The sequence below is a fragment of the Xiphophorus maculatus genome, chromosome 8, assembly GCF_002775205.1.
Source record: "Xiphophorus maculatus strain JP 163 A chromosome 8, X_maculatus-5.0-male, whole genome shotgun sequence".
Classification (NCBI taxonomy): domain Eukaryota; kingdom Metazoa; phylum Chordata; class Actinopteri; order Cyprinodontiformes; family Poeciliidae; genus Xiphophorus; species Xiphophorus maculatus.
The window spans coordinates 9,581,803-9,642,847 of NC_036450.1; the positions used below are offsets into that span (position 1 = coordinate 9,581,803).

General features: G+C 37.1%; 4 protein-coding genes across 8 annotated transcripts; 2 read left to right on the plus strand and 2 right to left on the minus strand.

Annotated features, from left to right (window-relative positions):
• Window positions 1-10,213: 10,213 nt before the first annotated feature.
• On the minus strand, window positions 10,214-14,100 carry arpc3 (actin related protein 2/3 complex subunit 3). The gene is made up of 7 exons (XM_005812161.3): window positions 13,998-14,100; window positions 13,536-13,635; window positions 13,113-13,189; window positions 12,036-12,104; window positions 11,695-11,821; window positions 11,382-11,476; window positions 10,214-10,436 (listed from the first exon to the last, which is right to left on the minus strand). Exons 1-7 carry the CDS (start codon window positions 14,001-14,003, stop codon window positions 10,374-10,376), a joined length of 537 nt encoding a protein of 178 aa, XP_005812218.1. The 5' UTR covers window positions 14,004-14,100; the 3' UTR covers window positions 10,214-10,373.
• A 147-nt stretch (window positions 14,101-14,247) lies between these two features.
• On the minus strand, window positions 14,248-17,352 carry gpn3 (GPN-loop GTPase 3). The gene is made up of 8 exons (XM_005812160.3): window positions 17,187-17,352; window positions 16,928-17,036; window positions 16,619-16,786; window positions 15,856-15,980; window positions 15,632-15,747; window positions 15,377-15,473; window positions 15,168-15,296; window positions 14,248-14,589 (listed from the first exon to the last, which is right to left on the minus strand). Exons 1-8 carry the CDS (start codon window positions 17,232-17,234, stop codon window positions 14,524-14,526), a joined length of 858 nt encoding a protein of 285 aa, XP_005812217.1. The 5' UTR covers window positions 17,235-17,352; the 3' UTR covers window positions 14,248-14,523.
• A 298-nt stretch (window positions 17,353-17,650) lies between these two features.
• Window positions 17,651-23,011, plus strand: LOC102226182 (E3 ubiquitin-protein ligase RNF170-like). Of its 2 annotated transcripts, XM_005812157.3 has the most exons (7): window positions 17,651-17,830; window positions 18,900-19,055; window positions 19,354-19,429; window positions 19,839-19,953; window positions 20,125-20,198; window positions 20,546-20,677; window positions 21,538-23,011. In XM_005812157.3, the coding sequence occupies exons 2-7, from the start codon at window positions 18,916-18,918 to the stop codon at window positions 21,805-21,807; spliced, it is 807 nt and encodes a 268-aa protein (XP_005812214.1). In that variant the 5' UTR covers window positions 17,651-17,830; window positions 18,900-18,915; the 3' UTR covers window positions 21,808-23,011. The 2 variants fall into 2 exon arrangements, with proteins under 2 accessions (XP_005812214.1, XP_023194637.1); XM_023338869.1 differs by lacking the exon at window positions 18,900-19,055.
• Window positions 23,012-25,246: 2,235 nt separating this feature from the next.
• Window positions 25,247-45,358, plus strand: hook3 (hook microtubule tethering protein 3). 4 transcript variants are annotated; one of them, XM_023338291.1, is made up of 26 exons: window positions 25,247-25,428; window positions 29,778-29,863; window positions 29,982-30,054; window positions 30,139-30,189; window positions 30,287-30,419; window positions 30,528-30,595; window positions 30,705-30,770; window positions 31,606-31,689; window positions 32,139-32,201; window positions 33,546-33,709; window positions 33,798-33,938; window positions 34,798-34,885; window positions 34,994-35,107; window positions 35,239-35,349; window positions 35,462-35,546; window positions 35,640-35,709; window positions 38,198-38,338; window positions 38,573-38,660; window positions 38,878-38,912; window positions 39,035-39,117; window positions 39,477-39,577; window positions 39,686-39,790; window positions 39,884-39,955; window positions 40,948-41,084; window positions 41,234-41,242; window positions 42,882-45,358. In XM_023338291.1, exons 1-26 carry the CDS (start codon window positions 25,372-25,374, stop codon window positions 42,895-42,897), a joined length of 2,241 nt encoding a protein of 746 aa, XP_023194059.1. In that variant the 5' UTR covers window positions 25,247-25,371; the 3' UTR covers window positions 42,898-45,358. The 4 variants fall into 4 exon arrangements, with proteins under 4 accessions (XP_023194059.1, XP_023194060.1, XP_023194061.1 ...); XM_023338292.1 differs by lacking the exon at window positions 41,234-41,242; XM_023338293.1 differs by lacking the exon at window positions 32,139-32,201.
• Window positions 45,359-61,045: the final 15,687 nt, after the last annotated feature.

A 61,045-nucleotide genomic window follows, 5' to 3' on the forward strand; every position in this document is an offset into this window, starting at 1 on the left:
TTACAGTAAATAACTGCCATACTTGATATTGGTCTGTCAAATTACATTTAAATGAGATACACTGAAGTTTGTGATTATAAAGTTACACAATCCAAAGGGTTGAAGGTATAAATACTTTTACAAGACATTGTATGAAGGTAAATGTGCAATATGTGATAAGCATGCATCTTTTTGTACTTTAGAGCACATGTGTCAAACTCAAGGCCCGCGGGCCACATGTGGCCCGCTACGTCATTTTATGTGGCCCTCTCCCCCCCACCACCGTTTTACAGCCCCATTGATTGACTTAAAATAGGTTTTGAGCACGAATTGACTACAAACTACATTTCCCATAATGCCTTCCGATTCTTACCAGCCAACATTACGGCTTCTCGCCACTAGAGTGCAGCAGAGTCACCTCAAGCTGATTATTAATTTTCCCAGCGAATAAAACTGAAACATCGACAAGCTAACACGCTAAAGAGCGAAGTTCAGTGATGTTTCAATCGAGGACTTTTACCGTCTACTGCCCCATGAGTTGATGCCACAGCTTCGACTCCATGCAGCTGGTGTTTTGTCCATGTTTGGAAGCACCTATCTGTGCGAACAGATGTTTTCAATAATGAATTTAAACAAGACCAAGACCAGATCGCGCATTAGAAAACCTACACGCCGTTTTGCGGATTGCAACAGCACAAGAACTAAAACCGGACATCGACGAACTGACCAGGGGACAACGGTGCCAGACATCCGGCCAGAAAACATTGGTAAGCACGAACAAACTAAATTTAAATAGAATGAATGTAAAACCAAAACTCACTATACTGGAATATGCATATATAGGCCTGTCGCGATAAACGGTAAATCGATTAATCGTACGATAAATTAAAACTATCGACGTCATTTTAATTATCGGCATTATCGTCTCTTCCGGCCTTTTTCTCTTTCTGTTAATGACACCGAATGAAAAAAGGCTCAACTCCGGTGCTCTCCACTGACCCTCCTTCCTCATTTTACTTAGTGAAAAGCCCAGCGCACACGAGCTGTCGGCCGATTGTCGGCCCATTTTCAAAACCTGACAGACCACATGTTACCCGACAGAAATCCTAGGTATAACGGTTCGATCGGGTTCATTGTTGCCGTGTGGTGTCCAACAATGGGCACAAAATAATGGCTACAAGTTCAGTGAACTAATTTTAAAACCAGGTATTAATCAATGCTTCACTACAATCTACCTGCATTGCATGTGGCTAGTGTCAGCGTAAAGTCCTGACTGAATGAAAATCATTATAACCTATTTACGTCACGTTAACGAAGAACAGCTGAAAAGTTACCGGGTTTATCAACTGCGGTAGCAATTTCGCTCCAACTCCTCCTCTTGTCATTTCTATATTCTTTGCATGTTGAATAAACATTAATGTTGTTTCCACATATCATCTCCAATGTTCGCTGGACTTCGGGTTGCGCCGTGTCAGCTGTTTGGGATTCCCCGACGTAATTTCCCCTCAGAAAACGTGGAGGAGAATCCGCGCTTTCTGATTGGCTGCCTGTCACATTCAACGGGCTGCGTTAAAGAGCCCAGTTGGGGAAAATCCTGATTTAGATCGGAGCGGCAACGACGATCTACCGTAACACACCACACAATCTTAGAAAGATCAACGTTCTAAGATTGTTGTAAGGGGAAAAATAGGAGCAAAAAATCATGTAGTGTGAACTATTGCATCATGTAGTCGGATGTGCCCATCTTCTCTATTTAAATCTAATTATTACTGAAGGGCAACATAGCATACAGACTTCATAATCTGCCCTCTTTTGGTTGAATGCAGTATTTATTTACACTTTGGCTTTATGTTTAGTTTTTTTTTCCAGTACATTTTTTGTTAATGGAGACTGAGAATCCATTTTATTTTTGTTTTTGGTTGTTTTGTTTATTTTGTTTATCAGTTCCAGTGTTAAGTGTTCTTTTGAAAATAAAGTGTATCTACCTTTGGCAAGAAATCGCATGGATTATTATGTCATTTCCATTAAATCAGTGTAAAAAGGTCTTCAAACAATATTATCGTTTATCGCAATAATTTTTGAGACAATTAATCGCTGAGCAAAATTTGCTATCGTGACAGGCCTATGCATATAGTTTATTGATTTTGCTTGTGTTTTGTTTATTTACAGAACACAACACAATGAGGATGTGTGTGAGTTGGTGACAGGGTGAAGAGGGATCAGCTTTGTGTTCAAGGACAGGCAACATCACCTAATTGTTTTGTTCTTATGTGAAATACACGTTGGTTGTGTAATAAATAACGAAAAAGTTTTGTGAATGAAGTTGAGAGTTAATATCAAAACTTGTTTTTATTCTTTGTCTGCTTATCTTTAAAGCAGACAAAGAATAATTTTTCCAGCGAATAAAACATCGACAAGCTAAAGAGTGAAGTTTAGCTGAGCATATTTTTAAACTGCTCAGTTTAAAAAATATTGTAATTTTTAAACTGAGCAGTAATTTTACATCCATGCAAACTCAAATGTAATATTTAAAACTTGAATACATAAAATCAGTTATTTAACAATGTGAGGTGTTGTTTAATTTATTTTTAACATTGTATTTTCATACATTTATGCTAGAGTTGCCGAAGTCTAGTTTTCCAGACCTATCACTCTGCAACTTTAGATGGGTTCTTTCTCTAACACACCTGGATCATTGACTCATTCATAGGCCTCTAAAGAACCGAGTTGCTGCTAATGAGGGAAGTCAACTTTTTGTCTGGGGTATGTTTTAGCAGGGACGCATCTAAAAGTTGCAGTCTGGAGGACTGCACTTGGGCATTCCTGATTTATACCGTCAATGTGGCCCGTTGAGGGTGGCAAATATGCTGAAGTGGCCCTTGGTGAAATTGAGTTTGACACCCCTGCTTTAGAGGGATCTATGCAATGTATAACTCATAAAACCAATGAAGAAGGAGACTTCACAAAAAATGGCACCATAATTCAATATGGGAACCTTTTGGAACAAAACTTGTTTTGCAGCAGGTAAGTAATATTTTAGATTTAACAAGAGTATCCCTGCAAGGCTGAGTCTTTCAGAAGAAATGATGAGTGATGCACAACTCTGTGAAGACTGCATGGACCAAGAGTTTTGAGAATTTTCTGGAACCATATTGCCATCTGTGTAGAGAAGCACTTAAATCAACATGTGCTGGTCCATCTGGACTATTTTCTTAAGCAGATATGCCTACGGCTCAACTTGTAGTTAGCTGAAATCCCTTTCAACATTCAAAGATGCAGCGCTACCTGCGGAGTTCAGAGTCAGACGCTCCGCGAGCATCATGAAAAAAAAAAAAGTCTTCAGATGTTTTTAACTAGCAAGGTGAAAAAGAGTCCAGAGACGACGAAAGTCTGGGACCAAAAACAGATGAATATCTGATATCAAAGCACAGAAAAGTTCCTGACCAAAATGTTGAAAGTGCTTGTGTGTCCTTTTTGTCTGAGGCTTCTCTCTCTGAAATGATTTATCATCAAAAGAAGGAGACATGAAAGAAAAATATTTCATCAAATCCAATTACTTTTGTTTTTGTCATCAAACTTTTTGACATTTAATCTAACAATTGCCCTCAGGCTTCTACAAGTACACTCTGCCACATTGTAAGTTGTGGGCACTTCCAAAGACCTGCTACAAAAGATCTCAAACTAAACAGAAATGGTCTCATTCACTTTGTATCTATTGCATTCTTCACTGTGGTTTTTCCCTCAGACATGTCTAATCAAGGCTACATATTACCCTCTATTAGCCACTGGCCTGGGCTCTCTATCTCTCTCCAGATGGCTTTGCTGCAGTGCTTGATCACTTGTACAGACAAAAACTCATGCAGGGTTTTATTATATTAATACGCTGCATCATAAGCTAATGATACAGCATTTAATAGCATCATTAGTTCACACAAATGAGCCCAGCATACATACACAGCAAGTGTACTTCCTGTCTCATGTGAGAGGTAAGGGTATTACTCAAAGCTAAGGCTACAGTTCCCAAAAGCCCCATTACATTCAGTTATAAATTAAATGGTGCAGTATTTGCCTCCCCTGGAGCCAGAGCTTGTGTGTTTGTCTTTCTTTACTCGAACCTTGTAAAAGATAAATGTGATGACAGGGACTTTTTAATCGGCATTTTGCTTACAGCATCATCTGTTGTGACAATTTGTTAAAGTTTCTTCCTTTGCACAATTTACAGTTTGATGCAAACAGTGGAGTGCCAAACACACAAAAGAAAAATTCAAAATGGGACACTAAAAACTTACGTGAGGCAACAAAGATGATTTTTTTAAAACGTAAAGTGACACAGGAGAGTTTAAATTATGACCAGACTATTTTTGCAAAATGTTGATATAGACCTTCAACCATGGGTAAAAATGGTCGACTAAAATTCATCAGGTTTTATTCATCAGGCATAAAATCTGATGAATAGGATGAAGTTAATAATTGCATTAATTATTAACTTTAAACTGTATACAAATTAATTCATTGCCATAAATTTACTTAAGAGAAGTAGCTGTCCACATGAAAAAGACTGAAATTAAAGTTGACTGTTTCTCAACAGCCCAGAAATAAAAATACAATATAATTGCCACACATATAGAAAACAAAGATAGTCTTAGCAATGACCTCCACTTCTGTCAGAATGTATCTTAAGACACTTACCATTTATAGTACCTTACTACTTCTGCTTCTAAAACCGTAAAATACAAAGAAATGTTTTGCCTTTGCCTTGTATTGTTACTATTTGAAAGTAACAATACAAACAGTTAGCATAGATCAGATCCAAACATCCTGCACCTATCAGAATCTTCTCTGCATCTGGGTCCAACATCTGGGACTACTACAACAAGTTGTGATAGTCCCTACAGTTCAGGCAGGGACGATCTCACAACTATGCACCTCTTTTCATTTATCATCAATCAATTCTGACACTTGAACACTTTGTACATTGATTTTGGACAAAAGAACCAAATTAATAAATGGAGACAAATCCAGCAAAACATGTACTGAAAATGGATTTTATATCAAATCAAAACACCAATAGTATATTAACAGAACCTCACTTCAAAAAATCTGGACTATTCCTTTAAATCGAGCTGTCTCTCCCTTCAAGTGGCTGTTTGAAACTGAAAACGTAGACAAGAGCCAAAGGACAATAAGAGCCAGGGCTAGATAATGATGACTCCAGAACTGAGAACTGCAGGCTACAGCCTATGCATGTTCTTTATGTACATGTGTGTTGTCTCCCAAATCACTAAACATGCATTTTAGGTTATTTTGTAGCTCCCAATTAACTTTTAACTTTAGAGATTTTGTGCATGAATACTTGTCTCTGTAATGCACTAGTGACCTGTAAAGTTCTATCCCCTGACTGCAGCATAAGCTACAGAAAAGTAGACATAATTACCTGGTATAAATAATAAGCGAGCCAAAGTATTGACTGGATTTAAATTGCCAGCTTGGCCAAACATCTGCACACTAAGGTAACGCTTGTGATGCGTGAACAAAACAGCCAATCATCCAGTGGAAGCAGGATTCCTTGTTCCACCTGAACAAACATCACATATGACAATCAAGCAGAGGGATTTTTACAAATCAAACTTTTTTTTTTACCTAGATAAAAACTGAAGTTGTCCTTTGGGATGTGAGACTGCAGTGAAGATGACAGCAGCATAACTCCGTGTAGCAGAAAATGTCTCCCTTAGAGGCTCGTTGATTGAAATCTTCATCAGTCTAGACTTTAGTGAGGAGAATTCAGCATTCTTATAATGTCCAAAAACCTGCCATTTAAGTGAAATTATAGAAACCTAGATAGGTTAAATTGGATATTTTGGGGTATTTAAATAATGACCCATTAAGTTTACAGTCATATTCAATACATTAGATAGTTTCTGCATCATCAGAAAGCCTTTTAACTTTTAAATTGGTATCAAGCATACTTTTCATTAAACCCACATTTCTGTATTATAAAAGATTTTTTTTATTGGTCTGATGTAATATCCTAATTTTTTCGCTTGCAGTTTTCATTAACTGCAAGTGGAAAATCATCATAATTAACAGAAATAAAGGCTGGAAAACACCAGTCTGTGTGCTTAATCTATATAATGTGTTTCACTTAGTGATAAAGTTCCTGAAATAAATGGACTGTAAACATTGTGGGCATAAGGAAAGATAGTTTTGATCCAGCAAATGTTTTACACAGAAGAACTCACCTTTTTTAAATCACCCACCAAAGTCATTTAAATTAGTATGGACATGGCAAAGGGAAGATGAATTGAAGTGCTGCAAAATGTCAAGGGAAACACAATTCTTTATTTTAAAACCATTAAATGTATTCCCAGGTTCATGCAGACCCATCGAATGGACAGCTGCAATGTTTACGATCATGCGCTGCATAGTAAATGTTTACAGGCTAAAGAGTTTAAACACATATAGGAGACAGTAAACTCTAAAGGGACACATATATAAAATATATCAAGCAATAATGTGCGAAATGTGCATTGAATCACAATTGAAGCCTTGCTACCAAGTACATAGGAGGAATGTAGGACATCACATTTACAATGTGTTGCTGTAAGAGAAAATGGCTTGAGAAGGTTGCTGATTCTGAATACTAATGTTGCAACAAAAGCTTTTCTTAGGACCTTGAATAATGCAGAAAATGATTAAGTGGCACTGTGAAAAGTCAACATATAAAAACCAGATATGAAAACTGAGGAAAGCAGGAATGCAGATTTTGATGTTAGTACAGTGATTGCTGATTCTTGAGCAGTGTCTCACCAGGATAGAAGGTACAGTCCTATTAATATTTTTCTGATTATTCTTTTTGTCACTTAAATGCTTCAGTTGATCACACCACTTTCAATTCAAAGCCACTTTTCATTCAAAAATGTTAGGAAAAAAAAAATTAAAATTAGGATTTTATTTATTAAAAACCTTAGTTTGCATGTTAATATAATTTCCCCTAAGTTTAGCTGCTTGTGCCACCCTTGCTACTAATAATTGCTGTCAGTTATTGATGATGACAACCTATAAGTCTCTTATTTTGCTGAAGAATTTTAATGCGCAAGTCACAAGTAAGATAGTGAGAAACAGAGAAAAGTCTGGAAGCTCTACATTTCCTGTGTGAGAAATAACATTTTGTTTCTTAACCAGCTTACTTTAAGCAGACTCTAAGCGTTGTCTGCTAGTGGGTCAAAAAGAGCAAAAAATGGAGGAATGCCCAAGTGTCATATAGGCCATCATTTTTTGTTCAATGTAGTTGTTGCCGGAGAAAAACAAATGAAGCCTAGGTGACAGAATCTATATCTACCTTTATTATCTGTGCAGAATCTTGGGTAATTAGAATAAACATAGCACATTAGAGACAACACAATTTCGACAGATGTTGCTTAACCCACCTTGCAGCGAAGGTTAACTTTGCCACTTTTAAATTAGTAGGGAGTTTTCACAGACACCTGCTGGCAAAGTCTCTAACTTTTTAAGTCAACTCTAACAAGCTAAAAGGCAATAATAAGTTCAACAATTCCAAAGAAAGTTATTCTACGACAGTAAAATGCAGTCAATCCAACCATTATGATGACTGTTAAAAAAAAAAAAAAGACGACCAAGCAACAATTTCTGTTGACCCATTTTCCATTATTTGCTGTTTTCTCCTTACAAATACAGGTTGCTAGAGGTTCTACTGTTTAAACAATTTGCGTTCTTTCTCATCTTCTGAGCCTAATAAGAACCCACCGGAAGGCATTTCTGTGGATGTTGGAAGCGATTATGACATCTATCTGTGAGAAGTGGCTGTTATTGGGCCTCAAGACACATTACTGTGGGATTTTCTTTTCACATCATTATTTCACATTCATTAGTTGAGTTGTGACTTTACCACTTCACCCAAATCTCCAGTGTGCTTGTAACACAAGCTTCTTTCTCATTTTGAGTTTAAAGCACATTTTCGTCCTGAGACAATTCTTCATGGTCCTATAGGATTATATTTATGAAAGAAGTCTGGCACCTAGATGTACCAGACAGTTTAACACAATACATCAGCATTAATGTGACCTGCTAAGTAATTTGCTTTTCATTCAAGTCCTAGGAGCACAGAACACTCTATGAAATTAATTGTATAAGAATGTCTGAAAGTATCCTATAGTACAATGTTGTGACAAAAGTAAGCCAGATTTCTCATGGTTTTTTTTGTTTGTTTGTTTGTTTTAAAGATAGTCAGAAGAAATACAAAAATCAGTTTTTAACTTATTTTAACTTACTGAGAAATCAGCTATTCCAACCATTTTGAACAACTGTGAAAATGCAGCTGCTCTATTAGGCTATCTTAAGGTCATGGCACAGCATCTCTGTTGGATTTAAGTCAGGACTTTGGATGGAGATGTTCAACTCTGCCCAACAACAATTCTGCAAGTTTTGGGTATGTCCCTACACCTGAATCAAACTGACTTATTAACAGGCCTATGTAAATCCAAATGACCAGTGATGAGGGAATTTAATTCAAGTGTGCTGGAGGAGAGATGCATCATCCATCTATCCATTTTCTGTACACCTCCTTGTCGGGAGGGGTGCTGGTGCCTATCTTTAGCGAGACATTTTGGGAGAGGCAGGGTACACCCTAGACAGGTGCGCCAGTCTGTCGCGGAGCAACACAGAGACAGACAGGACAAACAACCATACACACAAACTCACACCTAAGGAGAATTTAGAGAACCCAATTACCCTGACAGTCATGTTTTTGGACTGTGGGAGGAAGCCGGAGTCCAAAAACTTATATTATTCATGTACTATAACTTATATTATGCTTATTATAAGTAAGTATAATATACTTATACAACTTATGATGTAAGTTATTATACAACTTACATCATAAGTTGTATAATAGTAGCTCCTGAGGACTAAACTTGGACACCCCTGTGCTAATTAACATACAAGAGAAAATGTTTTACATGCGGCTTAATGTTAAGGTCAACTTATTTTGCTTTTAGAACTTACAATATGCAGAGTTAAAAATGTAGACCTCTTTTATATATATATAAAAAAACAACATTCTAAAGAGTTTGCTTCAAAGTACACCTGCATTTGTCTACTATTTAAAAAATTATGTGGGATGCCCAAATCAAGTGCTAGAGAGCTACAATCCAACAGTTGAGTCTTACTAGGCCTCTGCAAAGCTGACTGACATGCTGGTGAGGGAATTCAGCCATTTGATTCAGGTGTGTTGGAAAAGTGATGCAGGAATGTTAACAGAGAAGCTCTTGAGGCCTGAATTTAGGCACCTTCAATCATTGGAGCATTGTGACGAGGTTGTCTTTTTAAGTATTCCTTCATAAAGAAAAGCTTAAATATTACTAATAAGATGTTAATGGTCATTTTAATTTAGATATATTTCAGATAAACTGAAGCAGCTGTCTTGGTGATCAATAAAATTGAAGAAAAATGTGTGTAAGCTTCACCACATTTTAACACACCAGGACAGTGGCTGCATAGCCAGAAGCAGTTTCCATGCTACTGCAGTGCAGGTGAAAAAAAAATCCTTTGATAAAATTTGTCCTTTCTTAACTGGCATCAAAGAGTGTGTCAAATCCAGCCGTCCTGTGGAATTTATGTCATGCGCTCTTTTATGCCAGCAGGCAGAAATATTATCATGTTTATATTCTCATCTTGTATCAACTTGGTAAGGACAAGCGTGACTATAGAAAGTGAGACAAGAGCTGACTACCAATGACCACACCATAATGCTGGCCTGGTAGCCCTGTCAGAGTAATATGTACAAATCTTCCAATACATATATATATATATATATATATATATATATGCTAGATGCATATAAACTAGTCATATTCTTGACTGGGAATATATTTCTTTAACCTATGTCTGGTATGTATTAGTTACTGTATATCATAAGTTGAGAATTTGCAGGAATCAGGATACCTCTGATAAGAGAATACATATTGGATAAAGAGTCTAATATACAGGTACGAGCAATTTTTTGTGAATAGATTGATGTATTTTAACAACTACACTTATTTTCAGTTACAGTAATATTAAAATTAGATGGGAAATATATGCAACATACAAAGAACCGATTCTGTTTTTCCAATTTGTCTTCAAATATTTTCAAAGACATGATATGATACTAGGATACCTAGGAAACTTATTTTTTTGTCAAGTATAAAAATGTGTAAGAACAAAACAAAAAAAAACATTACCAATCTCTCAAACGTCTTTATTGTATTACACACCAGCCCAATATGATCAACATCCAGACAAGTGAACATATAATTTTATTTTTTTAAGTCAAACAGTATAAAATTTCAACAGAAAATCAAAACTTGCTTTATTGCAGTCTCTGTGTCCCTTTTGGTTCACTGTCCAGGAGCAGAGAGACTTTTGTTCATGAACTGCTTCTTCACAAAGCAGAGCCACCACTAAAAAACAAAAACACAAACACAGATTAGGACAAACACTGGCATTCTTAAATTGTACTATTTTATTGATGGGCTAAAAGTCTACACAGTCTTTCAATTGAAATATTACACAAAGAGCTGTTTAACATGATTACGTAAAGGACTCAATGTATGGACAAAGCTGGCAAAATGATTTTATTGTACCAATTTTAATTAACATCAAAACTGCATTAGAGACTTCAAACAGTGCTGTTTAACATAAAAAGTGATCTATATGAATTTGGTATCCTCTCAAGTATTTCAGTAACACAAAATTCCAAAGTACAAAATTTGAGTTCTCATGATATAAAGCTCTTTACTTTTATTACAGAAAGAAAACAACGGTATATATTTAAAATCAAAAGGGAAGTATATTGGTTTGTAAGCAGGAAAACAGCAGCATTTAAAATATCTGCTTTAGTCATTTCATCTTATGACATCATAAATTTAGAGCCAGAATAACCAGCCTTTCCTGTCTACTTTGTCTAGTTTCAGGGCTGACCTGCAGAAAGTGACCACATTCTAGCCTATGCTGAAAGTTTAGTCACACAAGAAACTGCAGGACACCAAAACACAGAGAGCCTGCCTAGCTTTTCAAATTGCAGCCCCGCTGGAAAAAAGCTAATACATGTCTACTCTTTTTTTGGTCTTTGGCCCATCTTATTTTGGGTGTTTTTTTTTCCTACCTGAGTCCATCTCTGCTAATAATGTATTATATGAGCTGAACAACTAGCCTCTCATTTAGTGAAAAATCAGAAAAAAAATGTTAATGAAGAGTCAAAAGAAGCACTAAAACACCTTTCTTTGGCATCTGGAGAATTTTAATATTTTCACAGCTACTGCAGCAACAGACTGAATCATATATTTAATAAGGTAAACTTTGACACCAGAAAGAAAATTCAAATAAATCAAAAGTATGAGACTTACCTTGCTGGGTTTGTCTGTTTGCGGGTCAAACACACGATCACATAGCCTTAAACCGGTCTCCTGGCGAAGCTGCTGCAGGTACGCCCTCATTGTCTCTGAGACGGAAGAATTCATTAATTTATTGTGTTCAAAACCATTATTTGCAGTGCCAACTTAAATTTTTCTGTTATTGTTTAGACTGTTACACAGGAACTTTTAAACTAATCAAGGTGTATGCTCCCTGCCTTTAAACAGCAGCAGAACATCTCCACCAGTGTTAAAACCTCAACACAAACAAGCTTACGCTTGTCACAATATTAAAGCTCTCTCTCACCGTCCTCCTGCTTGTTTCCGGGCTTGGCATACATAGCATTAAGAGGGAAGCCAGGTTCTCCAGGAATGGGAAAGTTTGTGATACCCAGAGTGTACATCTCCTTTTCTCCTTGGCTCCTAGAGCTGCACTGCAAGATTTATACATAATCCCAAATCATCAATTTTAACGTGTCCAAATTCATTTAAATCACACTCCTTAAAGTGTGCAAGAACATAAAAAAAATACAAAGGCTTGTCATATTCTGTTCAAGACACAACTACTTTAATGGAAACATTAAGTGCTACTATATATTTAAAACATCAGGCTCCAAGAACTGGTCATGCTGCACAGTAAAAATTTACCTTCTGTAGCTTCTTTAGGCATTCAGAGATGTAGAGTGTAACATAGATCAGTGTCCTGTCAGCCTCATTCTGAAAAACAAGTTTATATAACTTAATTATTATTAAAAACTAATGATGTAGAGCTGCACAATATAATGTATCGCAATAGCAGTGTGTGTGCAATACTGCAATTGCAAGGAAGAGCTTGGATGCAGGTTTTAATATCACCTCAAACTTTTCTTGCCAAAAATATATTTGCTCAATAGGAAGGATTTTCATCTCCGTTTTACAAGCATTCAACATAGATCCTGCCAACTGAGATGCTCCAGCTTAAGCATCTCAGTTGGCATGTGGTGATGGACAATAAAAAGTGAGGATAAATCCATTATCACCACAATATTTAAGGGTTGCATGAGTTTAATTTACTATCTCATGCAGCCCAACAATTTTCCATGCTGTATGCACCGCACAGAAAAATGTTAAACACAGAAAAAGAGTTAAACCCTCAGAGGCAAAAGTCAGACTGTTGTACACTAAATTGCAAGACAACAGCCTCTTAGTTTGGTTTTGTAAAAGAGTTAAATCCTCAAAAATAAAACATTTTCTTACATGTAGATTGTAGAATAATAAAACTTGCAGGACCAGTGAATGAATCTGTAATATAAAGTAAGCTATTCTGGTGACAAATGTTTCTACTTCAGGATTCCAATGAATATAACTACTCAAGGGTGACAAGCACGACAGAAAAGGTTCAATGATGATGCATGCCTTTAAAAATCCAAAGCAACTCCTACAGGACTGTGTTGTTAAAAAGGTACAAGATAAAGCAAGCCAGGGCATGTGGAGAAACATGAAATACTCAGCTGCTGCAAGACAAAGATAACCGCGGCACAAGCTGCGTGCGTCACTATTGAGCTCTATTTGGTTACAATTTCCAAAATTATCTTAAGTGTTTTTGGGATATATAGCTCTTTGTCTGTGTCTTTTAAAGTCCCTAACCTCATTGTATAGTTTTAGGAAAATAGAGAGTTAATCAACAATATTACAGTGTCAAGAGTGCATAAAGGTTCATAATTAAACTTTGTTGTGATTTCTTACCTTGATTTCATAATTCTTAAAGAAAACATTGGCCTTGAAGTAGTAGATTGCTTCATCTATGATGTCAGAATCTATGCCTGGAATAATAAAAACAAATGTTTTCATTAGACATATTATCCCATTTCTTATACAAATCTTTGTTTTAGTACTGATCACCATTGAATCACTAGAAAATGACTCAATTACGTATACAGATGTCACAACTGTACAATTATGAGACGTATAAATCAAAATGCAGAAGTTACAGGGAAAGGTACCACTTTAGTTTGCATTCTTCAGACCATATAAGGAAGTGAAGCTCAGTCATGAATCAGGAACTCAATGCATGCAACAACAACGCACAACTCTGCAGAACGCCTAAGACTGTGTGGATACGTTTTTAAAAAAAAAAAAACAAAAAAACAAGGATGAAGGAACCCTCACCGTCTCCTCTTGCTGGTCCCTTGAACTGTGTTTTGACTGGAAGCAGGGCCATGTTTCCCACCAGCCTGGTTTCAGGGACCATCAAGCTTGAGTGATAAGCCTGAAGAAGAAAAAAAAAAGAGAAGCCCTGTCATTTTTGTCGAGTACGTTTGTTAATTTATAGTCCCCTGGAATAAGCACGGCTTTTCATCGATGGCAATAAACGTTGTATATACGTGTATATAACATGCTAAACTTATTAAAAACAGTACAATGACAGAGATGAATTTGTGTACTGTCGCGAGTCAGCCACTAGCAGCTATGAAGCGAATGCTAAAGTAGCTAGCGTACTGTGCTAGATTTGTCTCGAGAGCTAATGTTAAAAGGAGATTCAACATATAGTTGCGTATTTCTAGAGAGTCTTGGCTCCTAACAGTGAACTGAAAGCTTATATTTGTCGTTTATCGCACAGGATATACTCACCGGCATATTGAATGAAATATAAATCCAACTGCTCAGCAGGAAAAACGCACAGGCACCCCCGAAGCCTCTGCTTCCGCTTGTTCCACCCTTCAGCTTTACAGGAAGTGGCCACGTGTCGTGTTGCGTTGCAGCCACGTGGTGGCGCTCACAAGCTCTTTTTTCCCCCCACATGAACACGTATTCATGTCTACGTCTCTCCCCCCCACACACGCACATTAAAAAACACGGGCAAGTTGTCTGTGTGGTGTATGAAATATTTTATTTTAAATATATATATTTTCTTTTTAAATCTATAATAAAACAACCAACGAAAAGTCAAAGATTTACATGTGTACATCACTCTAAAATAACAGAACATGAAACTGAGGTTCCTTTAAATTGTATAAGTTATTTAAAAGAAGAAACAAAATACTTTCATGCAAGTCCAGTCAGTTTTTTCAAATATTCATGCAATGAATATCCAGCATTAAAGTTGAACTTCATTCATGGCAAGTCATCTTTCCACTTCAGGGAAGTGAAGTTGTCCTCAGCTGCTGACTTTGTCTTGAAAGATCTCGTCATAATTTAGGTTGGACTGCTCTTCGTCAACTTCCTGTCAATAGGGAAAGCATAAAAGTCATGATTATATATAAACACACACACAATGCCTTGCATAATTATTCGTACAACCTTGACTTTTTTCACATTTTATTGCATTGCTACCATAAACTTAAATGTAATTTACTCGACTTTTTGTTTTTAAGTATGGTAACTGTAAACCTGCATGTCCACATGAGCTGACAGTTAACCAAGCACCACTCCTTTCAGAGAACCAGCTAAAATGTATTCGGTAACACTAAGAGCCCCAATTTGAACTGTCTAGCCTGAATGCAAAATACCATGTTGGAAGGGAAGATGGATGAAGCTAAATACAGGGCAAACCTTTAAGAAAACGCAACACTTGAAAGTTTCAGAACCATGCATTCTTTTTTCGTTCCAAATTAATATACTACTTTGCCTTGGTCTACTGCCTTTGGACACAAATGTTAAAAGCTCAAAGGCTGTGAATTCTATATTGTTCTGGAGCAAACATCACTGCACAGTGACACTGATCCAAAGCTCTATTGCAAGGAACTGTGTAATAATTATTCAGTTTCAGTAAGCATCCAATGTTTTGTTTTGTCATTTTACCTTAGGCTCCTTAACCTCCAGGTCCTCTCCATACTGTATGGAGAAGTCAATGTGCTGCAGAACTATGTTTATCCCCTCCTCATCTGTACGGTCAAAAGGCAGGAATCTTACCATGCTGTAGTCATCTATCTGGAGACATAAACAATCTTAGTTTTCTGAATATAAACTACAAGAATCGCATTAAACACCAAAACTAGGACTCTACTTACCAAACCACAAATTGCTTTAGTAAGCTTTTTGAACTTCTTGCTTCTGAAAGTGTCAGAGTTATCTTCCATCATGGAGTACATGTCTGGATCCAAGTACCTTGTAAATATATAACAAAATATTTTAAAACTCAGTATGAAGAGAAGGAACAGCAAGGTTCATAACAAAGCAGATAATGTACTGTCGTAAATCTGATAAATAAAATGCAGCCTCATTGAAGTTGGCAAGCATTCAGTGTTTAATTCTTACTAACTTACTTTTCAATTTCCTTCTTAGCTTTTGGAGCAAGCAGGTCCATTTTTGTCATGACATTTACTTGAGGAATTTCTAATGACACCATTGCACTGAGGGCCGCCATAACTCCAGAGATGAACTTCAGTGCAAGACAACAGAAACATCAGTGCATATTGAAAGTAAGGTAGGTTCATTTGAATATTGCTTCAGCAAAAAAAACAAGAAAAAAGACCACAGAGGAAGTTACCTTAAAAGACTCGACCATAAACTGTGAATCAACCAAAAAGACCCCGCAAACCCGAAACTCCCACTGCTGGAGCTGTTCCACCAGTTGCCTCATCACAGGGAGGTGTGTGTAAAGTTCAATCTGACCTGGTAAAGTGTGAGAAGAGTTGCATCAGTCATGCATAGCTGACACTTTTCCATAAATAACAGCTAAGGTGGATCTAAGAACTGCACAGACTCTTATTAAAATGGCATATTTTCAGTATATACACGTGACCAAGTTCAATAGCTGGTAAACGTTTTCCAACCTACACATATCCTGTAAAAATTCTAATGAAACAGAAATAAATCTAAAATTTCAGTAAAAAAGTTTCCACCACCGTGTTTTATTGTACTTTTGTTCTAAGCGTACTTTTGAAATGGCTTAATGGTTCAAGCTAGGTCTGATCAGAACATATTCTCCTACAGGTTTTGGGCAGATTTAAGAGAGACTTTAATAGTTTCTTTGGAAGAAAAGGATTGAGTTTTGCAGCTCTATTGCTGATATATAGAGAATATAAAACATTATTGTTACTCCTACAACATAAAAAGTACTTGCAAGAAATTCAAGCAGCTAGTTCAGTGTCGCTGCTTTCCTTGTCAGTTTCCATCTTTTCTTCCCATTTCACATGAACATTGATTTTAAAAAACACTGTGCTTTGAAATTAAATTAGTTATTTAAATAAACTCTAACCTAATAAAGTCTCCACATTCATTAAAACTTGAATCCAACGCAGAACATTTACCTGGGCAATCAAACAATATGTAGTCATCTTCTACGTGGCCCAGGCTTTCCTCCAGCCAGTCAAAGTTGTTGGCAAAGTACTCCATACAGAAGACCAGGCCTCCATTAGGGCCAAATCTCAGAGAGTTATCCTCCATTACGTCATCCACCTGAATGAGTTCACGGATGTCTGAGAAAACAGAAACAGAACATAGCTTACAACGAGGTGTGTTAAATATATTATGGCACTAACATTTTCCTAGTTTAATTTAATTCATATTTCCTTGGTAATGTGTATTCCTGTTAGACATCCATCCAAAGTAAAACTTACCTGCCATAACAGGGTAATTAAAATACTCTGCAGCAGGGTCCAGGTTCACCACGTGAACTGAGCGGTTTAACGACTCTGCGTGCTGAACCATGGTGGAGCAGTAGGTACTCTGAAATAACAATAATAATTTAAAAAAAACTGTATTACAAAGACTAACATATTTCACTTTTGTGTAGAAGACAGGAAAGCCTCACGCCGCATCACAGCATGTTAGCCGAACAACATAGCACAACCTCTCACTACAGACCAGGAAAGTTACCTTGCCGCTTCCAGCTGGGCCCATAACTAACTGTGCATAACGAGGCATTTTCTACCTCTGGAGAAGTCCGCTCAAGAGAAGTTCACCTTTTCTTATAATCCACGATAGCTTACTACAGTTTGGACACCGCTGTATTTGTGTGACTACTTCTTCGTTCGAGGATACCACGCTGTATGCACCGCTATTGCCACCTAGTGCTTAAATTGTGAATTATCATTCTTTGATAAAGAAGCGTATTTCAAGGTTCAGTTTTAATGTTATGTTTAACTGGGTAATAATAACTCCATAAAAAATGATCATGTTATTAAGTATATATTTATAAGGCAGGATTAAGATTGCACTGAGCTTGCGATCCGCCATAATAGAAAAGAAGAAGATTGCACTGACATTCCATCGGTGATCTGTCGTGATACGACAGCTCTCACTCCAGCACACTAGGCGGCGGTAATACATTCCAATAATAAGAATCTAACAAAGAGAATGAGGAAGCAGAGTGAGCTGCTATCAGCTGTCCATGCAAAGATATGTGATATGGTCACTTGGCTAACTTACTAAAATACATAATAAAATGCCTGGACAGGGCGAATGGACTTGACAGGTTACGGTTGCAGAGAGATATTCGGGTAAAAGTAGGCTTCTTATTGGTAAGTACCGTCTCGGTGTAAGTTCAGCTTGTAATTTATATTTTAACGTTTTGAGTTATGTTGCTTAAGTAAAACTTTGTAGCTATTTGACTCTTTCACAGCTACTGTGTAGAGATGCTTAGATAGTTTAAAAAATAACAACCTAATTTTCTCATTCCTTGGCGTTTAAACTCCTCTGAGCTTATGAAAACGAAACGTTCAAGGCTTACCAAGCATCTTTACTACTCTCAAGCGTTACATGGCTTTTTGCTAACGAGCCAACCCCAGTACACTTATTTTAGTTTCGAAAAATATAATGTCGGCCTTGGTGTTCAGTGAGCCTGTCAATGACGCAACCATTAAAATACTTCTTAACAATCTAGCCCCCATTTTGTTTTGACATGAAACTCGGTATGCGATTAAAGTGTTGTTCGTTCCTGGAATTACACTAAAACACAGATGTCAAACTCGAGTCCTCAAGGGCCGCTGTCCTGCAACTTTCAGATGTGCATCTGCAGCACCACACCTGAATAGAATAATTAGGTCATTAAGGCTCTGGAGAACTTATCTACCCAAGGAGGAGGTAATTAAGCCATTTCATTCCAGTGTTTTGTACCTGTGGCACATCTAAAAACTGCAGGACAGACTGGAATTTGACACCCCTGCTAAAAAGTATTGTCGTTATATTGCGACAATACCTTTAAGGTTAACTCTGCTTATAATGTAAGCAACCCTTCCAGTTCGTCCTTTCAATTTTTTTTAATAAAATGTATGCATTGCAACAAGAATTCATTAAAATGTTAAGTTTGACACAGAGGTGGCTAAATGTTTTATGAAGCCATGAGCGCAACTTAATTTGGGTCCCCACCCTTAGTTAAATCCAGCAGCTGCTGGGGGGCCACTCACCTACATTTCCTTTTGTATTTTCATACTTAACTTTTGCTTTCTGCATCTTACATTCTAGTTGTTCTGAAAATGTAATTTTTCTGCTTGTTACAAATGTGATATGATTCCTTGATTTAAATAAAAGTGTCAAAAGAAAACCGTGAAGACGGTAACCTACACTTTCCTCTCGTGTTCATTGTTGCAGGCTATGAGTGTGGATAATGGAGGTTGGTCAAGGTGGGGACTTGGACTACCTGATCCAAGATGAGGACACCATCATTGAGGGTGTTAGCAACCAGGTTTTGTTTGTAGTGGTTGTCAGTTTCACCTTCCTTGCAGGCATCTTTACTTTGCTCTGCAGGTAAACCACTAAGTCAGGCTGGTTAATTTAAATTGTTTGGAGAAAATTGTTAAAAAAATAACAAGTGCACAATAAGTGGTCACAGAAGTATACTTTTTAATATAAAAATCCAGCTAGGTATTTCTTTCTTACTGATTTATATCTCAGAGTTCTGTGAAACCAACACATGCGTTAGAAACCAGCTGTCAAAACAATCCCAGTTGCAGTCTCCTCATGCAGTCAGAGAAGTCACCTTTAATCTTCCTGTGATCTTGTTTGAAACCTGTGTTACTAAAAAACTTCCTTTTGTCCTTTACAGACAGGAAGAGCAGAATATCCATCCTGAAAATCAGGAGCACGTTCGAGCTGTCCGACAGCAGCTTCAAACTGAGCAGGTAAGGAGGAAAACGAGCCTTACATGTTTCTAACTAAACATTTGCAACTGGAAATGTAGGAAATATGAAAAAGGAAAAAGACTACTTTGAAATCAGTTTGATTTCTTTCCAATAATTTTAACATGTCATAAAACTAAAATTTGATTTGAATATATTGTGCAATAAAAGTACTTCCCATGTTTTCACTCTTTTTTTTTTTTTTACATAAATTTAGTTTTTGCATTTATTCTTGATGATTTTACCAGGGAAGATTAGCTCTATTTAAATCTTATTTGGGTGAGGAAAAACCTAATAAATTATTTTTAGGTATAGCTTTGTTGAAATGCCATGATTACTATCATTTCAATTACATCTATATATTTGTATAAAGTACAAATGACTGAGCCATTTCTATTTTTCTTCTCCTCAGGATGAAAATCCGCAGGCAGAGGCTAGACAGCAGTATTACACAGACATGTCTTGCCCTGTGTGTTTACAACAGGCTGTGCTGCCTGTGGAGACCAACTGTGGACACCTTTTCTGTGGTAATTATGTGGACTGTTTTACAAATTCATGTGTTTCTGGCATGGTTAGTATAGTAAGAAACAGAAGAAACGATGAATTGGTACAATCATTAATGTCATTTTTTTTCCTTCACATTTATACAACATTGGTGTTCTCAATATTGCTGTTTTATGTGTTGTTTTTTTGCATAGGCTCCTGCCTTATAGCTTATTGGAGGTACGGCACCTGGCTGGGTGTGATCAACTGCCCAATCTGCAGACAAATGGTGATTGATGCAATGCCATACGATTACCTTATAGCAATCATGCCATTGTTATGTTTTAATGCCTTTAAAGTTTGTGGGGAAAAGCAAATCTTGTGGGTTTTATAATTAAAAGAGGTGCAGTGGTTGCTTCTTATGAAGACTTAAGCGTTGCCTGATCTGCACAATTCTTTTGAGTTTGTCTGAAAAGCTTGAATACCATTGTGAAAATAAACTACTAATTATAAAAGATCTCTTACACTTGATCAACAGTTTGTTTAATTTCAGTGATTCTTAGAAATGTTTTGTGAGATTGTGTTTTTGGATTATGTTGTTTGTCTTAGACATGTATTTTGTTTGTGTTTTTCTAGGTAACACTTCTGTTCCCATTATTTCATGAGCACGCTGCTCCTCAGAGGGTTCAGGATGGCGAGGCCGAACCTCAGCTTATATTACGAGACATCAACGATTACAACCGAAGATTTTCTGGTCAGCCAAGATCTGTGAGTCTTTTTTTTCTTATACAGGTTGCATTGGAGATCTTTAAAGATTTTTTAAATTATATCACAATTGAAATATTGAAATATCATTCTCATATTACCTTTCCTCAAAATATTTTATTTGTATTTCCTGTATGAAGAAAAACATGTAAAGAATACACTAATATATACATAGCCCTGGAATTTAGAGTAGCATACAGTGTCTGTCATATTCAGTTGTGTAACCTTAAGGAAATCTATTCTTTTTTGGAGTAGCATAATTTCAATTGAAATTTTTATTTTAAAAAATTCACCTTTTACTTTGACTGTATGTATTTATTTTATTCTTCATTAAGAAGACAAACCCAACACTATAATAGACAACTTTAAGATACAACTTTAATAACTTTATAAAGCCTAAGTTAATGTCAGTTGGCATGTTGGTGTAAGCCAGTATAATAGTTGCATTTATTCTAACATCAACTTTTTAACTAATGTTAGCTATGATCTTACACGTTAGGTCAGTGAGCAGCATGTTCTGCAACATTTTTTTAAACTGATTATCTGAGGTTTTAGCATCGACTTAAAAGTTGTTATCCATTTTAGGCAGACAGTTTTGCTGTGTAAGATTTTCTGACTGTTTTACTTTGTTCTTCTGCTTATTTCAGCAACTGTTCTGCATTTGACTTCAAGTAGTTTTGATGTTTTCAGCAGTGACATTCAGTTTATATCATTCACACTTCATTTGTGCAGGAAATGCATATTTTCTACTTTTAGAGCTGTTTTTGTTTTTCTCATAGCTGCAGTGGATGCCGGTGAATGTGGCCTGAGTTTACAAGACGCCTTTTCATAATATTGTATCTTGTCTGTTTTCCTCCTGTCAGCTTATGGACAGGCTGCGGGACGTCCCCACCCTGCTCCGTCATGCCTTCAGGGAGATGTTTTCTGTGGGCGGACTCTTCTGGATGTTCCGGATTCGAATTCTTCTCTGTCTCGTCGGTGCCATCACCTATCTGGCCTCGCCACTCGACATTCTCCCGGAAGCTCTTTTCGGCCTTCTGGGCTTCATGGACGACTTCTTTGTGATCCTCCTCCTGTTTGTGTACATCTCTATCATGTACAGAGAAGTGGTTACGCAGAGGCTTAATGGCTAGGCCCACAAACAGATATAGGAATAAAAGAGAGATGATTATCAGAGAAGAGTTTGTTAAAAATATTGAGTTTTCTCAGAGGGCTTCACTTTAATTAAATGGACCATGAGCATCTGACTGGGCAGAGGTTAGCAAAACATTGTGAACATCAGCTTTTGCTACAAAAGTTCCCATTGAAATTTACTAGGTGAAGGATTTCAGGCAAACAAGTTACGATCAAATGAACATGTATGAACAATGTACTGCTTCAAGATTTACCCATTTTTAAAAAGAAATCTATTAAGTTATGTGAATATCAACATAATATGGTCAACTGTGCCATACGACGTCTTGAAAGTCTTGCATTTATGGGTTAATATGTAATGATTCCATCTGAATTTTCACTTCAAAAACAAGTGTTGAATGGTAAAAGAGTTTCTGTTTGAGCTTGTTGTCATTATAATGACGTGTAACTATGCATATTTTATGATAACTTTTAAAGCACAGCTTGTTAAACCGGTTGGAAAAATTCTCTGAATAATTTTTTTAAGCAGCAGTTTAAATTCAGTAATCAAAACCTGCTTCCTGCATGCATAGGGGGAATGCTTAACACTGTCTTACATAAACATTTTTAACAAGCCATTCTGAAAATAATCCTGGACAATTTTGAATGTAAATCACCAAAAAATGAATGTGAAGTCATTTCTGTTAAGTTTACTTTAACATTCTGTTGTGAAAAGTAAATCTGGTTTGAGCTATGGAATGACATGGTCAATTCTTCAAAAGTTTGTGTACTTTTGTATTCAGTATACTGTTGGTATTGGCATGTACAATGCAGATATTTTTTTTGTTTGTAAATAGTTTTATCAGTGGTATAGGTGTATTTTCTTCAGAGGGTGAAATGAAAGGTGCCATGTCTGTGTGCTACTGAAGAGCACTGGCTTGCACTGTCTCAGTTTAAATCCACACAGACCAACTATTTTGCTTTCAAAAGTCACTTTAATTGCCACTTCTTGCAAAAGATCTTAAAATCCTATTTTATTACAATATGATGAATGTTAAAAAAAAAATCTGAACTTTCAATTCAAGTACATTTACTGAGTAGGAAAAAAGATGTATTTCAAGAATGAATTGCTTTTAAAAAAATCTCTGGTGTAACGATCAATACTTTGCACAGCCTTCCCTTACCTGTCAATACATTTACTCCTATTAAACTCATAATATTTCACAATGTTGGAGCATCTCCAAATGTTAACTAGAATCTCGGGTCCTGTTTTATGCCCCCATCAGCTTTTCCATATGTTTAAGGTCTGTGGAATGACAAGGCTGTAGACGGAGGCTGAAATCTGCTTACTGAATTCTGGATGGATTTTTGCATCACCTCGTTGAAAAAAGCTCAGAATGACAGATCCTTCACTGTATTTATTTTTGATTGCATCGTTTTCAAACAACAAATGTGCACAGACAATATTATAGAGTTTTAGTCTTGACTTAAATGTTGCCTGTTGCAGCTGTTCACTAGGATCATTTTTTTCTTCCTTTTTACCTCACTGTTCATGGTGTCAAAATGAATATGTGTCCTCATCTTGCATAGAGGCCAGTGGATCAGAGGTGTAGAGGGTACAGATAATTGAGGGACTGGATAATTTAAAAAAAAAAGATCTTAATTTTCATCCAGACAGAAAATGCCCTCCAAATATCAAAGGCTACGTTTTTCACTTTGCGCATGAGACTATACTACTACAATAAAAGATTTAGTCTTTTCACAAACTCCTTCCACATGCCAATACATGCATTGCATTTGTATCTTAATCTGATGCTATTATTTCCACAAAGTCGGTTTTTCTAACATTGCTTAACTGTAACTCATTTTACCTGTGTTTCCACTTGGAAAGAAAAACCCTTCTATAACAAGTTATGAGAAAGTCAGCTGCTGTGTAAATGTCAAGTTCTGTTTACAATTGTGGCATTAACTTTAAATCTTTTTCAATCCAATAAATATGTTGCACATGCCAAAATGTGGCAAACCTTTTTTTTTAATTGACTGGCAGCTCATCTACTTTGTCTCAGTGGTGTTTCAGCAACTTCCACCTCCGTTTCAACACCAAGAACAAAGCCCCTTATTATTAAGTATTATCACACCTAATTTTCTACACCTCAGAACTGGTTGGGAGAGAAACTCATATGGGGAAACACCTCTGAGGAATCAGTTCTCGCCCTGAAATTTCACATAAGTGATTAAAAAATGCTGGATGTCAGATTTTCTGTCAAATGTGCATTCAGTCTTAACTGAAATATACATAAATCTGTATTTTTCAAGGTATTTTGATAAACTTTATAAACTTTTACATTCATAAAAGTAAAAGTTTGATGAACTTTGCACAGCAACTACACATTGTCAAAATTAAGATTTATCCACCACAGCAAAGTCTGTAAGTTATTTTAAATTAATCCAGTGGCCTTCTGTCATGTATTTCACAATTACTTTATAGCCATGGCTCTTGTCATAGCAATGGAATGATTATACTGGTGTGTCAATGCTCACCATGACAAATCAGTGCGAGTTTCGTTATGGGCCTGGATGGGAGAAGCAGCAGTAGCTGTTTACCAAGCTTGTTGTCCCCCACAGATCAGATTAAATGGCTTGATCAAAGCATTAATTGGTTTGAAGGCAATTTCTAAAAAGAAAGAAGTAACTCTTCTATGTTTTATCACATTGGAACAACAAACAAAAAAGAATTTTGAAGGAAAATGCAAACAAAATTGTTTGTGTACTGCTACTGGAAACTACTTTTCTTAGTGATTAATACATTTTTTATCTAATCTAAACCTATGGAATTGCATAGACCATTTTCTAGAGTTAGAACTTTTACAGTTGAAGTCAAGAACTAAATCCTTAGTAAGACTTGAAAATGGATCTTAATTTTCTTTATCTGAGCTGATTAAACTAGCGGTAAAAGGAGGAGCTGCAAAGTACTGACTCAGAAGAGCTGGATACAAATGCAGCCCTTCCACTCCTTTATATTGTTTAAATAAAGTAGTTTTAATTTTATAACGACTCTTGAAAAAGTAAGCTTTTTTTCCATTTGACAATTATTCATAACTTCGAGGTGTTTTAAACTCCGATAACAAACGGTACGAAAACAAAATCTCTATGGATATTAATTGTTTTAGAAACACCATATTGCCCTACAATCTACTGTATGTGTAGGGTATAATTTCAGTAATATTTTACATCTGAAAAGTAAAAATGAGCGAAACATGAATTTTATAAAACAAATGCTCCTATTATTGGTAATGATTTTGTTTGATAAACAATCTGTCTGAGACACATATTACATACTCTATAATAATAGAAAAAAAAAACAAACAACCCCTCTCCCAAAAAAACCTAACAGTTCTGCCGACTTTGCCCGCCCACAGCGCCTCCGAAAGGCGCCGGCTTGGGCAAAGCAGCGAACCCGATCACTGGCCGACGGATTGGTGAGACACAGAAAAAGCAGCAGAGATCTCTGGAGTGTATGAAGCTCGCTGTTAAGTTCGGGCTCCCTTCGCCACGCAGACTCAGCCAGCCTACGTGAACTAACCATGAGTACATCAGAGTCATTGGATCGAATGGAACTCTGCGAAAGTCTCTTGACATGGGTAAATAATTAAATCAGACTGGTTTTTATAATGACAGACAGCTCTCCGGCGCCGGGGCGATGCTAGCTAGCATAGAAGAGCTAGCGATAGCTCCTGGAGCTAACAGAGGAAACGTTAGCTGGCTAAAGGAAAATGACACTTTGGTTACGTATGCAGGCCAGCTGTTTGCTGTGTTTAGCCACCATCCACCATCGTGTGACCAGAATTTCGATTCCAGCACAAATCAAATATGCTGTTACTTAATGTTAGCTCAACTTTCTGGTTCTGAAATCTCAGCTGTATGTAAAAACAGTAGATTCAGACAACATGGGTGTTAAATATTCTTTAGTTTAGCATTTCTTTGGCGAAGCCTCCCCTCCCCTTAGATACTTAAACGTGTCAGTTTTGAGGCTGAATTCCTGTCATTGTTGTCAATGTAGCATGACGCTCACTCGTTCTTCTTTATTCTTTCTACTGATCCAGCTGTCAGATACACGAAGCTTCCCTAGGCATTCATATGTGCTCTCTCAAAATCTAGCCAAACTTGGAATTATAGATCTAAACTACAGGGCTGAAAAGCTGTCAGACCCCAAAGTCACATGGTTTCCTGTCGTTCATGTTTACATTGTTGGAGAAAATCTCCCAGCTCCCTTTAGTCAGAGATGTAATACGTCTGCTGTTGTTCACCCTGTTTGGTAAATTAGAAATGTAATGTTTGTTGTTGTACATTTGATCAGTGTTCTCAGAAAACATGTCAAAATTGCTCGTCACATGTTTACAGCTCAGGAAAGTGTATATATTTACATTACAGATTCAGATATCTCTTATTGTCCAGGTAAAAGAAATGTTTGAAATTTTCACCACTGAAACTGTCTTTTACTGATTATGAACCGATGAAGGGAAAACAATTTGATTCTGAACTCTTTACTGACTGACTGGTACATGTCTGCTGTAAAACTATAACATTTATTAAAGAACATGCAGCACTTTGTCTCCTTTTTATATGTTACGGTACTTGGAAAAAAAGTAGCATGTGTTAAGAATCAAGATCGCCAGTTCAGAACTATAAGAAAAGAAAAAGAAAATACAAAACATAAATTGGTATCAACCTGGAAGTGGTTGATTGGTGCATCTATTCTTTACAAAGATATTTATTTTCACTGCAAAAGTTCATCTGTTTATGCAACTTAGAACTTTCCAGTGTTATTTTTTTTATTTATTTAGACAACACTGATTATGGATTGTCAGATATGTCTTGTTATGAAACTTGTCATAAGAAACATTTTGTCACACAAACCGCCTGCATGGGTCAGTAACCTGTGTAACAAAGACAGGCATGTGGCACTGATTGAAGAGCTTGATATATTCTTGCTTTGTTGTATCTGTATTCCTCATCATTGCCTAGTGCGTCCTGCTGTCTGGATGCAAACTGAAGAACACATCTGATTACTGTCTGTTACTTAACCTGTAGTCTTTTGTTTTAATTCCCTTTCTTATGGTTGAACATTTAATTTTCCCAGCTGTTTCCACAAACCTGTAGGTGTGGATTTCCTCTTTGACCTCGCTTGACCCTTCAGTTTTGTGTTTACATTTGTAGGCTTAGTTTCAGTTTCAGCAGTCCATCGTAAACCTGCTGGATTTGGTATCCCTGTTTTTACTTGACCTGTGCTAGCTGTGGATGAGAATTTCCATTGTGAATTAGTTGATATAATTAAAGCCTCTTCTAGCTTTTTATTTGAGCCCGTTTATCCTGCAGTGCTGGGCAGTGTGCTTGAAGCAAACTGGATGTAATCTGAAGCAAGTGCGAATGTTGAGCCTTTTGAATGTTTCACATTACATGATGGTTAGGTTTCAGATTAATTAAACTGATTCAGCATATTGGTTTATGCTAATTTCAATGCATCTTTATTATATCACCAAGAGGCAATTTAGTAAACAGTAAATTATAAACGGTAAACATTTACATTATGTCTTTTATGAGACTGACATCTGCTGCTTAGTTATCAGTGCACCACAAAGGCTGTCAGTAACAGATTGGGGTTATAGTGGATCCAGTACCAGAGAAATGTTCAGACAAACCATTTGAAAGTGTGTGTACTCCGGCTCTAACTGCACAGAAAGCTTAATAAAGCAACATGAGGCCCGATTCACAGATACACAATGTGTAAAGCAAGCCACCTGCATCGCTCTCTGCTACTTCTATACCATTGGTTCCACATGAGAATCAAATCGCTTAAATACTTTATCTGGTTGTGTACCAGTTCAGTAGATGTGAACTACTAGTTATGATCACTGTTTTTTAGTGTGTTAAACATAGGAAAACCGGTGAGTTTGTATGATTATTTTTTATTTTTTTTAAGCGGCTGGTTTCAAATTGTCTGAATATGTTTAACTCTGCAACAGCAGATGTTGCTCTGTTTTCCAATTTGCCGCTGAAGTTTCCAGGATTGTCAAACAGGTTATTCCCTATGTGAAAATGTTTTCATCCCTTTCGTCTCTCTGCATCCCATTAGTGTTTTAAGTGCCAGTTCATCCCATGTTTTCCTTCCTTCCTCATCTTTCCTGCAAAAGGAAATGATGCAGAGCAAATGTTGTAGCTCAAAACATTTAGAACAATGTTTCTTCCCACTGCCTACTTTATGGCTGGGCTTCAGTTCTCTCCCCAGAATGAATATGGAATTGAACATCATTTTGAGATGCACCGTTTTCCACTATTTACCATCTGTGATCTCAGTCAGCAATATCTGTTTCTCCTCATAGTACCTCAAACTGGAGAAAAGTGAGTAGCATAGACATTAGAGAAGATAATGTGTACGCTTAAATCAGCAGAGGTTCTTACTTTCAGTAGTTAGATAGATTGATGAAGGAAGTGTAACTGCGTTTTTTTAAAGTAAATGATGAGAAACTAAGAATTTTGTTTTTTACATACCCATAATAAATATGGAACATAAGCTCCCTCTAAGCATGATAGTAGTTTTCAAGTGTTTTTCACCAAGTTTGCTGTCCTTTTGCTATTTTGCTTCTTAAATGATGTATTTAAAAAGTATATTCTGACATTAGAAGTTTAGTTAGTTACTACAGAGTGTTATAATACATCAAGTTTGAGATGATGCACAAAACTACGTTTACAAGCTGAGCTGAGGATTTACATGTATTATGAGGAAGAACGGGGAATCCAGTTTTTGCTTTGTTATAAGCAAAGGTTCTTTCAGCCATCTGAGCAGCAGTGTTCAGCAGCATGTGAAAGGGGTTGGGGGTTCAGAAGTGGGTGACTGGCATTTCATTGACAGAGCTTTAACTATAGGGAAATATGACAGACTTTTTTTTAAATAGAAGAGTAAGTTCTATGCCTCATTTGAGATTTGGTAATCTAGCTCTTCAAGTACTCTGATGCCAGTTAGAGCTAGAAATTGAAATTCCAAAAACTGAAAAGACCCATTCATAAAAATGGATCCTGAAGCCAAAAAATGAAAATGAAATAAAATAGAGAAGCTAATGGATGTATGTTCTTGTATGTTTTATGTTCTTAGAGAGCTTAGAGTTGCCTCTTACATTTCCTCCCAGTATGGAAAAATGAGGCAACCTAACAATCAGACTTCAAGCCTCGTCTTTTTTCTTACTGTTTGCATTCCTGCCACAAGTTTCCCTCCTCCCATGTTTCATTGGCATCTACACTGAAGAATATAATATCCGTTACAGCTGCATACTTTCTGCCTGTACTAGCAGGAGAAAACTGCAACTGTGGGGAAAAGACAGTGATGACATGGCATGTGAGGTAGTGTGGACAGAAGAATAGGATCCGAAAATTATTGAGGTGATGGAACAGGAAGTAAGTGGTGAGGAGAAGCAAAGTGGACTTGGACAGTGCGTGTAAATACTCAGATTGTACTTTCAGTAAGTTCTTTCTGAAATATCTACTTCTACTGGCAAATAAACATCCAGTTTAGCTTGTGTTTCCTGGCACAAAAACATGTCTTTAAATTCTCTGACGACAGATATTTTCCACCTGTTTCCCTGCCACTGTTAGGAGCATAATACTCCGTGTCGTACTGCAGATATTTTGGACACAATTCTAAAAATGCATGAAGAAGATTCCCACCCAAATTCACAGTAATATTATCAGACCTGTTAACAATGCCGATGGTGTTTTATGAACCACTAGAGGGCACAATAAACTTTAAAAACAAGTTTAAATTCACAACCTTATTCTAAAACAAAAACTGTTTCATTCTCTTTTTAGTTTGCATACTACAAAGTAATCAAAATGTTGACATTCCACTGTGTTAAACAGTAACATTGGTTAATCTGTTGGCAGCTTACCCTAAAAATGCATGTGTGTGTGTGTGTGTGTTTGCCTACTGCTTACACAGATCCAAACATTTGGAGTAGAAGCACCATGTAAGACAGTTGAAGATTTGACCAGTGGGGTGGTAATGGCCCAAGTCCTGCAGAAAATGTGAGTTTTTTTTTTTTAAATTTATTTTTCCATTTATTTGTTTATTTCACTGTTATGTTTTTGTCTTGACACATTTATGCTGCCAAACACTAATATTTTCTTTGATTTTTTTTTTTAGAGATATATCATATTTTAATGATACTTGGATTACCAGAATCAAGCCAGACGCCGGGGACAACTGGAGGTTAAAGGTCAGCGCTGCCCTTTCTGAACAGTAAGTCTATGGAGTTGTATGGTAGTAATGAAGAAATTTAACCAAGTTTGTGTTTTTACAGGTCAGCAATCTAAAGAAAATCTTGAAAGCCATACTGGACTATTACCAGGAGGTAAGAACATGCAACTATGCAAGTTTTGATTTAGTCTCTCTCAGGTTTAGATGATTTTGTTATAGATAAAATAAATATTTAATGTTTTTCTTTTCAGGTCTTAGGTCAACACATCAATGATTTCACACTACCAGATGTAAATTTGATAGGAGAGCACTCTGATGCTGCAGAACTCGGGAGAATGTTACAACTCATTCTGGGCTGTGCCGTTAACTGCGAACAGAAACAAGGTGCTTATTTCACCCTCTGATAATAAAGCTGGTATAGATTATCAGCAGATGAACTGTGTCTATGCAGCACGATCTGATTGATTTTGTTTGCTGTTTTGCATTGTGTAGAATACATCCAGACCATAATGGTGATGGAGGAATCCGTACAGCATGTCGTCATGACCGCCATTCAGGAGGTGGACATTTTGTTCTGACATTTATGTTATTTTGACTCATCCTTTGTATTTTTAATTTATTGTAAACAATCAATGGGTGTTCCCCCCCCCCCCCCCCCCCCCTTTGCAGCTGATGAGTAAAGAGACTGCTGTCACCCCTGGAGGAAATGACTCGTATGTAGATCTGGACAGAGAGGTATGGACAGTTTTATTATTAACAAGATCAATTACATTTTGCTGGATGCCAGAAGAATGACAGCTTCTTTTATGAGGGACTGAGATCAGCAGTATATTAAGGGGTGTTGTCAGTTTTTAAGTCCAATCTGTTCTTTTCACATGATACAATCTATATTGTAAAATGGATCTGTGCCTTCTGGAGTGAACCTTCCTTACAACATGAGGGAACATGTTCTAATTGAACCATGGTCTTAAAAACGAAGATCTTTATCACATAGTGCCTTTTCAAGCTGTTATTTGACTTTTTAGTTTGCTTCTTTGACCTGATTAAAAGCACAGTATTTTAAGACTACATAAACATCTAAATTTGGAATTAATAGAAAAAAAAATCTAATTATTCTTACAAATTGACATAATGTTGTTTATCCTAGTGTCTGAGCTAAAGAAGAAGTTTTTGTCTGTTTTGATGCCAGTGAGCAACAAATGGTCATGTCGTTAACACAATATAAATATCTGCTTTCAGCTGAGCTTATGTAAGGGGAGAATCATGCAGGTCTTAAACAGTCAAAAAGTTTATTTTAAACCTTTTGAAAGTCTTAAGTATAGTTACGTTATCAGGTCTTCCATTGATTATTTATTTTCGCTTTCATATATGACCTGCATATCTCCCAAAGACATTTCGTGACTCATTTTGGATTTTAGGCTTCTAAATCCAAAAGGGCTCAGATTATTGACAGATTATTTGAAAACCGTGTATATCTGAGAGGATTTTGATTGTGACCCAGCCATCTGTCATCAGTTTAGTCAGACAAATCAGTGCAATTTTAATATGTTGTTTTTTTCCCTATTTTTAGCTTAAGAAGACGATTGAGGAGCTGAATGATGCTTTGGCAACCAAGGAAGAGATTGCTCAGCGGTGTCGCGAGCTTGACTTGCAGGTCATTTTAGAATGATATTAATAAAAAAAAACTATTATAACAATGCATTTTTTTAACTACTTGAAGTCCAGACAACTTTTATAAAATATTCAACACTGGGAGAACATTTCTCATGTTTTCTTATATATTTTGTAAATTATACACTGATTGTGTTATGCTTCCTAATTTAACAGATGTTATTCAGTTTCATATAAAAAAAGAATCTGCTCTCTTTTTTTTCTTTATTACTTTTTATTTCATGTCATTAAAACTGATAGGTTTGTTCCTCACGAGGAAAATTCATGGTGATATTTTTATTATTATAATTTTTTTTAGCCTCATTGTTGAAGTCTGATCTGGAAAACGTAAAAAAGCAGCTGTGGATCTAAAATTGTACTTGTTGTTCTTTGTCTTTAAGTAGTTTCCATTTCTTTTCTGTCTGTTTCAACACTTTGTGGCTTGTTTTAAAGGCCCTCCATGCCCAAGAGGAGCGTGATAGACTGAGGTTAGACTTTAATGAGCTAGAAGAGAGGGTAAATCCAAACTTCATTTTTTCTCTTGTCTACCTTCCATCCACACTGATTGCCGTGTTAAGTAGTCCTGCCGTTGTTTTCAGCCTGCTTGCACCAGATTTTCCTCCTCCAAACTGTGTGAGCACGTGCAAACGTTCACACGTTTGTGCACACATCTACACGTGGTGCTTTTGGAGCACACCGTCTAGAGCTGCAGTTTTGTCTGAGTGTGTCAGGTGGTGTCCTGCACTAATGATCCTGAGCGTTTTGCACCTCGGTGTGTTTCATCCTTTTTAGTAGCAGCAGTAGACGGCAAGAGAAAGTGGTTGAAACGAAAGGCGGGGGGAAAAAAAACATTTACAGCAAGACCTTTTTTTTCCCCTTAAGACTTTCTGTTATTTTTTGTATCTTGGAACTTTTGGCCTTTGTGAATCTCGAAATTTCATAGGGATTACGTTCTTCCAAAACTTTTTTCTTATTTTGAATATAGACATTTGTGTTATTTCTGGCTTTTTTCTATCCACCCACACCTTAGTTGGAGTATTTTCTTGTTGCGATCTTGGAATTTTCGCAGCAATGCATCTTGTCCTAGAGGTCATTATCATAAGCCATTTATGGGTGTATCTCAGTATATTAAAATATCATCAAGAAATGAACTTATTATAATAGATCATTAAAATAAGTTCACTTTGAGGTCTAATGAACTTAAAGTGAAACTATAAGTTCACTAGACACACAGTGACATAGTTTATGCCGGTGGTTTAAAGTTTAGGAATCGTCAATGCCGGACGGTTTAAAGAAGATCAGTGACCATTTTCCTGTCGTTTTTGATGATCGCTGTGTGTAGCTCTGAGTTTTTTTAAAGATTAAGTTGATCTTTGTCAAATATGAGAACTGAAAAATGATCAAAATGGCATGATGGGTAATTTTGCCTTTGACCATATCAAAATATTTTAATTTCTTTAAAACATATGGTGAGTTCTTGCTTTTGCTGTTTGAAAAGGACGACAGCCAGCTTCTGCTTTGCTTCATGTGGAGTTTGATTCCTTGGTTATCAAACTGAAAAGAAAACATGTCCCCATATACAACCCTCTCGCTGTGTTGGAATTTGTTTATTTGCCTCATTGATGTGTGTTTGGTGTGTACTTACCAGAGTAATATGTTGATGCAGTGATTGGGAAACTAATAGACTAAATTCTGTGAAACTAAAGTGTAATTTGTGTATTTTAAATATCTCAAGTTGCAAAACGTTAACTGCTTTTTATGTCATTGCCTTGTTCACCTCTCTGGATTCCCTGCTTTTTCCTCCTTTCATCCCACACTTCCTGTTCTTTTCCTGCATCGTCAACACCTTCACCGTCTCAGGTAGCAGCTCTGCAAGAGGAGAAGAGCAGTCTGTTGGCAGAAAACCAGGTCCTGATGGAGAGACTTAACCAGTCTGACTCTATCGAGGACATAAACAGCCCTGCTGGACGTAGACATCTCCAGCTGCAGACACAGCTGGAGCAGTTACAAGAAGAAACCTTCCGGTGAGAGCTAGCTTCACAAACTAGTGACAGAATAGACTGAAGTTGATGTTTTCTTTACAGACGTGTTGATTTTTATACTTTCTGTTAGTCTGGAGGCGGCAAAAGACGACTACCGGATTCGTTGTGAGGAGCTTGAGAAAGAGCTTCTAGATGTGAAGTCCCAGAATGAAGAACTCACGTCTTTGGCAGATGAAGCCCAATCTCTGAAGGACGAGATGGATGTGCTTAGGTAGGATTGGGAGGCACACGGAAGTTATCTTAGTGAAACAAACAAAACTTTTAATAATTGAAGAAAATCATCACAGTACAACCAAAACTTCATTGTAACTTATTAGAACGTTATGTGATTGACCAGCTAAAGTAGATTATAAGAGAAAACGTTTATTGTTTTCAGTTGCTTTCTTTCTTTTTTACAAATACATATATAAACAGAGTGACACATGGTTTGTATTTACCCCTTTTCTCACACACCATTAGTTTTCTCAAATGTACCTTTATTACAGAACAATGAATGCGTGGAAATATCTGTCTATAATTCTCATAAAAGCTGAACAGAAGTCAGCTTTCAAAAAGGAAGCTGAAAAGCTTTTTATGAGCGACATGCGTAAATCTGAAATGGTTAATTATTCTGTATTTTATATATTTCTCAACACTTTGTATGAACTGTGATTCATTTTATTGCTAGGTATGTTCAATCTTTCATCAGCTATATATATACTGTGTGTTTTTGACCCCAGGAAGAGTAGCTGTATGTAAAGCCTTGCTAACGTGGATCCTAAAAGATAAATAATAAACTACTAAATACAATTCACGGCAACCAATTGCTCTGAAAGGTAACTAGGTATAGCATACTACCCCACCTTTCTGTAATTTAATGCTGTCACTTAATGGGGAGGGAAAAGTTAGTCAAAAATGACTTATTTATTAGGTTTATAAGTTACATTTACAAGAATATTTTAAATGTTTAGTTTGCCTTGGTCGGTCTCATAAAATCTCAGTAAAACCACATTTATTTTTGTAACATGGGATGAGTATGAATACTTTGAGAAACTAAGTCAATAATTTAGGACTTTGTGTTTTCTTCTTAGACATTCATCTGACAAGGTTTCCAAACTGGAGGGCACTGTGGAACACTACAAGAAAAAACTGGAGGACATGGGGCTACTCAGGAGACAGGTACAGTAACACATTGACAAATGTCTTTCATCACCTGCTTGTCGGCCTAAAAAGTTACCTGCAAAGCAGATGTGATAAATATGGCTTATATTGCTCTCTGTGCTCCAGATTAAGCTTCTGGAGGAGAAGAACACAGTGTTAATGCAGACTAATGTCAGCTTGGAGGAGGAGCTTCGAAAGGCCAATGCTGCCAAGGGCCAACTAGAGACCTACAAGAGACAGGTACCTGACCAGCTGGGATTTTACTGACAGAGAGCCTAGTCAAACTCGCTTGTATTTGCAGTCGTGGTGCTCTTGCAAGCTTTTAAGAAATTATGATGGGTGTTTTTGGGAACTCCCTCGTCTCTCCTCAGGTGGTCGAACTTCAGAACAGACTTTCAGAAGAGTCTAAAAAGGCCGACAAGATGGAGTTTGAGTACAAACGCCTCAAAGAGAAGGTGGACTCTCTACAAAAAGAAAAAGATGTATGTAATGTCTTTTGAATTTAGAGGGAAATGTAGCCCTCCAAAGTATATTTTCTGTTTGATGTAGTAATATATTCCCTATTCACACGTCTTTAACTCTGTCCCTAAATAGCGCATGAGAACAGAGAGAGACTCTCTTAAGGAAACTATTGAGGAACTCCACTGCGTTCAGGCTCAAGAGGGACAACTTACATCAAGTAGAGAAAACCTTTGTGATAAAATGTTTACAAACATAATCCATTATTCTACATTTGTTTTACAAAATTAACTGCTATTGTCTGTTTTATCAGGTTTGTTCCCACTAGGGGGCAATGAAGGCTCAGATTCCCTGGCTGCTGAGATCACCACTCCAGAAATCCGGTAAGTAAATTAGACTTTTTAGTTCCATGTTTTATTGTTTTGTCTGCAGTCTCTGGTCACTTTGTAGCAGTCAAGTGTTTCCTGACCCAACTTTAACTCTTCTGCTTTGGCCCACCATCCACTGTGCAGTCAAATCAGTCAATTATTTATATGTCAAACTATATTCAGGGCATTCTATTAAATTTAGAGAACCTGTTTGGTTCACCTGAGCAGTAACCATGTGCCCCTAGATAACAAAAAGCCTTTTTGCCTATTTTCAAATAAATGTTTTGAAAATATTTCTTTGACCTCACCTGTTGGAAATCCACAAACTTCGGGCTTCTTTATAGGAACAAATTGGCATTGTTAAAATGGGACTTGATTACCTCTCTGAGATTGAAAATGTGACAGCTCAACAGTATATAGCTATATGTGACCCCTTTTTTAAAATTTTAGCACATGCACCTTTAAAGTTCTTGTCCCTGATGATGCGCACTAAAACTTCTTAGAAGCACTGCTGGGACCATTATATAGTCATCCGAGTAATATTGCTAAATATCTTTTAGAAATTAAAGTTTTAAATAAAATCTTTTCAATTTTAGGTCTTTAATAGGGCATGAGTAGGCCAATATTTCCCACACAGAAGTTTAACCTCTTCCGACATGATGAGGTCCATTGACTTACATGGACAGCTAAGGGGTTTTAAATTACCTTCAGTTAGCTCTGAAAGTTCTACATTTATTCTTTGCTTTTTTCACACTTCATTCATTCTGTCTGCTGCTGTTCTGGCTGAGGCGTTATTAGACTTCTGTGTGAATCTTCCAGAGGCCCTCAGCTGTTCAGTCAGTGTTCTGACTTGTCAGAGCTGTTTTGGTAGCAAAACTATCTAATTATTATCAGGTAGCAGGTAGTTAATCACAATGTTATAGTTGCTTAACAGAATCATCTGCAGAACTGTATGTGTTTCACCTCATCCTCAACAAGCCTTTTCTTCTGTTACAGTTTCTTATTTCTTTTTAATGAGATAGTTCGCTTTAAAGCGTTGTGCAACAACTTTGTACAAGTTGCATCAGCTCGCTAACAGCTTTCCGAGGGAGGTTCTTACTGTGCCTGGGTTTGTGTTCTGTAGTTTTTTACACCACTTATGAACCTAAAACAATTGGCCATTATGCAGAAAATCCTGAATTTCAAATCTTTGAAAAGCTGCTTAACCCAAATTCAGACAACTAAAGCAATTAGACAAAATCTACTGAAAGGAGAATTCTCTGAGGATGTCTCATTTTGGAGTCTTCCGAAATGGAAAAAGATTCCTCTGTTGAGATTTTTCATTAAGTGTATGTTGAGAATCGTTTTAAATGTCTGCAGTTTAGGTGATATAAATGTATTTTTTAATGTGAGTTCATTAAAAAATATATACCAGAGAGGGACTGATCAGCTTTGACCTTCTGATTCTGATTTATGAAGTAGGAAGTTATTAGAACAGGATTGCAAATGTGTTTTTAGCAGTCCTGCTGTGAGCTATTAATACTTTAGGAGCAGAGTTGACGTCACGTTGTGTGCATGAAAAGGCAGTTTATGTTTTAAACTCTTAAGCATCTTATGTTAGCCGTTTTCACAGTAAACATCAGTGTCTGTGTGTATTCCCTGGTGAATGTAGACCCTCACCATCCAGTATGTTCCAGAGATTAAAAGCTCAAAAGAGATCAAATAGAATAACTTTGTTGAACTGTGTTCTTCTGTCCTCTTATCTGCTGTAAGTCTCTTCCTTATGCTGCATGAGTTATGCATAAACAGGTCCTGAAATGTTGCAGAAAAGGTGTTTTCCTTTTTACCTGGATTTTAAAACCTTGTGTTTTTTCTGACTACATTGCTAAACATCTCGCCGATACTGAAAAGGTGTTCTTATTTTCTTGACTCTTGTTTTCAGTTGGGCATTTTACAGTTTCTGCAGAGTTTGTCCAAATCAAAGCCAAGTTTACTTCATAATCTTTTAACCAAACGACCAAGCACATTGACTACTCTTGCAAACTTCTTTACATTCACCATATTGATACACTCCATCACTTTTGAATTTGGTTGTTTTTCTTTCTATATGTATCCCTAATTTAGTGACCTAAGTCAGTGGTTCCCAGAGGTTTTTGGACCCCCCCTATGGATAACAATAAAATCCCCCCCCAAAAAAGAAAAAATAATAATAAATCAACTTGGCACACACATCGTTCAACCAGATATAGACCTATACACACATTTTGTTTTCAAACTCCACTGAAGTTTATTTCACACTTCAGGTTGCAACAAAACACACTACAAACCATCTTTACAGTGAAACACTTTTGTGTAACTTTTTTTTTCATTCATCCATACGTCTTCCCCCGCCCCCTGCAATGGCACTGCGCCCCCCTTAGGGGGCGTGCCCCACACTTTGGGAACCACTGCCCTAAGTTAATTAGAGATTACTGATAATAATTTTGATTCTGACCTAATTGGTCCTTGCGGTGCATTTCCACAGGGAACATCTGATTCGCCTTCAGCATGAAAACAAAATGCTGAAGCTGGCCCAGGAGGGATCGGACAACGAGAAGATTGCTTTGCTGCAGAGCCTGCTGGAAGATGCCAACAGAAGAAAAAGTGAACTGGAGACAGAAAACAGGTTTGTGCAGAAAACTGTCCAAAAAAAACCCCCTAATTTGTTTCCCACGGTGTAAAGTTTAAATTCAAGATGGAATAGGCATCAATTTTCTCTCATTTTGATCTGTTGATCTCATGAGACCTGTATATTTTGTAAGACCTGTAATATTTTATATACTTCTGTGTAGTTTTCAGTATTCTCATTGCAGTGTTAAAAACATTGTTGTCATATTAGTTTACATTTATTTTCATTTAGATTAATCAATCAGCGGTTGATGGAGGAGCAGAGTCAGGTGGAAGAGCTCCAAAAGACGGTGCAGGAACAGGGTTCAAAAGCAGATGATGTAAGTGAGCTGAACGCTCTTTTATGTTTTTATTTCGACTTTTACATAGGAGGGCTTTAAACTGATGATAAATGCCACATATCTTTAACTTTTAAGTCCTAATAAAAATAAAAGTTTTAAAACATTGTGCATGTCAGTTCAAATGTATGACTGTGTATTAATGATTGATTTAATTCTGTTTCTGTTGTAAAACATTTTTCATTTGTTTCTGTTTCAGTCATCAGTTCTGAAGAAGAAATATGATGAACATGTGTAAGTTACATTTAAATAAAGCAGTCATGTATAATTCAGATTGTTTTAAAGGCTTACTACAAACCATCTGACCTAATTTGGCCAAAATCTCACTTTTTATGATTTTTTTTTTTTTGTTTTAGGGAGAAGTTACAAGAAGTGAACAATGAGTTACTGAAGAAAAATGCTATCATCGATGAAATGGAGCCTAAATACAATGCCAGCTGTGAGTTTGGTCTAACTGCTGAAATGTTTGAAGCTTTATTTTCGCTTTCATTTCCCTGCCAAGGCAAGAGCTGTGGAGGAGGAATGTGATCACTGCCGTTTGTCAGCAGAAATACAAAAAAAAAAATCGCCACAAAGCAAAATTTCATAAAACTTTGGAAAACTGTAGCATTAGCAGAAACAAAGATCTGCAGCTCAGATTGGGATCTTTTTTTTTATTAAATACAATCCAAAATGCAGCACTGTCTGCCTTGGTAGACGTGTCTTCCAGCAGCTCACCCTGGCGTCTTTATGTGCTTATGTAGAACTGTATTACTTTATGCGGGATATGTAGAAAACTTAAAGATATTTTCATACTAGCCCAACGAGTGGATGAGCTTGAAGAAGCTCTGAAGAAAAAAGATGAAGAGATGAAACAGATGGAGGAGAGATACAAGAAATATCTTGAAAAAGCAAAAAGTGTGAGTGAAGTTTCAGTAAAAAACGTCTTTATATTTCTATATTTACACACATCAAGCATCTGTGATTGGATGCATCCAGACACGGGGTTCTGAATTTTACTCTTGCAGGTTATTCGGACGCTGGACCCGAAACAGAACCAAGGCTCCGGTCCAGAGGTTCAGGCCCTGAAAAACCAGCTCCAGGAGAAGGAGAGGATGTTGTTCTCACTGGAGGTAAATGAGCCCACACTTAAGGGTTACATAAACATTATTTATTCAATAACTTTATTAAATGTAACTTTAATGTTTTGTGCTTATTTTAAACAGAAAGAAATGGACAAGACAAAAAGCCAGCGAGATCACGAGGAGAAACTGATTGTTTCAGCCTGGTACAACATGGTAAGAGAGGAAGTCAAGTTTATCTGTGTACCACTTTTCAGCAACAAGGCAGTTCAAAGGGCTTTACATCATAAAACATGATGTAGGTCATCAATTATGAAACAAGCAATAAACATTACATTTTGTCTAACGCCATCATCACAATCATCAAGCAAATATACATCAAATATGGTGATCAATGTTCCAGTTACTATAAATCAAAGGCGACTATAAACAGGTGGGTTTTTAGCCTTGATTTTAAAGAAGTCAGGATTTCAGCTGTTTTCAACAGTTTTCTTGAAGATCATTATTTTTTTATGTTGTGTTATTCACAGTCCTTCATTTTTAAAAATAATTTAATGAAAAGTAACAGTAGAGGGCAGCAAAACTGCTTTAGAAACACTATAGAAACAGGTGAGCTCTGGTGTGAGAGCATGTGCTTCTTTTAAGGGAAGTATCCAGTCTGCTCTATATCTGCCTCTACATTTATATAATGTGCTATAACACATTATTAAATTAGCTGCATTATTCTATGAAAACTACTGTAAGTTGCTGTTTCCTGTGTGTTGATTACATTTTTCACACTTTGTCATGTTACTACCACAACCTTCAATGTAATTTTGTAGGAATTTAACATGCCTTCGTTTACTCTCTCTTTGTAAAATAGCTGAAGCTCTGATTAGGATATTGACTGGACTCTTGTAACACATAATAATGTAATAGAATCGATCCCATCATCACTCTGGCTGAATGGGGCTCTCTCTCATGCTTTTGCAGCTTCTAACAAGTATTCTTTCTTGAATTTACCTTCAACTCTAAATGACTAACCTGCACGAAGCTGACCCCATTTTTACATTTAGGATGGTGCATTAAGCATGATGTAGCGTTTTGTATGTAGGTGCCAATATAATGCAATTGAAGATTGTTCTTGTAACATGCCAAAATGTGCGTCAACCTCAAATAGCACAGTTTGGTACTCCCAGAATTAGGTCTTCTTCTTTGTGTCCTACCAGGGCATGTCTCTGCAGAAGAAGGCGGCTGAAGACCGACTTGCCAACACCGGCTCTGGTCAGTCCTTCCTGGCCAGACAGAGACAAGCCACCAGCACACGTCGCTCCTACCCAGGCCACGTCCAGCCAGCTACCGCAAGGTAGATGGCCCCAGGGCACTAAAAGATAGCTGCTTTTTAAATTCTCTGAACTTGCTTTTAACTGGCAAACCTGCTTTGAGGCACAACATTTTCATTTATCTCTAATGGATTCTGCCTTTGATTTTCTGTTTTTTTTTCTTCTCAATCAGATCCATGAGGTAAAGATTCAGGGCAAGGAGGCCCAAATCTTGCACCCTTTTTTTTTTTCTTCCTGCCAAATCCTATTTTAACCTTGACTCCCATCCAGTGATGCAAGACTTCTACCTTATTTGAACCCCAGCATATTTTTTTTATATTGACTAATCACTCCAAACGCCCTTCCATCTGACCTCTTGTTGAACTTGTTCTGTGTGACAAACTTTACCACTCAGCTAATCTGGACCGAGGCGCTCAGAAGACTTGCATCTTTATGAGACGTTATTATCTGTTTTTGATGAGGAACAGCTCTACCTTTTCATGCAGTATTTATGCACTTCTCTACCTGTGACATTCACTTTTATAGGAGAATGACTGTCCTGCTTAAGGTTTATCTGGCAGCAAGGTCTAATGTTTAAATTTTATTTTATATATCTTTTTACAGTTGGTCTTAATTAACTGATCCATAGGAAGATTAATGTTGTTGACTTTATTTTTCCTGTAAATGTCTGAATAAGGTGATAATGGTTTTTAGATTAACTAGGCTACAGTTGGGAAAACGAAAGCAATAATTGGGAATTTTTCTCTTTTTTTTTTTTTTTTTCAAAAAAGGGGTTTGAAGTTGCTTCAGAAGGTGCAATTCATAATTAGCTACAGTGCTGGTCAGACGTTTAATCGTCAACAAGAATTCATTTCATTTTCAGCTCCTAGTTTGTTTGGAATGTTTCTTCTTTTTTTGCAAGGAGTATTTAAAAAGCAAAAAAACGCAAGTAATGTTTTCAACAGAGTGTACAGCTTTTAACATTTTGTCCTATTTATATCAGGATCAAATATATTTGGATATATTTGAATATTGGGAACATTGCAGTGGTATTGTTAACTGACATTTTTCATGAAGCTTTTCCTTCTTCGTTACACAATGCCCCCACTATACATGAGCGTCAGGATTTCAGCTGCTACCAATGTAGTTTAAATGTGTCATAGGAGTTAGACTGCTTTCAGTTCTCCAAATATACAATTAATAGATATGCCAGACATTTGGAATATAGTAAACTACTAAATATTGCAGTTTTTTTTACAGTTACAATGTTGCACACATGAATTGTGGTAATGATTGCAATTCCCCTGTCTCTCATCATCCCAACAATGAACACATGCAAACTTCTGACCTGCACTGTAGGTTGTTAAATGTTTCTGTGTGTTAGGATTTTGGTTAGCTTGTTTAGTAAATAACAGGATTCTGGAGCGAAACCACTGGATCTGGTTTTTAGCTTTACCAGCATGTTCTAGTTTGTGTGCCATAGATTTTTACTGTCTGTTCCTCTCAACAAACCATTTTGTAGGACTTTCCTCCAAGATAAAATAATTCACAGGCTTTTATCCATGCCATTGTTTAAGAGTTTGAATCACTTTGTTATGGGGAAGACTCTGAAGTATTCAGAATTGAAGAAGATGATCTATGTTTCCATATATAAATTTTAGATACTCCTTTAGCAGGAGTTGCACAAATTGTTTTACATCAGATTCCTTTTCCATTCTCTCTTTGACCCAAATATTTCATGACAGGTCTTCTATTAACTTTAATTTTAAACTGACACGGTGCTTTTTATGCTAACCAGCTCTCCCATCTGACCATAACATCTCTCTCTCCTCCTCCTACAGCAATATCACTGCATGACTGGTATGCCAGTGAGCTACTCCTAGCCTTGTGCGGCCGGGCCCAGCCTTGTCCCCCTGTAGCCTGCCCTGACCCCGGGCCAGGCTAGGCTGAGGCACCTGATGCATGAACCTGCCTGCCTACTGTTTGCATGACCCCTCTGTGTTATTTCAAGCCTTCAAAATAACCCGTCCCTCTATCGGCTGCAGCAGCATGAGCACTAACAACCCTTCCGCATTGTTATGCAGCATAATCTCCAGGCAAGTCTGATGAGGGATTTGGGATCTGAAAAGAAACATTCTCCGATTAATTCCCTTTTCCACCTTCCATGCCAATAGTCTGATGTTAATGTCCCTGTCCTCCTTCCTTCATACCTTCTAACTCCACTGTTACACCTGATGGACACATCCACTAGTGCTTTCACATGCAGCAAGTCTGTTACAATGCAGTGTGTGTTTCAAACATCCCAGAAGGGATCAGAGTACACCAGTATTTCCTCTCCATCAACCTGTTTAGTATTTATGAAAGATCTTGTCTTCGGCTGACTGTGTCAGAATACCTCAGTGACATATTTCCACAGATCCATTTCAGTCTACATGACTGAGAGGATTAATGTGTTATTTAAGAGGTACAGCCTGCAAATTGGTCTTATTTAGAGTTTTCCTTTAAACTGTTGCATCACGTCTGACCTCTTATTTGTTGGATTGGATCTTAAAGATGTTTTTTTTAATTATTTTAATTTAATCCAGGTGTTGATTACGGCAAGTTTTGAACAACGCAAAATGTTTTGGGGGCTTTCCTCTGTTGCCTTGTTTTTATGAGCTGAGGATGGTAAATAATGTGTGCTATATTAACAGTCTTGTTACAGATTAGTTTTTATTTGAGTTAAAAGTCCTCATTAAGCCTAATCTTACCTCTTTCCAGCCCTTTTTCCACATTGGAATTTCTTTTTCATCTTATTTAATTTATTTTTTGAGTGTAGGCCATAATTTTAGAAATGATTGTAATTATACCAAAAATCTTATCTCTTTTTAATTCTTTTTTTTTTTTAATGATTCATAATTTAAAATTACGATATTAGATTAAAAGTGCATTTGCATTGGCAAGCCAATGGGCAGTCTGTTCACTTTAGGGCCTAAAGCGACCCTCATGTTTAGGCTGAGTAGTAATCAGTGAAATGATGTGGAAAAGGCAGAAAAAGGTTGCATTAATTATAACTTCCTTTAAGGAAAACGTCAAACCAGCAAAAGTAGAAGAACCTTCCTTTCATGTCTGGTTTTCAGTATTATCAGAGCTAAAAGACTTGCAGTATCAAAATATCTTGGCATTTTGTGATCATGGAATAAAATGCAGTTCATTCACTTTACAGCAAATTTAGATGTTTCTGTCAGCTATGTATGTATGTATGTTTTCCAGTTTTGTTTTAGTAAATGTTTTATTTAACTTTTATTTTCCAGACTTCATTAAAAATCTTATCCAGAATATGACAGTATGGACAAGTTGCAAGTGTTAAACCCTAAAAGTAAGAGATGGTTTAATCCTCCAATTGAGTGCCTTTTGTTTATGATACTATCAAAAGGTTTTTATGTTTGGATTCAATAAGTTACAAGATTTATTGAGTATTTACGGCAAAAAAAACCTCAGTTTGTCTTTATCTTGACAATAACTTAACTGTAAGTTTGGCTTAATGAGAACTTTTCTCCCCAACGTTTTACTCATACTTCTTCTATTGTTTAATCTTAGTTTAATCCATGCAATGCATTTTATCCTAACGGCTTATTTATTATTTTTTGCTTGTACAGCAGTGTTACATTTTTTTTAATTAGTAGTATTATTATATTACCATTTATACTGTTACAATGGATGTAATTGAGATCAAAATACTGTTAAATAACATATGCAACTAAAGGAGAAGGTTTCTAGTATTAAAGCATTTGTCTCCAAGTATAAACTGGAGGGGTGAAAGCTACGGTTCTTGTACCGACAGTGTTTACAGGGAAAAAAGTTCCTTTTTATTTTAAACACTGCGCAAATAAATTTGCACTTGTATTTGAGTATGATGCTTTTCTCTTGAACAAAAGAAACAAAACCACATTTTAATTCTCACATCAGAAAGATTTGCAGCACTCATACAAATGACCTTTTAAGTTTATGAACGATGGACGTGAGATTGGTATGATGGTAGCAAAAATGATCAAATAAAACTACTTTTCAAAAACAGTGTTGAAATAACATGGATGACTAAAGTTTCCAGGATTTTATATATATATATATATGTGATATTTTTGTAAATTATGCAACATTAACCATTTTTCTGTTTGTACTTCAAGTAATGTTACACAGACCTCTTTTAACCGTCCATCCTCAGAACATGGTTTGTATATATTGCAAACGCATCCGCATTGTGGTTGACCTGTTGACATTTATGTGAGGGATTTGGACAAACCTGCATTAAGAACACTCATCTAAAAAGGAAAAAAAAGAAAAGCAGGCTTTCTGGTTTCCTCCTTGCATCCCTATCAAACCACCCACTGTAATTTTGCCTTTGCATACCTCCATTACCTGATTACAGGTGGGGCCAATTTGTGGTCTTTTTCAATGGACATTTCTTGGCAATAAAGAAGGGGTTAAAAACCTGGTCTGCTGCTCTAACTAAAACATTGAAACTCCTCAGTGTTCAAAGAACAAATATTTTACATAAACATGCTGAAACCCATTGAAAACTATCATGTGTATTTTTACATGCCTCGTATTCCCTAGAGTTCTTTTAATTTGGCTGATAATATCACTAAGGCTCTGTCAAATGAATTAGAAAGCTGAAATGAACAACAAGGGGCCTTGTCTGGTTATTGTTCCATGAATCCCAAAGTAGCAAATAATGTCCTATTTGCCAATATTTTATATTGCTTGTATAGAAAGACAAATTGTACATAACATTTGTGGTCGTGTCGTAGGGCTGTTTAAATATTTGCGATTGAGGAAATCAGAAGAACATGTCTAGTTAGGTGGATTTCATCTCACATTTATCCAACAAGGATTACGCTGATGAAAATGTGCTTCCGACACCATGAAACTTAGAAACCACATTGTAAATAAAACTTGTACAAAACATGTTGTTTTGTCCCATTTATTCTGATTTTTTCACACTTTTTCCCAAACAGTTTAGCATTTTTGGACAATTGGTGGTTAATTCATCTAAATTGTAAAGAGCTAATAACCAACAAATGTCATCTCAAATGGTCCAGTTGCATAGAATTTAATTTGTCCCACTAGAACCAAACTTGGTTTAAACACTTATCTACAGATTGACTGGTGGTTTTGATTAAAGGGAGGAGAGAGAAAAACAACAAGCTGTGGTTTGGGGCTGTTGTCTGTGGAAAGAGCGTACAAAAGGTTACTGGTAGCAGTAGCTCCATCAGTTACCCTTTGCTACTTTAAAAAGTAGAAAGTGCCTGACAAATGTGATGGCAGCAGTAACTTTTTGTCTACAGAAATAGATTATACAAAATTACCCCTTTCAGAAATAAAACGCTGCTGAATGGAGGCACTGGTACAGAGAATGGGTTATAGTTGCAATTAGTAGTTTATCCCACTGTATAAACTAGGATCCAAAAATCTGAAGTTTGACAGCAAAGTGCTCTGTTGGGAAAATATCAAACAATTTAAATTCTGTAATATTAAACAGCTTGATCTTTCACAGCTTTTTTTTCTCTTCCAGAGAAAGAAATTACTACAACTTTAGTAGTACTGCTAACATATTAGCAGTACTACTTGATAATGACATGCAACTATTGTATATACATCTAACACCCTTAGATAACCATTAGCCAAAAGCTATGAAATACAACTTGGTGTTGGTAAAATAAAGCAGTATTGCAAACAGTTTGTTTTTGAACTGGCCTATCACTCTTGAATGTATCCTCAGTTCAGAATTAGAGTGGGGCTGTACAGTGTTCTGTTTACCTTACCTTTCCCAACCTAGCATTCCATCTCTAATCTTACAAATAGTTCTGCTGTCTGTTATGTTATTCTCTGTAAACAATGGAAAAAATCTGTTAGTTCAGACTTTGAACTGCTCCTCTTCTCTGCTGACACAAACTGGGCTCAGCCTGGGAAATGGAGCCTGAATGCCCCTCGAGGCTGCGGACACCGGAACATCCCTGTATCAGTGTCCTATTCTTCATTCCGGAGAGCTCCTTTTTCTTCTCTCTCTCTAACCTCAGCCTCTGGGTGCTTCCTGACACAAGTCCCAGCAGAGGTCCAGAGTCAATATAAATACACTTCTCTGGTTACCCCCTAACTTCTGTCTTTGGCATTCTAAGTGAAAAGAGGGGAACTGATGGTTACAGTTCAATGTGGTAATATCAAATTCCATTTCAGGATGAAATAAAGACTTAATGTGGTTAGGTCTGAAAAACAGAGGTGTTCCTGTTCTCTGGAAGTACATTTAATGTTTAATCAAATGTTGTATGTCTCTTGCCCTCTGCTAATACAGCATTCATACAGTACTGTGCAAAAGTGAAAAAACCTCAAATACTTTTTAATTGCATTTTTTCCCCCACCAATTTTAAGTCCAGGTTTTTGTTTTGCTGAGAATTGTTTTTTTGTGGTAGCCACTTGACCTGTGACTCATTCAAGCATAAAAGGCTCCTAGCCTCAAAAGATGAGCTAATATGATGTCAACACGTAACAGAAAACCAATTTTAAATTGGATCCTTTTACCTTTTCTTCCCATTTCTCTCATTGAATCTTTGAAAAATATCATAACATGGACTGAAAAGTAATATTTTGCAACAAAAGTTTAATTCCCATGGATTTATTAGCTGAAAAAACTGCTATACAGCATTGTGAAATGTGTTTGCTTCTTTATGGACTATTTTATTTCTTATATTGTTTGTGTAACAGATTCAAAAAAGAAGGTGCAGTTAATTTTTTAAGGTATATGGCAGACAGCATGGAGCAGGCTAAAGTAAGAGATTGGGTAAAGAATAGGAACTCGCTACCTGATTTAAGAAACTCAAGAGCAGCTTTGAAACAAATTATTCACATCTATATATCTGGAAGGGGATACAAACCTGTTGTTAGACACTGGGTTCTAGTGATTCACAGTGAGAACCAATAACTGGAAATTAACAAAACATCAAACACTATTGAACCTTCCCAGGGGTGACTAGCCTAACAAAAACCATTTGAGAGTTCAAAAACAACATAAAAAGCACTTCAGGCCTCTTTTGGCTCTGTTAAGATTAATGTTTGTTCTTCAGAAAGAGGCTTTGCAAAAATTGCATCCATGGGAGTTTTCCAAGTTGAAAACTACTGCTGAGCAAGAAGAGCAAAAACACAAACACTCATTTCAAAACTGCCTAAAAACATCAGTAGGGGTAGGACCCATGACTTTTAGGAGATTATTCTGTGGACTGATGAGAAAACGTAAACTTATTAGAAGGTGCACGTCTCCTGTTTGTGTAAAATTAACACAGCATGTTAGAGAACAAACATTAAAGTCAATCATGGTGTTATGGTGTGGAGATGCTTTGCTGCTTCACGACATGCTGAATTATTGAATTTTGATGTCTGTCACAGCATACTGAAGGAGAATGTTGGGCCATCAGTTTGTGTCCTCATGCTAAAGCACACAGGTCTGAGTTTTGTAGCAGGTTACTAATGAGAAACACACCAACAGGTCTACCTGTGAATGGCTCAAAACGATGAAAGAGAACAATATTTAAGTATGGATGTTACGTTATACCATTTTACTAGTATATCTTAGAGTGTAAAAAATTTAAACAATCATAAAACAGGTGTTGACTTGAAACATGTTGAAGCTAAAACACAGTTAAGGCTGAAATTAATTACTCCCCTGGCAGATTTAGATTTTAAATCATTTTCATTCAAGCTAAAAGTTTGTTTCTGATGGGATATAAAACAGATTTCTCATCTCATAAAACAAAGGAGCCTCAACTTTGATAAAAAATATTTTTATTTGCAGCTTAATTGCAGACGATGTGGTCCTTTTGGCTTCATCAGATCGTGATCTGCAGCTCTCGCTGGAGCGGTTCGCAGCCGAGTGTGAAGCGGCCGGGATGGGGATCAGTGCCTCCAAATCCGAGGCCATGGTCTTGAGCCGGAAAAGGGTAGAGTGCCTTCTCCGGGTCAGGGGGGGTGTCCTGCCCCAAGTGGAGGAGTTTAAGTATCTCGGGATCTTGTTCACGAATGGGGGAAGAAGGGAGCGGGAGATCGACAGGCGGATTGGCGCAGCGTCTGCTGTCAAGCGGGCGCTGTACCGGTCCGTCGTGGTGAAGAGAGAGCTGAGCCAAAAAGCGAAGCTCTCGATTTACCGGTCGATCTACGTTCCCACCCTCATCTGTGGTCATGAGCTTTGGGTCATGACCGAAAGAACGAGATCGCGGATACTAGCGGCCGAAATGGGTTTTCTCCGTAGGGTGGCTGGGCTCTCCCTTAGAGATAGGGTGAGAAGCTCAGTCATCCGGGAGGGACTCAGAGTAGAGCCGCTGCTCCTTCACATCGAGAGGAGCCAGTTGAGGTGGCTCGGGCATCTGGTCAGGATGCCTCCTGGACGCCTCCCTGGTGAGGTGTTCCGGGCACGTCCCACCGGGAGGAGGCCCCGGGGAAGACCCAGGACACGCTGGAGGGACTATGTCTCTCGGCTGGCCTGGGAACGCCTCGGGATTCCCCCGGAGGAGCTAGAAGAAGTGGCTGGGGAGAGGGAAGTCTGGGCCTCCCTTCTGAAGCTGCTACCCCCGCGACCCGACCTCGGATAAGCGGAAGAAGATGGATGGATGGATGGATGGCTTAATTAAAAAATATATCTTAAAAAACTGGAGGTGTTGCTTTCTTTTTATAGCAATAAATTCAGCTTTTCCTTTAAAAGTGGAAGACATCTGTCGATGCGAGCATTGGGACGTTTTTGTTTTGTTTTTTTGTTCAGAACCATTACTCTTAATGTAATAGAAAGAATATTGTCTTAAAAACAAAAATAGAAGAAAACAAAACTCATCTGTCCCAGATGTGTGCTGTTTTTTCTTTTATTTCGTCTTACTTTTTCCTCTGCATTGACATAATCATGGAAACAGTCCACTGAGAGTAACATCGTACTGTGCCAGATTTGTCATCTCTCTAATGAAAGAACTTTTTATTATTTCTTCATTGCTAAGTGTTTGATGCACAACATGGACTTTATGATACTTTCAGTTTACAAGTACGGCCGTCAAGTGGGCATTTTCTAAGACAAACAGATGAGCTGGTGTTTTGATAGAGGCCTCAATCTGACATGTGATTCTGACATATTCCTGAACACTAAACATATCACCTGCTGACACACAAGGAGATGTTTCACTGTGGGCTAGAAAGCAACATCTCCAATTTTAAATGTTCATTTTTCGCATGACTTCAAGTCAGAATTACACTCAGCAGTCCAAGTGTTTAGTCTGTTGACACAATTACAGCTTAAAAGTGCTGCAGAGTGGCTCTAGAGTCTACGGACTCCAGCTGAGCAAGTAGACAAAAGTAGAGCAGATAGACAGCTTCTGTGTGTAAGCATTTAACAGAAGACACAAGTTGGGATCTTTTAAAAACTTTGTTTTTACTTGTGTAAAGATATATCTGTGTTTTTGTTAGTCTTTTTACACCTCTGACTGAGTGATAGGTTTCAAGACTAGCATATTAACTCCATAAAATGTCACAGTCCTTTGACTTTTTAGTGGTATTACAAAACAATTTGTCTTGGGCTTCTCTGTGAGACACTCTACTATACAGAAGTCACATTTTTTGTTCACTGAAAATAAAATGTCGCTCAAGCTCAAATCAGCAAGTAGTTTAAAAATAGCTCTTAGGTCACGAAGGCAAAAGATTCACAAACCAATTCAAGACTCAGCATAGAGGAGGATTTGCTATCCAAACAGACTTAAAAGGTCCACTCATGTGAAAATATGTGCACACCCTACAATAGCCTGTGTCCGACATATTTAGATATACAGTGGACCAGAGGTTTGAGGACCACAGCTGCTTGTGAATAGCTAATTTCAACAAATACTTGACACCCCTTCAAAAACACTTATGTCTTTTTTAAGTATGCAAACTCCATATATACTTTAATATGCAATAATACGCACAGTGGCACAGAGACTAAAACATAATTTTTTTTTTTTTGAGGAACAACTAATGTTATCAAAGACTGGGGTTTCTGTCATAAATCTAGTCGTGTTAATTTGGAATTAATTTGAATTCATAAAACACACAAGAAATGTTTTGTTATTTTATTAGAATCCATAATTATTAATGGCTCACCGGTGTACCATAATGCTTTTCTTCATATGTAGAAAGCCAAATGTTGTGCGCCAGCAAAATGCTGCTAGGCACCTTCAGCATGTGCTGATCATATTGCCTTCATTGTATTTTATATTGTTACTCAGACAAAACATGATAAGATATTTTTTTATGTACATTTAATATGTGCCAATTTGTTCAATTTGGGTTTGCAGGATATTTCCGCACTTCTGAAGGCTGCCATACTAAAGGAGAAAATAGGAAACTGCTGTGTCCTTTCATTGCCATTTTTCATTTTGTCTAGTGTGTTATATTCAATTTTCCTATCAAGAGCAGATGGTCTCAAGAAACATGACACTTGGATAATAAAAAGGCAGAAAATTTGATTCAATTCACTGTTGTCTATAGTATCTTTTTTGTTTCATCTCTGTTTCCATGTGATTTCATTTTATTCCTTCATAAAAAAAATGTCTTTTTTAAACTCTTTTTGTAAATAACAAATTAAGACAGATATATTTCTGTCATTTCCTCCTCATACAAAGAAAGGGCAAGCAGAGAGCTGATCATTGCTGGACCAGAGGGATGAATGTTGAGGTGATCTCCTGTGTGTTTGAGCCACAGTGAGTCACACCGGGCAGTGTGACCACTAAATCAAAGAGCTGTTTGAACAGCTACATTCCTTCACACCTCTTCATCCTTTCCCCTGTCTGCTCTGTAAAGTTAACTCTGGCTATCGTTGCGACCCCCTCCACCTGTCCAGGCTCTGTCATTGTGGCTGAAGTTTAATTAAATAAAAAAAAGACAGGAAAAAGTGAGTTAATTTGTTTTTTGCCCATGACCAGGTGAGTACAAAAATTAAACTGAGAAATTTGAAAGAAGATTCATAGGAGCAACTGCTGCTGATTAATGGGCCCATGACTGCTTGAATGAGTCATTATGTAGCTTCTAGTTCTTTTCATATTTCCAACTCAACCACCTGAGTCATACATTGCTTGGCCCTCAGTCTTCCAGTGACAAGCATGGAAATTCCAGCTGTATAAAACAAAAACAGCAGTGAAAGACTGCATATTGTTTACTGAACATGTAGTGATGATAATATGAAATTGCAAATATTCCACAAAACGAATGATCTTTTTTCTGTTTTTATATAAATCTAACAAAAATCTATAGTATGTTATGCCGGTATGCATGATGGGTTGCTGGTTTCTTCATGATAGTTATCAGTCATTTTACAATAAATATTTGCAGATCTTGAGCACAAGTGTGAATCTTTGTCAAAACTACACTTTAAACATACTGTGAAAAACACAGTATGTTTAAAGTGTAGTTTTCAAAAAGAAACAAACTTGAAACTACCATAAGCATTTCATCAGTATTAACATGCCACCTATAATATTCTCCACACTCCACTAGCTGGTTTTCTGCAGTTGTTTGCAGAACAACTACAAACAACTGCGGTTGTTCTGCAGTTGTTTCTGCACAACAACATTTAGTTTCTATACATATATTTGACTCCTCACAGTTTTCAATAAACTCACATCTTGATTATGTTGATGTTTCTATGCAGAGCCAGCTGATAAAGTCTTTGTTAGGTTAACACTAGTATTGCTTACTCTGTGTTTTATGTCTCATTGATGATTTGGGTTTATAACAAATTTTAATACAATTTCAGTTAATAATATACAGTCAAACTTTTATGACTTTATAAACTTTGTAAACTTTTGATAAAACTTTGGTTCAGCTGCTTTATACTTAGCTGTTCTATGACGTCTGGTCTCATGACTTTGATAGTAAATGAGCATCTTTGTAAATGACGAAAAACACCTAACTTGTGAACAGAACCCGATATTTTTAGATCTACAAAATGATGCGAATGGTATTTAATTCAGCTTTGCACTGCCAAAAAAAAGTATATAATTAGGCCCGAGCAGCGAAGCGCTGCGAAGGCCTATTGTTTTTCTTTTTCTTATTGGCAGTTGATTGGCATCTTATTGGCATTGATTAAATTGCACTACATTGATGCATACACACAAAGAATGAGTTGGCCATTTCTAAGACAATTTTTCTGATTAACCTACAAGTGAACCTGAAGCTAAAAGTGTTACTTTTGGCAAGAACCTAAAGATTGATTGCTGGAAGAATGGAAGCTTGACTGTCTCTCCATTAAAATGTTGTCTTGTAACTCATTTTTAAAGTGGGAATAATTATTCTTGTACAAGTGACATACAACAGAAAAAAAAAGTGGCGGGGGAGTGTAATTTTCCTTACAAAGAAATATGAGTTTTAAATGATTCAGTACATTTCCATGGCTTTCAAACTGAGCCAAGAAAAGTTCTGCAAATCTCTGCGTTTGACATTCCTCTATTCTGACAGCGTCCTTTTTGAATATCTGCTGCTGCAATCCCCTGAGAAGCTGTTGGAGTTCAGATGCAGCTTTTCATCAAGTCGTTACTGAGGAAAGATCTTACACCTGAGGGAAAACACTCTGGCAGAAGTGTCCATTGCAGCACTAATGCTAAACAGATGAGGTCCATCAACTACCATCCTGGATTTTACTCCAGTTTCACATATGCAATTACATTATTGCACTGGAGCTGTGCAGTGATCCAAAAATTATGGGACAAATAATAGTAATTCAGTCTTGGGAATACATGCAGCAGTACATTTGGGAATCAAAATTACTGAAACAGTTGAAATAGTTTCCGACAATTTGATTTGCTTTTACTTGGTAAAATGAAAACAAATGTTGGTTTTAAGAAGGTCCAATCCTTCAGCAGCAGCAGGCAGCATTTTATGCATCTTCATTGAAGCGACTTATGTGAAGACAAGTATGCTAAGCATCTTGAACTCTGTCAGTAACTCAGGGTGGAGCTGGGATTATGATTCACGAGAAAGTAATTATCTTTTTTTTTATTGTCAACTTTTGACCTCATTGAAACATTTATTTCTCTGTGTGTTGCATATTTTCCCCACTTTTAGTGTAGTCTACGTAACACAAAAATATATAAATAAATAAAAATAAAAAAAGACAAGTTTAAATTTTGTGAAGTCTTTGAAGCAAAGGATTGGAATCAGAAGAACTTTGTAACTATGAAGACTTGATTGGCACCCGTCAACAGGCAACAGGCCTGTGGTATGTCCCCACTCTGCAGTGGTCAAACCAAACATTTTTCCTGCAGTAATCATGACCTACTATTATTTCACTGGAGGAGCAATGAAAGGGGAAAAAAGTGTTAGCTTGTTTTGACACACAGATGCTAGTGGAATGCAACTACTTTAATAGACTTTTATTTTGCATCAAGTATTTTTCAACAAAACAATAAGTTGTCTGAAAAAGGTAGTGTATTTTAAATTGTTAAAATGTTTTATACTTTCATTGTGCTTTCTCAATGCTATATGTAGATGTCAGGCCAGTGGTTTCGTATTTTGTTATGTTGGTGTGTTCAAACTGGCTACCTACTGTATGACATGACAAATTTGTACCTTGAGTCACCGTCACCCCCAAAACTTTGTCATGTATCTATATTCACATAAATGTTGCTCCAGTCATACCTTGAAATGTTTGGGACAAGCTTTCTATCAGGTTTGCACATCCAGTGATTGAAGGATTTACCATTACTTATTGCTTATGGCTTGGTTATACTGGATGGAGAGCACTGTGAACAACAACTGTCATATTGTGCTACAAGTTCTTAATTGGATTCTGGTTTGGACTTTGATTTAATCATTCTACAGTTTGAAATAAGCCATTACAGCTCCGGCTTTAGGTTTAGGGTTGCTATCCTGCAAGTATACAAACTTAAAGGTAAAGGTAAATATTTTTCTTCCAGCATTGCACTGTGATCAGCTCAATTCATCCTAACTTGCTTCCTTATCGTTCCTGAAGAAGAACATCCAAACAACATGATGCTACCACCATGTTTTACTATAGTGATGAGGTTTTCAGTGTGATGTATTTGGTTTGAACTTATTGGAGCAGCTTCTTCCGTATTTGCTATGTCCTTTACATTGTTTGTGGAAAACTTTAGATGGGACTTCTAATGGATTTTTCCCTGTTTCTCTTCCATAAAAGCAATATATAGAAAGTGCACAACAGATTGTTTCACCATATTCTTTCGTAGCCTAACCCCATTTGAACTCTTCATTTTTGATTTTTTACCGTCTCCCTTGGTCTTTACGGTGCTGTTTTGTTACTTATGTTCTCTAATAAAGATCTGAGACCTTCACTAAAGAGTTATTCTTTTAGATACCGGGACTTAAAGGATCTGTTAATGATCCTTTAAGTCAGATATCACAGCAACCCTCCAGTCAAGCCACTTTATCCAGTCCAGTCACCATTTATTGTCAGGCAATACTTTTTTTTCCTATATCACAAATGGCTTTAAATTCAACTTAGAAATTGTTCAAATATATTCCTGGAGTCAGACAAGAATGGGAGGAAGGTAGTGGTGAACTAATTGAGGCCATAAAGTTGGGATCAGAGCTTCAGATCATGGAATGCACGCTTGGCCACAGAGCCGCCAGGACACTCCGGATTCCAGTAAATGTTTTTCCCCCTGAACACCATTTGTGCTTTGATGCTGTGACTAATGCCTCTGTCACACAACCACTTCCATCATAACTACTCATGCAGGCACGCATTTTTCTGCTCTGTGTGCCACTTCTAATTTATGTCATGTTTGGTTTGGAAATGCAAAACTGTGGATGTTTACAAGAACCAGATAATTCAATGTGTCGTGAATATCAGCAACAACAATCATGCGGTTTGTCTTCCTGCTAAAACCAGAAAGTCAGCGCACAAATGATACTGGACCTGAGCCATATGGACAGTTTCTTGTTCATGTTGGGTAGGCACAAATTACAAAAAGTGGCAGTTATAGTAAGCAACATAAAAACAATTAAGTTATCTTTTTACACAAGGAAAATATCTATGGTTGCCTCAAAATTATGAAATCACAGAACAATGATGGACAGGCCTGTTAAAGTCAACCAGCCAAGCATTTCTGAATGTTCTAATCAGATCAAGATTTTGTAACAAGAAAGAGTCTAACTCCCAACTTAATTTAAAAATATTTAGGGAAATCTGCGTTTCCTGAAATTGCATAGATTTGTACAGTGCACTCCAAACAAGGAAGTTCTGTGACGTTTCCGTGACCAGAATTACGTCTGAGTCACTGTTTTGATAGTGAGAGCTTACTAAAATTTCCTTCAGCAGGAAGCAACCTGATTAAACCTTCTGTATCGTGAAAGACACCGGACACTGGATGTGATTATTTCTTCTTTCATTTCCACTTGACTTGAATTAGGAGTCAAACCAAAGGTTTACAGTGGATGCTAATGATTATATTCAGTATTTTGGTAGTGTATATTAAAAAAATATCTTGACAAATAATTTTCTCTATTTTTAAGTGCAACACCTGTTTGGTCTTTATGTGTACTGAACAAATAGTGTTATTTTAAACCTGAAAACATCTAGAATATGTGGAAATAAAGTATGCAACTTTGTGGCACAACAAAAAGCTCAGCATGTTTAGTTGGATATCTCACATATAAATATAAATGCATCTTGAAATATCATAGATGAGTGTATCTCCATCTGTGAACCTGTCTGCTACTGCTGGTCAGAGTTTGAGGAGAGGGTTTCTGACCATACATGGTCTGAAGAGACCCACTCAGAAGCCAACAGCAGGCATAAGAGCACAAGATACGCAGAGCAAAGCAGAATGTTTTGCAGCTTAAATACTATAGATTGCTCAAATTATTAGGGTATGCTTGACATATTCTGCATAGCTAGAGAAATATCAACTTGGGAAATAGCAGTACTTTGTGAGTTGACTGCCTGAACTAGATCATACATTTCCTTATTTCTAGCCACAGGCTGGATTTGTTTTGTCACCACAGACTGTGGGCAGGATTGTAAGTGAGGTTAAAGAAATTAGTGGGATCTTGGGCTCACTAAGTCTGTATGACAAACACATACTATTTATATACCAACTGATGGTTTTGGTGATGGCGCTGGGAGCCTTTCTGTCCTATCATCAAAGGGAGTGCATATATCAGTGTATCTGAACTCTACTAAGACTTTAACTAGAACTGTGTGCTTTGGTCAGATGAGACTTAGATTGAGCTTTTTTGGCAAAAAAAAACAAAAAAACAATGCTGGAGTGTTTTACACGAAACAAAACTAAATTAACAATGAATAAATGGGAAAGTGTCTCATGCTCACTGTTGATGGTGGAGGTTCTGTGATGCTGTGGGCCTGTTCCTGTTAAAGGGCAAGACAATGTAACTCCCTTCAAATACCAGTTGTTGTAAAACACAAATATGCTGGCCTCTGTATCAAAAACACAGTGGGTCACAAATTGGTCTTTGAATAGAATATCAGCACAAAACTACCTCACCAAGCACAAAATCAAACAGATGTTAGGTCCCTCTGTAGAAAACTCTGAAAAACCCTGTAGAGTGAGCAAGTGGCGGCCTAGAGAAAGAAATAGTCAAAGATATTTCTCCCATGGACTAGTTCTAGTTCTAGTTGCAAAAATTTGATTGACAGCAGAGGTTTCAGTTACAACAATTATTTCTTAACATATTTTTCCCCCACAAACACGATATAAATAGATAAACTTGTTACAGCTTACATGTCTTTTATATATATATATATATATAATGGCGAACCAACCAGACATTGTCGTAGTGGATAAACAACAGAGGAAAGCCGTTGTGATAGATGTAGCAATACCAAGCGACTGCAACATCAGGAAAAAGGAGCACGAGAAACTAGAGAAATACCAGGGCCTCAGAGAGGAACTGGAGAGGGCCTGGAAGGTGAAGACCACAGTGGTGCCTGTGGTCATCGGGGCCCTCGGGGCAGTCACCCCCAAACTGGACCAATGGCTACAACAGATCCCAGAAACAACATCAGACATCTCAGTCCAGAAATGTGCAGTCCTTGGCACAGCCAAGATACTGCGCAGAACCCTCAAGCTCCCAGTCCTCTGGTAGAGGACCCGAGCTCAGAGGATAAGAACCACCCGCGGTGGGTGAGAAGGGAATTTTTTATAAGAACCTGATTCTAAAATAGAGAGTTTGAGTGTGAACACAAAAATATATATAAATAGGTATTATGCAGGCAAATAAACTAAATAGACATTAAATGGGATAATTGCACCAATTATGTTGCACAATGACCAGAAGTGGTTTGAAATAAAAGATTAATTAATTTTCCGCCTTTTTACCCGTCTTTCCTAGGGGTGTCATTAACTATGGCCAACACTGTATAACTAAGCCACGTTTGTAGCCAGCTGGAATTAGCGAGACCAATGTCCTCTTACTGAGCCAGGCAGTTTATTTGGAGGGAATGAAGAGGTATTCTATTACTATATGATTTCCGAAAATCAAATGCCTTTTAGAGAGCCTTTTAATGTTTATAACTTGGTGAAAACAGCTGGATCTATGTAATCATAATCAGACCTTTGTCTGAGCACCAAAACCACATTATGCTGTTCTGGTATTTTGCATGATATAAAACTGATCTGTCTGGTTTTGTAGCAATTGTCTGTATGCTTCAAGCCTGAATGCAACCGTGTTACAGTTTTTTGTCCTGGTTTAGCTGTAATAAACCGGCTGTTGGAAAGCTGGATTTCTCATATGACTTAGGTCAGTAAGCATGGGGGAAACAAATCTTTTTGAGAGTGAATTGATAAGTGAAACTTAGTCTATTAAATCTTTTTCTCCTACCTCTACATTTCATGTCAATTTCAAGAAGTTTTAAGCAGAATTGTTACATTTTTACAACTTCTGGCTGTAGTTTCTGAAAACTACAGTTAATCTGACTGTGATGGCTGCAGTTACAGCCACACAAATGTGGTAATATTTACTCTCACCACACGCAATAAGTTCATCTCACTTATATTTGGATTTCTTTAAGTTTAGGATTTAATTTACAGAATAACTGGGTTTGTTTAGAAAGCAACACATCACAGTGTATTCTAGAATAAGTGCGCACATTTTAGTTTATATTGTTGTGTTTTGCTTGATTTAATCTTTGTTTTGTTTCTGAGTTTAAGTGCTGGCTGCCCAATCCTTAGGAGAGGTGGAGAAGGGGTGGAGCAAGCCAGCTGAGACTGCAAATTGGTTCACACCATTACTCATCATCCAGAGGGGGGGAATGGGATTTGCTATGTTAGTTTCAGTTAGGTTTCTGTGTATTTTCCCCTTTGTGTTTTGTATGTGGCCTGATCAGCCAGTATTTAAGTCCCCTTTTGTCTCTGTTTGTTAGGTCTGTTCTTTGAGTTAGTCTGAGTTGATGTCTGTTACTTTGACCTCTTTTATGGGCCCAAATTTTGTCATTTTTTCTATTATTTACCCAAGTTTTGTTTTGGGTTAAATAAAAAACAACTATTTTGACTTTAAACCGGTGCCTGGCTGTTCCTTAACTGCTCGGTCCATCACACTGACCAAAATGGCCTGTAGAGCAAGTTGCCGACGGACGAGTCATGTTGATTTTGAGGAAGTTCTATTCAACTGTCCTTCGATTTCTACTGTACTCAGTCTGATAGGTCAACTGTTTAGCGTGACAAAGGATATTGTTTGGTATCAGGAGGAGCCCCACAATAACTCAGGAAGACTGAAAAGACGTAGTAAGAAGCATATGGAGTATGCTCAAGGACAAGACAGAAGTATTGGTAGCTCATATGTGCATGTCAAATATGACTAAACGTACTCCAAGTGCTTCCAGAAATTTCACCGTCTCGATGGCTACTTTGACTGTGTGCCTTGATGGAAGAAGTAGCGTCGTCATATCAGACACACAACACTGCAGGGGGGAAACCAGAATTGTCTTCACTGTGCTTGAAAAGTTAATGTTCCCAAATAGTCCATTTCCATTACTTAGAGCCGCACGGTGGAACAATTAACAGAATTGGAAATCCAATTTCCCATAAACTAATTTATTCTTTAATAATGTTCCTACAAAACATTATTGGTCATATTTAAATTGATTTATTTTAAATGGATTGTTTGGGATAGACAATTCCCCTGACTCTGTAAACGTACTTAAACTAAAGGTTGGATTTTTCCAAATTTGTCATAGTTAAGTAGTCCGACTGATAAATGATAAATGCATCTTAAAATCTTTAACAGTGATGGCAAACATGCTCAACACAGTATGATTAAATAAATTATTTTATTGACCGGGCTGCACAGTGGCACAGTTGGTAGCACTGTTGCCTTGCAGCACTGTTGCCTTGGGTTCAATTCCCAGCCCAGGGTTTTTCTGCATGGAGTTTGCATGTTCTACTTGTGCATGCGTAGGTTTTCTCCGGGTACTACGGCTTCCTCCCACAGTCCAAAAACATGGCTGTCAGGTAAATTGGTCTCTCTAAATTCTCTCTAGGTGTATGCACATGGTTGTTTGTCCTGTATGTCTCTGTGTTGCCTTGCGACAGACTGGCGACCTATCCAGGGTGTACCCCGCCTCTCACCCGAAACGTTTGCTGGGGATAGGCACCAGCACCCCTCCAGACCCCAGTAAATGGTAAATGGACTGAACTTATATAGCGCTTTTCCAGTCATTTTGACCACTCAAAGCGCATTACACTAGAGTCACATTCACCCAGTTGCACTCACAAACACACACATTTATACACCGATACGCAGATCGGTAGGCAATTTGGGGTTAAGTGCCTTGCCTTGTTAAGAAGTGGGAATCGAACCTACAACCTTCCGATCGCAAGACGACTACTCTACCAAAGAGTGTACAGAAAATGGATGGATGGATTCTATTGACCATATTTATAACTTTAAGAGTGACTGTGGATATCTTCACTTTGTCACAAAAAAGGTTACAATTTTATTTTTGTCACAATGTTATTTTCAGGGACAA

Coding starts and splice junctions, on each gene's coding strand:
- hook3 (XM_023338291.1), top strand. CDS start 25,372: ATGAGTACATCAGAGTCATTGGATCGAATGGAACTCTGCGAAAGTCTC. Junction 25,429..29,777: donor GCGAAAGTCTCTTGACATGG/GTAAATAATTAA, acceptor CTGCTTACACAG/ATCCAAACATTTGGAGTAGA. Junction 33,710..33,797: donor TTACAAGAAGAAACCTTCCG/GTGAGAGCTAGC, acceptor ACTTTCTGTTAG/TCTGGAGGCGGCAAAAGACG.
- LOC102226182 (XM_005812157.3), top strand. CDS start 18,916: ATGGAGGTTGGTCAAGGTGGGGACTTGGACTACCTGATCCAAGATGAG. Junction 19,430..19,838: donor AGCAGCTTCAAACTGAGCAG/GTAAGGAGGAAA, acceptor TCTTCTCCTCAG/GATGAAAATCCGCAGGCAGA. Junction 20,678..21,537: donor TTTCTGGTCAGCCAAGATCT/GTGAGTCTTTTT, acceptor TCCTCCTGTCAG/CTTATGGACAGGCTGCGGGA.
- gpn3 (XM_005812160.3), bottom strand. CDS start 17,234: ATGCCTCGTTATGCACAGTTAGTTATGGGCCCAGCTGGAAGCGGCAAG. Junction 16,787..16,927: donor TAATTACCCTGTTATGGCAG/GTAAGTTTTACT, acceptor CTGTTTTCTCAG/ACATCCGTGAACTCATTCAG. Junction 14,590..15,167: donor TGGAGGTTAAGGAGCCTAAG/GTAAAATGACAA, acceptor CCCTATTGACAG/GAAGTTGACGAAGAGCAGTC.
- arpc3 (XM_005812161.3), bottom strand. Junction 11,822..12,035: donor GCCTAAAGAAGCTACAGAAG/GTAAATTTTTAC, acceptor TAAATCTTGCAG/TGCAGCTCTAGGAGCCAAGG. Junction 11,477..11,694: donor CGGAAACAAGCAGGAGGACG/GTGAGAGAGAGC, acceptor CTTCCGTCTCAG/AGACAATGAGGGCGTACCTG.